At 37.6% G+C, this 72,089-nt stretch overlaps 1 protein-coding gene across 1 annotated transcript; it reads left to right on the top strand.

Moving 5' to 3' along the window:
* Positions 1–26,581: 26,581 nt before the first annotated feature.
* FAM241A (family with sequence similarity 241 member A) lies at positions 26,582–71,612 on the top strand. Its single transcript, XM_011749000.2, has 2 exons — positions 26,582–26,885; positions 65,160–71,612. The coding sequence occupies exons 1-2, from the start codon at positions 26,733–26,735 to the stop codon at positions 65,403–65,405; spliced, it is 399 nt and encodes a 132-aa protein (XP_011747302.2). The 5' UTR covers positions 26,582–26,732; the 3' UTR covers positions 65,406–71,612.
* Positions 71,613–72,089: the final 477 nt, after the last annotated feature.

Below are 72,089 nucleotides of genomic sequence, written 5' to 3'. Positions count from 1 at the left end.
AAGGGAAGGGAAGGGAAGGGAAGGGAAGGGAAGGGAAGGGAAGGGAAGGGAAGGGAAGGGAAGGGAAGGGAAGGGAGGGAAGGGAAGGGAAGGGAAGGGGGAAGGGGGAAGGGGGAAGGGGGAAGGGGGAAGGGGGAAGGGGGAAAGGAAGAGGGAAGGGAAGGGAAAGGAAAGGAGAAGGAAGAGGGAGACAAAAGGAGGGGAGGGGAGGGGAAGGGAGGGGAGAGGAAAGGAGAGGGGAGGAGAGGAGAGGAGAGGAGAGAAGAGAAGAGAAGAGAAGAGAAGAGAAGAGAAGAGAAGAGAAGAGAAGAGAAGAGAAGAGAAGAGAAGAGAAGAGGACACCTGCTTTGGAGGAATTTGCAGATTACCAAGAAAGATATCACTGATCCTTTACATGAAAATGAAATGAAAATTAGTTTTTTAAAAAACCGAGTCAACAGATTATAAAAACACATAAATAAGCTCTACAAAGAATGAAAATGAAAATAAAATCATTCTCTGGAGCAGAAAATGGAGACTATTTTATAACTGTGGTATCACTATCACTAATCCAGAAAACCCACTGAAGGGACTGTGGTGACTATGAGGAGTTCGTTCCATGTTGTTTGTGTGGTGCTGACTCTTCCCATTCACTTCTGGCAGCTAACACACAACTCTGGGCTATCCCCCTTAATCCTAGCATTGGTTCAGGAAAGAGCACATGGACCAGCCCCTCCAAAGCCCTCCCTGGAGCTTTTCCTGGAAGAAACAAGAGATCAGTAGGCATTAAGATTATGTAGGCCTTGAGTTGCAGTCTGCTCAAGTGATGACTCACTCTTCCCCCACTATTTAGCAGCTGTGGGGTTTGGGAGGTGTATTAGTCTATTTTTACACTGCTGACAAAGACATACCTGAGACTTGGCAATTTACAAAAGAGACGTGTAATGGACATACAGTTCCACATGGCTGGGGAAGCCTCACAATCACAGCAGAAGGCAAGGAGGAGCAGCAGGCAAAAAAGAGAGCTTGTGTAGGGAAACTCCCATTTTTAAAACCATCAGATCTTGTGAGATTCATTCACTATCACAAGAACAGCGCAGGAAAGACCTGCCCCCACAATTCAATCACCTCACACTGGGTACGTCCTGCGACATGTGGGAATTGTCGGAGTTACAATTCAAGATGAGATTTGGGTGGGGACACAGCCAGACATATCATGAGACATTAAAAAACAATTATACTATCTCCTTCTACAGTGCAAGGCACTCCCCCTAGCTACAGTGATTGGTCCAGAAGTTAGCTAATCAAGGCAAACCACAAGCCTTTCAATCAACCCTTCAGGAGCTACATGCTCTCTTCCCCAGGAAATGACCCCCTGGCCTAGCCTGAGGATAAACGTAACACATGCAGGATGGCAAGGCCCACAGAATCCCAGAGAAAGATTGATGAGGCCACTCTTGAAGATGGTTCTACATCTTTACTTTTTAATTGTGCAAACAAATAAATCTCTTTTGTTTAGCCAGTTTAAATTCCATTTTATACTGCAACAAAAGCATTCTGTTGCGTTCAACATCTTTCTACCTTTGTTTTTTTGGTTGTTGTTAACTTTTCTGTCATTTGATAGTGCCAAAATTTTGTAAGTTTGTGCTCTTGGGCTTCAACTGTTCACGCATCTTTCTTTTTTTTTTTTTTTTTTTTTTGGCAGTGGGGGTGCAGTGATGGAGTCTTGCTCCGTCGTCCAGGCTGGAGTGCAGTGGTGCAATCTAGGCTCACTTCAACCTCCACCTCCCAGATTCAAGCAATTCTCCCACCTCAGCCTCCTGAGTAGCTGGGATTACAGGCATGCACCACCAGGCCCCACTAATTTTTGTATTTTTAGTAGAGACAGGGTTTCACTGTGTTGGCCAGGATGCTCTCAAACTCCTGACCTCAAGTGATCTACCTGCCTCAGCCTCCCAAAGTGCTGAGATTACAGGCATGCCACTTGTCTTCTGATCTTTAAAGTCATCCAGCATATCTGTGAAAGCAAGCATGGAAGGACATGAATGAGAACACGCTGCTATTGATCCACAGTCATCTGTCCTTTCTTCACCAACAATCTCTTTTCATGCAGGCCTGCTCGACCCAGTTTTGGACTGTCTAACTTTACTCCAACCTTGCCCACTAGCAGAACATTGTATCTATCAATTACCCCTGATTCCTTATGGAGAACTATGGCACCCTGGGCAAAAAACACCCTGTCTTGAAGCCCAACCCAGGCTCCTGGGACTTGTCCAGACTGAGGTCTTAGCACATACCTATTAAGAGAAAGAATCAAATAGCTGCAACATGACTTTCTACTGATTCTTCTGGCTTTTGTGACCATTCCATTTCAATTCTTTTCAAAAGTTCTATTGGCAATATCTACTTCTTAAACATTAGCGATTCCCCAGGTTTAAGTGCCACATAATAATTCCAGTTTTAATTAAATCCACAGAAATTGAGTGTTCTGTCCAAAATCAGGCTTGGAATTCAACTTTCTAAAGTCCAGGAGAGGATTCAGTTAATTTCTACATCTGGTAGAACAATCTTTAATAGCCTTAATTGGATAAACATCTTGGAAAAGTTTATATTTAATTCTGGGGGTGATGTTTTTCTTTTTCTTTTTTTTGTAAAGACAGGGTCTTGCTATGTTACTCAGACCAGTCTTGAACTCCTGAGCTCAAGCCATCCTCCCACTTCAGCCTCTCAAAGTTCTAAGCTTATAGACATGAGCCCCCACCATGCTCAGCCTGGATGTGATGTTTTTAGGCAGAATGTCAATATAGAAATACCTTCTGAATGAAGAATCCAAAAGGCTTTATTAGGTCGGGAAAGTAAAGGGACTAAGAATGTTCTCTCTTGAGAAGAAAATTCTTAGGAGAGAGCTGACAGCTGTCTCACATATGTAAGTGTCTGGACTGGATTAAAGGAAACCGGATTTAGGCCAGGTGCAGTGGCTCATGCCTGTAATCCCAGCACTTTGAGAGGCCAAGGCGGGTGGATCACCTGAGATCAGAAGTTCAAGACCAGCCTGGCCAACATGGTGAAACCCCACTACTAAAAATACAAAAATTAGGGTGTAGTGGTGGGCACCTGTAATCCTTGAGGCAGGAGAATTGCTTGAACCTGGGAGGTGGAGGTTGCAGTGAGCCAAGATTGTGCCATTGAACTCCAGTTTGGGTAACAAAGCGACACTGTCTCCAAAAAAAAAGAAAGAAAGAAAGAAACTAGATTTATTTCATGCTCCTCATGAGGAGGATTGGGAACAAGGATCGAAAGGAGCAATTAACTCAATTTGGATTAAATGTATAATAAATGAGATTTTTCTTCTTTCTTCTTCTTTTTGTTTTGTTTTGTTTTGTTTTCAGACAGATTCTCACTCTCTTGCCCAGACTGGAGTGCAGGGGCATGATCATGGTCCACAGCAGCCTCAGCCTCCTGAGCTCAAGCAGCCTTCCCAGCTCAGCTTCCTTAACAGCTGGGTACACAAGTACACATAACCATGCCCAGATTATTTATTTATTTATTTATTTATTTATTTATTTATTTTTTATTTTTTATTTTTTGTAGAGCTGGAGTCTTGCTGTGTTGCCTAGGCTGGTCTTGAACTCCTGTGCTCAAGGGATCCTCCCACCTCAGCTTCCCACTGTGCTGGGATTACAAGCAAGAGCCACTGTGCCTGGCCTTGAGATTTTTCAATAATTTGAATTGTTCCCAAAGGTAACAGATTGATTTGTGAGGTGGTGAACTCCCATCTGTAAAAAATGTTAAGCAGCATTTAGATGCCAACCTATCAGGGTTGCTAGAGATACACACTCCCAACTGGAAGTGGCTTTTAAGATCCCAGATATTTTTTAAATTCTAGAATGTGTCTCAAATGAAATGCAATTTGTAAAATCTTAACTGGCGCTTCTCAAACTTTAGTGTGCATAAAATCACCTAGAAAACTGGTTAAAACACACATTCAGGGCCCCACCCCTCAGAGATTCTGATTCATTAAGTCTGAGGTAAGCCCCAAAATTTGCTTTTCTAATAAGCTCACAAATGATGCTGATTCTGTTGGTCCAGGAACCATGCTTTGAATAGCCCTACAAATCACTAGTTTTTATTCGATATTTTTAAAAAGACTTGGCAAGCAAAAAGAAATGAAAAGTAATGTGTACTTGGTGTTCAAATAGGAAATAAAACAGTGTAATGGCGTACTTCAAAGGAAAAAAAATCTTCCGAAATATAGGCCACATCTACCAAACAGTATGCAAACATTTGGAGAGGAAATTAAATGGTACATATGGCTATGGGTGTTCATTTCTAACTAAACTAAACAGTCCATCAAAGCCTTTCTTTCAGACATTTCATTAAGTAATTCTGAGGAGATGTCATTTAAATATTTCTTGTTTGGGGGTCAGGGACCCACTTAGGTTCAGGTATCTCTTCTGCTCATCTCTAAATCCTTGTTTAGCAACTCCACCCAGACCATTAGCAAAATCCAGGGTAAGCTTGTCAGTTAGGAGTAAAGGAGAGCTGTTTGGGACAAATAGTATAATTCAGTTTGTAAATGTGTTTACCCTTGAAGTGGAGATCTGAGCAATCATCTTAAAACGATAAGCTCCCTAATGGTAAGTTCAAAGGAAATCCTTATCCATACTTCAAGGCTCATCTTAAATTGCACTCCCTCATTAAGTCTTTCCTGATTCCATCAATAGACTGTGAGCTCCAAATCCTTATCTCACTGGCAGATCTCTTAAGATATAACCAACAAATTCCGAACTATAATGTTATTTGTTGTATCAGTGTGGATTCAATCACACAGTGGGTTACATAGAAGAAGTATAATACAAAGAATTATTAAACTCTGATAAATGAATATACAGAAACAAAGACAGTAAAAGAAAACTATAAGGCACCCTAGGGCTGAAGGAGAGTAATCAAGGAAGAACAAAGTTGTAAGGGGGCCCCCCTCCCCAGACCTGGGGTACAGACCTCATTGGAGAAGGTGTAGTTCAGCCTGATAACAGAAACAGAAAAGTTCACTGGTTTGCATTAGCCAGAGCTGGTCTGGGGTCACTAGGAGAGCAGGAAGCATCCCTCCAGAGTGCAGCCAGAGCTTAGCAGATTAGAAGCCAGATGCGTAGTTATGCACAGGTGGTGGGAATCCAGGCAGCACGCAAGCCACACAGTAATGTCTCAGTGGAAAACTCCCAGTCCGTTGACAATCCACATGCAGGTTTGCACAGGGAATTGAGGCAGTCATGTGGGCAGGAAGACTCTGGGACACCAGTTTCCATGCCAAGGGGTCCATGGGAAGCTTATTGCCAGGTAGGCTGAAACTACAAGGTTACCTAGTGACTGCATATTCTAGGAATGTGACCAAAACAGAGTTCCACCAGATGTCTTCAAACCCACTCCACCAACTCGCCATGCAGTAGTCAGAAACAGCAGGGGACATCTTTCCAACAGCCTCTACTAAGAAAACTTAGCATCATGCTCACTGTAAGGAGGAGACACTCGAGATAATTCTGCCCATTATCAAAGGGCATATATTGTGGAGTGAATCTGGAGCTGAGAGGCAATAAAGTGATGGTTGACATATATGTGTTATTACAAGATTGTTGATTCTTTTAGGATTAAAGACTGGGTTTCATCTCTGTAGTCTCTGTGGTACCTAGGTCTTATTGTAACAAACTATTCCTCAGTAAATATTGAAAATTCCTGGATTTTTTTTTTCAGAAATTGACAAGCTGATCCTAAAATTTATATAGAAATGTAATGGACTCAACATAACCAAAGCGATATTTGAGAAAACAAAGTTTGAGGACTTGCATTTTCTGATGTCAAAACTTACTACAAAGCTACATTAATCAAGACAATATGGAACTGGCATGAGTATAGAAATATAGATAAGTAGAAGAGAACTGAGATCCCAGGAATAAATCCTTAAATTTATGGTGAATTGATTTTTTAACATAGGTGACAAGATAGTTCAATGGAGGAAGAATATATTTTCAACAAATGATGCCAGAACAACTGTCTACCCATATGCAAAAGAATGAATTTGAACCCCTATATCATACCATATACAAAAATTCAATCTAAATGGATCATATATCTAAATTTAAGAGTGAAAACTATGAAACTCTTAGAAGAAAAGATTGGAATAAATATTTATGACTTTGGATTAGGCAATGATTTCTTAGCTATAACATCAAAATTCAAAATATTTGTGCTTTAAAGGACATCATCAAGAATATAAAATGACAGCCCACAAATGGGAGAAAATATTTATATATCTGATTAGGGATTTATATCCAGAACTTCTGCCAATCAATAGTTTAAAAACAAAATTACCCAATGTTTAAAATAAAGGATTTGAATTTATATTCTCCAAAGAAGATACATAAGTGATCGATAAGCACATAGAAAGAGGCTCCAAACCACTAGTTATTAGGGAAATGTATGTCAAAACCTCAGTGATCTACCACTTCATACCTACTAGGATGGCTGTAATAAAATACAAAACACTAACAATTTTTGGAGGAAAATGTGGAAAAGTTGGAACCCTCATGCATTGCTGGTGGGAATGTAAAATAGTAAAGTCACTTTGCAAAACAGCCTGGTAGTTTCTCAAAATGTTGACCATAGCATTACCATATGACCCATCAACTCTACTCTTAGGCATATACACCAAGAGAATCAGAAAGCTTATGTTGACATAAAAATTTATACATGACTATTTATAGCAGTATTAGTCATAATAGTCATAAAAGTCAAAAAGTGAAAAACACTCAAAAGTCCATTAACTGATGAATGGCCAAATAAAATGTTCCGAAATATAGGCCACATTCCATTGTATGGATATACAATACTTTTTCATATGATGATTAAAATAAATTAAGTACAGATACATAGTACAACATGGATAAACCTTGAAAACATTATTCTAAGTGAAAGAAGCCACACACAAAAGGCCACATATTGTACAATTCCATCTATATCAAATGCTCAAAATAGGCAAATCCATAAAAACAGAGTAGAATAGTGGTTGCCAGAGACTGGGGAAAAGGGGGAAAATGGTGAATGACTGCCAGTGGATATGGGGTTTTGAGAGAGAAAGATAAAAATAGTCTGGAAATAGAAGTAGCCAAGCATGGGAGCTCACACCTGTAATCCCAACATTTTGGGAGGGCGAGGCAGGTGCATCACTTGAGTACAGAAGTTCGAGACCAGCCTGTGCAACATGGCAAAACCCCCATCTCTACAAAAAGTCAAACAATTAGCCGGGCATGGTGTCATGCACCTATAGTCCTAGCTACCAAAAAGGCTGAGATGGAAGGATCACTTGAGCCCAGGAGGTGGAGGCTGCAGCAAGCTATGATCACACCACTGTACTACGCCTGGGCAACAAAGTGAGACCTTGTCTCAAAAAAAAAAAAAAAAAAAAAAAGAAAGAAAAAAAAATGAGGTAATGAATGATATCTGAACAATACAGTGCATATACTAAAAACTATTGAACTGTGTCCTCTACAAGGGCGTTTTACAGTATGTACTCAGTTCTGAATTATATCTGAACTAACCTGTTAGTTAAAACATTGAGAACTAAGATTTTGATGTTTGCTTCCATTTTCTTCTTCCCTTTCCAAGTATAGAGTCACATCCAGAGAACCTGTGTAGAAAAGAACAAAACCTTCTTTTCTTGGAACAATTAGAACAAATAGAAAATTGGAATGTAATAATCATTGACGTCAAGTTTCATACATCCTTATAAAAATACCTAATTATAATTTTTGATTGTCATGAATTTTGAAAACTCATTAAAATAAGTGACACAGACGCTATGGCACTAAATAACCAATGGAATAGAAGACTTGACCAAGCCACCTCGTCTCTCCCTGGGCTTCCAAATCCTCAACTATGAAATAGGAAAGTTAGGAAAGATGACCTTCAGTATCTGTATGCTTCTGTTATTTGTTCTAGAAAATTAGCTTTAAAATCAAAATGTCAAAGACCTTGAATGTTTACAAATTAAATACATAGTAATAAGAATTATTTTCTGCCAAATACAGTTATTATTAACTGTGGGTGCAACTGTATATCATGCTTTTCTTTTTCTCTTGATAGAGTTCATGACTTCTTATCACTAGGTTAAAATATGTAATTCTGTGTGCGTAGAAAATATTATTATATTTGAATTTTTACATGTTCTTTGAAGGAATTCTTTACCCACTTAACAATTTAGGCCTTCTAATTCTATACATACTTGTACATACTTTGATTACAGAGATTTCATTTTTCTCTGCATAAAGTTAAAATACAGGCAGCTAAAAAAAGCCTGTGCTATTTCTGCCAGCCCTCTCCTGGGACTCTGCTCCCTAGTTAGGCAGTTATTTAAAATTGAGCGATTGTACTGTCTTTTTCTAATAGTTACAATTTTTAAAACTTGACTTTTCTTTAAAAAAAAAAAACAGAGAATAAAGCAACTGCATTCAACTGGTCAGTGTGCTCCCTGGAAACCCAGCAGATACTTTTCTGTCTATATTTGGATTTAAGTATATATTTAGACTCTTTATCCCAGAGAGCTCAGTGATTTGCACTCTGAAAGCATGTGCTCTTCTGTTAGTCATTTTAAGAAACTTTTTTTCTTGCCTTCCCACTTCAAAAAAAAAAAAAAAAAAAAAAGGATGAAGGGCGAAGACAAAAAAGAAAAGGAAAGAAAGGAGAAATAATTTGATTAAAGCAGGAAGAGAGAATAACAAGGAAGAAAAAATTATGTCAAATCAAACTCCTCAGGTCTGTTCCATCCATTCATCTGCTTGCTACAAGAGGAGATCCTGTTGTTCACGGCCTGTTCACGAAAGCCCACCCTGCTTCTCCTCTGTGTACCCACAGTATGTTACTTAATGCTTATTTTTATTCTCCTGCGCATTATAGTAGTTACTTAAATGTCTGTCTCCCTGACTAGAACTGGATTTCCTCGAGTACTGAGTCAGATTGCCACTGAGTCACATTGAATACAAATCTAGTCGTTTCTCAACTTAAAACTCTTGAGAGTCACCTAAAATGGGGAGAGATGTATATTCCTTGAACAGTCCCTTGTACAATGATTTCATAAAGTGGAATCTCAATACAATTTGTTGAATTAAATTTGCGTGTGAGATCATTCAGCATAAACCATATGAAATGTTCATTTCCTCAGGTCAAAAACTGGCAAGAATTCTATTACTCTGGCGTAAAGGAATTTCAGACACCCACTGTTTGGTGTTGCCTTCCTCCTTCCTTGTAAACGAGCTCTCCTATCACGCACTTCATATTCAAGGGATTTTGTCAATATTTCATATGGCTCATTTTAATAATTTTCACTGAAGAGTTTTAAATTTATAGAGGTATATTAATTGTAAAAGGACTATTTGAAATTAATTTCTTTCTGTCTCTTACAGATTTGATAATAAGGATCACAACAGGGGCCAGGAATTTCTTTATGGAACATAAACGGAGCAATGGTTTTTAGTCTTTTAGGGTGAATCCGACAGAAAACATGGACACACCTCCCAGAAAAATGCTCACACGTACACTCTGACCATTTTGCATATAATTCCAGCAGACTAGTAGATCCTTCCACCTCCTCCAAACAATTAATAACTCCTCTTCTAGAACACTATATTCAGAAGATGAAAGAAGTGTTGAGCAATGGTTCAGTAATTCCAGCTGAACCTCAGTTTTACAACGAGAAAAAAAGTAGTCTGTTTTGGGATTGACCCAGTCCACAATTTACCAGATGGTTGCCACTCTTTGCCTATATAAACACAGTCAAACAGGAAGTGCACATAATATATTATCCAAATTGAGACACTATTGAGGGTGAAAGAGGCACTGACAATTACAGCAAGACAACAAAACTATGATCTATATAACTATGATCTATATATATATCTTTAAATATTTGGAGAGTTTATTTTTTAAATGTGTCAGATCCCTGTTGTCTAGATGACTCCCATTTTTCTGCCTTCCATAAGGAGCTAATACCCATTAGTATAATTAGCCCATAAAAAGCAATGATCAAATTCATGGATTTTTCTTCCTTTTATACTTCAACTTGGAGTAAGTCAGTTATACTCTACAGGGCTCAGCCTCTGCACCAATAAATGCACAGGTGGAATAGATGTGTTCTTAAGGTTTTTTTCAAGCTCCACCATCCTATAAATTCAATTTGAAAACGGATTTTTTTTAATCAGAAATGCTGCTAAGTAAAAAGGTTTCTAGGCCCCCTACTTAGAAAAAAAGACCTTCAAAATCAAAGTATTTTTGTAAAAAGCATATAAGCTTAATTGATTAAAAATCGTGATAGTTTATAATCAAGCTTATAATCTACAATATAGTCTGTAACTTTGAAGTGTAAATGTAACTATGTTAAGCACATCATGCATTTTTTTCATGTAATTACCACAATAAGGTAGATACCTTACTCTCATTCTACAGACAAGAAAAACAGAACTTAAAAACTTGACTGAGGTTACACTGCTGATAAATGACAAAATCAAAGTTAAAACCCTGTCTGACTGCAGAGCTTGGACACTTCACTGCTGAACTTAAAGTTCATGAATTTACCAAGTACCATCCCTGCTTTAAACTTAGCTATCAGTCTACTATAGCCCTGACATATCCAAAAATGCCATATTTCCTAGACATCATAAAAGGTATCTGTTATACGATCACTTAATTGCCTATCACAATAAGTGATAATGGTTACACTCTGGGTTTAAATAGAGCAGAAAAATGTATTTAATATTTATTAGTACATATTAAAAATACCAAGTCTGCTGAGACCAATTATCTAAGGAAGTTCATAATGAACCACCCTCAAATATGAAACAGCTCTAACTGTGAGGGCTATGACTCCATCTGAAATAAATTTTTAAATGACAACCCCAAAACTATACTTTGCATTTTTACATGTGATACTTAAAAACCAGCTGCTATCAAGAATTTTTAACCTTAAAATATGATTTTTAAGTATGTATATATAAAACATGTATATGTAAAATTGTCAATTGCTTTTAGCATTGAGAAGAGACACTAGCACAACATATGGCTACCACTACTGATACTTTAAAAGACACTACCTTATGTTATAAAATACTACCTTGGAGACAGTCATAGACCTTTATGGATATTCAAACCTAACTAATGATAGGTTTAAATGACTTAACCTTGAAATCTAATAATTTAAGTTAGCATGCAAGATTACAATGCAGATTTTCCTTGAGATATATGGAAAAGTTAAGCAAAAGTTGGTAAAGGATATTTCATTAAATAACCAAAGTGAACCACTTCACCAACTTAATAAATACTGAAGACTGTGCCATTCTATATGCTCAGGAGGACGCAGTGACAGGTTAACAAACAATCTTAGGGTTTCTACCTGAAATTGCCCTTCTATCCTTACATTAATCAGCTAATTTGCTGGGACAAGGCAGAATGAAGATGTGCCTTCAGAATATAAATCTTTGAAGACCATAAAGATGTTCCATTAACTAATTTTGACATTTTCTCAACTCCAAAACATATTCTTTGTGTAAATGCTATATCATATCAGTTAGATTTTAAGCACCTGTGAACAACGAGAATCTAAACAAATATGTTTTGTTAGTTAGCAAAAATAAAAGCAAAAATAATAACAATGGAAGATGAAAATGTTAAAGTAGTCAATATTTTTGGTGATCTGAAAACTATAAACTTTAAGAAATTTTCTAGAAAATAACGTGTTTTGTGTCTTTCATCTAGAATGTAACTTCACATCACATAAATCATAATACTAATGAAAATTATAACAAATTCATTTTCCTCCCCCACAATGAAAGTAGTATAAAATTTCATTGAGAGATCATTGGATTTATATCAAATTGCATAATCAAAATTAAAAACAATAAACACTTGTACAAAATGTATCCCATGGAAAACCAAAACTGGAGATAAATTGTCTTGTAAAATGCATTAAAATACAGGTCCAAAACCACAGGCAATCTTTAACACAAGCCTGAAATCCTATTGAATCAAAGGCAAAACTTGAAGGTCATTTTAGCACCACCATTCAAAAACTTAAACCAGCTGGGTACAGGAAAAACAGGGAGGTTTCTTCAAAACCACCTACACAGTGGCTGTTTTCCTGCTCCCAGGTCTGTCAGTGGAGACCAGCTTCCTGCTCAAGCACAAGGAGCACACAGTGCATATGGAAAACTGTGGAGTCAGCCAAATTCCCACCCACACTACCTCCTATCCTCAGCCGAGCCCTAACAAGCCACAGAAACTGATCAACTCAATGTGATGGAAAGAAGAAACCCAGGACTCACTTCTTTTGTAAATGGAAATCTTTAGGTACATTGCAGAGACTCAAATAACCCACAGAGGGGTTGAATGAAGTATCATGAGTTTTAGAAAGCAAAGACTGAAAAGGTACATTTCATTACAAAAAGAGACTTGAGGAATAAAGGAATAGAGATTTCTTAACTATAAATGGAGAAAGGAGCAAAAGATATTGAAAAATGGTCACACTAAGGAAGCTAATATAAGAAATAAAATCCATTTCAGAGGAGCTAGGAAAGGAAGAAAAATAAATAATTGAGTGATATAAAAAATAAAATATTGGCTCTCCAAAACCATTAGTAAATGAATTACTATAGAGTGCAGAGTTTTCTGGAGAGCTGGGAGTTTATCCTTTAACTCATATTTAAAACACATTTAAAACAAATTTAACCAAATTTAATCTAATGCAGATCTTTCTAAAATCAATTACATATCATTGCTTTGACTTCTTAAATGTGATTTTTTTTTTTTAAACAGAGTCTCTTTCTGTTACCCAGACTGGAGTGCAGTGGCACAATCTCAGCTCATTGCAGCCTCCACCTCCCAGGTTCAAGAAATTCTCCTGCCTCAGCTTCCCAAGTAGCTGGGATTACAGGCGTGCACCACCATGCCCAGCTAATTTTTGTATTTTTAGTAGAGACAGGATTTCACCATGTTGGCCAGGCTTGTCTTGAACTCCTGACCTCAGGTGATCCACCCACCTTGGCCTCCCAATGTGCTGGGATTACAGGCATGAGCCACTGTGCCCAGCCAAATGTGATTATTCTTAAAGGTTCATGAAAGGAAGCACTGTCCAATGATTTACAGACTCTGGCCTGAGCACAGGTGCTTGGCTGACCCTTAAGAATCACCTGGGAAACTTCATAAAAATACAAAGAAAAGATTCTGACTTACTACAACAGGAATGAAGCCCAGAAATCTGTGCTTTTTAAAACCTTCCCAGGTAATTTGATTCATGGCTAGTTTCAGGAACGGGGAGTATAAGGGGAAGAACACTTGTCTGACTATTAGTATTCAGGCAGTGTTACTTTGATAGCTGTGCATGCATTCAACACACATTTATTGAGAATCTAATATATCCTAATATTGAGTACTGTCTTAGCTCATTCAGGCTGCTATAACAGAATACCATAGAATAGGTGGCTTATAGATAACAGGCACTTATTTCTCACAGTTCTGGAGGCTGGGAAGTCTAAGATCAAGGGACCGGCACATTCAGTGTCTGGTTGGACCTGCTTTTTGGTTCATAGACAGCCTTCTTCTCATTGTGCCCTCATGGGGTGGAAGGGGCAAAGGAGTTCTCTGGTGTTTCTTTTATAAGGGCACAGATACCACTTATGAGGATTCTGCACCCATGAACTAATCACCTCCCAAAGTCCCCACCTCCAAATACCATCACACAAGGGATTAGGTGTCAGCATTTGAATTTGGGGAGTACACAAACATTCAGTCTATAGCAAGCATCTAAGATAGGCTTTGGCATACAAAGATGAATAAAATATGGTCTGCCAAAGAGTCTACATTCAAAGAATGGAGTCAAATACATTAAAGTACAATGAACTAAAAATATAATAGGATGTAATGAAAATCTATCCTGGAGAGTGAAAGAGCTCCTAACTTAGCCTCGGTTTCCTGGAGGAGATATCTGAGATGAGTCCCAAAGTTTGAGATATTAGTCAAGTGAATTTGAAGAGATAATGAGGAGGAAGAAGGGGCAATGTTCTGAGTCCCCCTAAATTATACAAATAACATCAGTAGTTGATGGTAGAAAGTGGGAAATGGATGGGTAAGAGTTTGAAGTTTAGTTTGCAGGCAGTGGAGAGCTATTGTGGTATAAAGTCAATGAGTGTTTCCATCAGATTTACATTTCAGTCAGATGACTTTGGCCAGATAAGTGGAATATAGATTTAAGAAGATAAGAAATGGAAATAGAAAAAAGACAGAAATGGAAGAAGAAGAATGAGTTAGGAACCTATGGAACAATGGCAGGCAAGAGGTAATGAAGTTCTGATAAAAAGCAGTGAAAATTGAGATGGAAAGGGGAAGATAAATTCGAGAAAAATGGAGGCGAAAAGACAAAGTGATTGATTCGAAGAGGAAAGGAGGTGGAAGGGGTAGAAAAGGTGAGGGAGAGAGAAATTAAAGGAGTCAAGGATGACACCCTCAGACCATGTTAGGCAAGTCATTTACTCTTTCTAAGTGTCAATAAAATGTGTACCCTAGATGACCTCTAAAATAACTTTAATTCTAAAAGTCTATGATCATTATTATATTGATTATTATATTATTCATTGATGTCCTCAAAACATTTTAGAGCTTGCCTTTACACTAAGGGGCTCTTCGATATTTGAAGTTCAGGTATCTGCTTTCTCAAGTAATTATGTTCTCTCTTGATGTGATGTGTAAATGGAACTTGTCAGCAGTAACAGTAGCTGCTGACAGCATACCTGCCTATAGCAGTGTCCTCTTCTAAATGTGCTATTTCTGTATACTGTAGGTATGGAAGGAAGTTAGAGAACTGAGTAATCTCCCTCTCTTCTGAGCAATATGCACCTTCATTTGTAACTCCCTCTGAGACTTCCTTTATTCTGCATTGTTTTACTCTTAGTTGTGTACATGCTTTGTATGTCCTATTAGGGCTTAAGCCCCTGAGGACAAGAAGGGTTTCTTAATATTCTCTGTGCTGCTTCATATAAATCATCCCCTACAGTGCCTTGCATACAGAACTTAAACAATGCATAGGTGTCTCTTTTGCACCAAGATTGTTAGAATTGTTAATAGATTATGAATAAACTGACTGGGTGAGGACCCAAGAAGCAGTTTTTTTGGGGTTTTTTTTTTTTTCTGAGTAGATGAACTACAATGCTCAAGGCAATTCAAAAGTCATTCAGAAAGCCTTTGCTTAGTTTCTTGTTCTTAACTGTGTTCTACATAGATAAAGTTGTTAAGAGACAGAGATATGGAACAGCAAAATATTATTAAAGGAGGAGAAACTTAAGATGACTCAAGTACAATTTGAGAAAAAGGCAACTATCATGGAAAGTAAGTATAAGCAGTAATCTACTTTTTAATTAAATGAATTTTGATAAATCTATGTAAGAGTCAAATGTGTACATTGTCAGAGAGCTAAAAACTATAACATCCTTTAGGTAATCTTATACAGGTACTTGGAAAATATATGTCTAGCAGTTTGTATCAACCCTTTAAGTTTATTATCTTGCCTGACAAACTACACAGATAAGAAAGTTAAAGCTAAACAGTGTGTTGCTGATTCCAAAATTGTGCCATTAGAGACATCCCTAAGGATATGACCTTTGCTCAACTGTCATTAAGATTATGAGGCCTATACCTCTTACATATATTTCAACCGAATTATTTTTATAGCATTTTTAAAATATCTATAAAATTTATGACAAAATTTGGTTGGGTGCAGTGGTTCATGCCTGTAATCCCAGCGTTTTAGGAGGCTGAGGTGGGTAGATTGCTTGGGCTCAGGAGTTTGAGACCAGCCTGGCAATATGGAGAAGCCCCATCTCTACAAAAAAATACAAAAAATTAGGCAGGCGTGGTAGTGCGCGTCTGTCGTCCCAGCTTCTCTGGAGGCTGTGGCAGGAGGATGGCTTGAGCCTTGGAGGCAGAGGTCGCAGTAAGCTGAGATCGTGCCACTGCACTCCACCCTGGGTAACAGAGCCAAATCCTGTCCCCACTCCCCCAAAAAAAATCTTATGACAAAATTTAATTAAATAGTTACACTGTCACTATTCAGAAAAAGAAGGCAACAAGGTCAAAACTGAGCAATTAACCAACTTCCTGTAATGGTGAATATTTATTGGAGAATAAAATATTAATAGAGATAATAAAATATAATGGAGAATAATTATTCTCCAGCTCCTGAACACCATAGTACACATTTTATTTGGGAGTGTCAATGATGTGGAAAGGTCCAAGTTTGACAAAATTTCAGAAATTAAGAATTAAGGACTGCCTATAAATATTTAAGAAGACAAGAAATCACTCAATTTGGATTCTGTTTTTCAGTTTCTAATGGGCTGCAGAAGCAGGTGGGAGCTGATTACTATTCACAGATGGCCTAAAGTTTATGTCTCCAGTGTCCTCACGTTTCCCCATTCCCTACCTAAGTTGTGTCCTTCATGAGGTCTGAAAAACGGCTGAGAAATCACAGGCTAATCTCATATTGCTCTTTCTCTATATTGATCAAAGTTTGGCAAACATCTTTTTGCACTTAGTTTACTTAAGACAATATTAGACTTCTCCCAAGATATTTTCAATTAGAAATTAAGCAGAGCAGGAGGCTTCAAAATAAACATAGAAATGGGATGAGTTTTACAGAGTAAGGACTTTCGATCTGAACCTAATTAGAATTTAGTTATAGCTGAATCAGCTCTCACACTGATTATGTTCCAACTACATACTGGGCACTTTGTAAAACACAGGGATAGTAGTAGATCTCCCATGCAGAAACCTGTAGTTTAATTGGAGAGAGGAGCACATAAACAAAGGAGCTGCTATGATGTGGTAAATGCTAAGACAGATATATGCACGTATTATTGAAACTTTCCTTCTTTGCCTTTTACACCTAGACCAGAATTGGCAAATGCATATGTCTTAGTCCATTTGTGCTGCTATAACAAAATATCTGAGACTGGGTAATTCATAAATAATAGAAATTTGTATCTCACAGTTCTTGAAGTGAGAAAGTCTGCTATTGTTTGGATTTTTGTCCCCTCTGAATCTCATGTTGAAATGTAATCCCTGATGTTGGAGATGGGGCCTGGGGGAGGTGATTGGGTCATAGGGGTGGATTCCTCATGAATGGCTTAGCACCATCGCCTTGGTGATGGGTGAGTTCTCACTCCATTCACATGAGATCTGGTTGTTTAACAGAGTCTGGGACCTCCCCCTTTTCTCTTTTGCCTCTGCTCTATGTGATGTGCCTGCTCCCCCTTTGCCTTCCACCATGACTGTAAGCTTCCTGAGGCCCCCACCCAGAGCAAATGCCAGTGCCATGCTTCCTGTACAGTCCACAGAACCAATTAAACCTCTTTCTTTAGAAATTACCTGGCCTCGGGTATGTCTTTATAGAAGTGCAAAAATGGACCAACAAAAATCCAAGATCAAGGAATTGGCAGGTTCGTTGTCTTGTGAGGATGCAGTCTCTGCTTCCAAGGTAGCACCTTGAACACTATGTTCTCATTTGGCAGAAGGAGGAAGGGCAAAGGGGGATGAACACTATGTCCTCACATGGCGGAAGAGCAGAAGAGAAGAAATCCACTCCCTCAAGCCCTTTTATAAGAGCCTAATCTCATCCACGAGAGCTTTGCCTTCATGACTTTATTACTTCCTAGAGGCCCTACCTCTTAACACTATCACATTGGCGAAAAGTTTCATGAATTTTAGAGGATACATTCAGACCACAGCAATATGACACCGTGCCATCACTCGTATCTCCTATTCCACAGCAGTCATTCTTTCCCAATAAATTTTCACAAGCTTTCTTGTGAAAATACAGTGTGCCACGCAGTTACTACCAGTAACTGGAACATGAGATGAAACCCATCTGCCTCTCCGTATCTAGGATTACATCTGCTAGTACCGTATTGGCAGATACTATTTGGGGTCTGATTTCTTGCCCAGCTGGAGATACGTACAGAATTCTTTAATTTCTGTTTCAGCTTTTTTCAGTCCCTTTTAAGTCAACCACTGAGTTATTTACTATGTGAGGAAACCCAAGATCCAAGCTCATTTGCAGAGCATAGATAACAGATTTCCCATATGCAATGAAAAAGCTAAGCATACCTCATGCTATCAGCTCCATTCACATAATATTAATGCTAACCAATATATTTTTAGTATAAACTTAGATACCAATAATACCCGTTATTTTGCAAATAAAAAACCTGAGGATTAGAAAGAGCCAGGATTGGAATCTAGGGGCAAAGTCAGGTCTCAAGTCTTAGAATTGTTAACTGCTACACTGTTGCACCTTCATTTCTCCAGATCCTTCTAAATGTTCCCAGAGAAAAGTAGCATTCCTTCCAGAATTTCTTGATTCTCTTCATATATACCATTTTTACAAACTCATTGAAGGCCAGGTCTGGTGATTCACGCCTAAAATCTCAGCAGTTTGGGAGGCTGAGGCAGGCAGATAACTTGAGCTCAGGAGTTGGAGACCAGCCTGGACAACATGGTGAGACTCCATCTCCACTGAAAGCACAAAAAATTAGCTGGGCATGGTGGCACCTGCCTGTAGTCCCAAGTACTCGAGAAACTGAGGCATGAGAATTGCTTCAGCCTGGGAGGCAGAGGTGGCAGTGAGCTGAGATTGCACTGCTGCATTCCAGCCTGAGTGACAGAGACCCCATTTCAATTTAAAAACAACTCAATAGGCTTAGCCAGGAAAACACATACAGGAAAGCAAATGTAGAAAAATATTAACAACTGGACATTCCAGGTGAACACTCTGTGAATGTTCACTGTACTATTGCAACCTTTCTGAAGGTGTGAATTTTTTGAGAATAAAAATGTGGCGGCAAAAATGTAATAGACCTAATTTTCACTGAGTAAAGAGGGTTTTTCTCATTGCGGAGTGTTAAAATAATAGATACCTTGGAATTATAATAGGACAACTTATATGTGCATCAAAACATGTTAAAAATCTTTGGGGAGCTGTTGGCAAAAATAACCTTAGATAATTTCATTATGATGATTAAGACACAGCATAAGAAAAATTCCTTCTATCCTTTCGCTTTTGAGAATTAGTATCTCCAATCAGAACAACTTGACTAATTGGAATAAATGAAAAGAACAGCAGCCAAGGCACTCAGGTTGGATCTAGGAGAAAAGTCATATAGAAATCATAGAATTTTTTTTTTTTTTTTTTTTTTTTTTTGAGACAGAGTCTTGCTCTGTCACCCAGACAGGAGTACAGTGGCGCGATCTCCGCTCACTGCAAAGCTCTGCCTCCCGGGTTCACGCCATTCTCCTGCCTTAGCCCCCACCCCGAGTAGCTGGGACTACAGGCGGCCGCCACCACGCCCGGTTAATTTTTCTGTGTTTTCAGTAGAGACAGGGTTTCACTGTGTTAGCCAGGATGGTCTGGATCACCTGATCTCTTGATCTGCCCGCCTCGGCCTCCCAAAGTGCTGGGATTACAGGCATGAGCCACGGCACCCGGCCGAAATCATCGAATTTTAAAGGAGAGAGAGATTTTTCAAATTGTCTGGTTCAGCCTGTTCATTTTACTCACTATGAAATTCAATAGCAGAGATTTTAAATAAACTGCACAAATTTCTGCAGCCTGAGAGTGGCAGAACTAGTCATTTCTCCTGTATCCCAGTTTAGAGCTTATATCATTCTGATTCCTTTAGTAAGTGATGAAGAGCTAACTCAACACTGCTTATGAAAAAAAAAACTGGGGACAACATTATGGTGATAGATTTATGGGCTAACATAACTGAAAAAAGCATACAGGTGTAGCTCTAATATTTGGAGTAGCTAGCTAAAAATATTCATCTCTCAATCACATATTCTGCTGGGTTGACTTCATTCTTATGCCCTATATGGTGGTCCTCCTGCAGTTCCAAGCTCATACCACCACAGGCCAATCCTGTAGACAATACTTTTCTTATAATACAAACAAAAGTCCCCAAATTGAGTCTTATTGGTCCTGATTGGCCTGACTTGTGCCTATTCTTGAACCAATCATAGTGGCCATGGGAGGTGGGGAGAGTAAAATGCATTTAATTCACTTAGTAAAAGCCATATTCTCCATTCCAATCACAGCTGGGAGTGGGAGAGAGATTGGTCAATAAGAAAAGCTGGGGTATTGTTAACAAAGAAGTAGGTACACCTTACTGCTCATCTGTCAGTAACAAATGTGCTTTGCCTAAAAGAAAAAAGTAGGTACAGATAACAATACCAAACCCCAACACTTATCCATAAATAACAGTAAAAAGAATAAAGTATAAGAGAAGACAAAATCACTTTTAAAAAATGTTTGAGGCCAGGTGCGGTGGCTTACACCTGTAATCCCAGCACTTTGGAAGGCTGAGGTGGATCACGAGGTCAGGAGTTCCAGACCAGCCTGGCCAACACAGTGAAACCCCCGTCTTGACTAAAATTACAAAAATTAGTTCGGCATGGTGGTGGGCAACTGTAGTCCCAGCTACTCAGGAGGCTGAGGCAGGAGAATCGCTTAAACTCAGGAGGCGGAGGTTGCAGTGAGCGGAGATCATGCCACTGCACTCCAGCCTGGGCAACAGAACTAGACTCCGTCTCAAAACAAACAAACAAACAAACAAACAAACAACAAAAAAAAAAATTGAAAGGACTGTCACCAAAAAAAAAAAAAAAAGAGAGATTAATTTATTCTTTTGTACTTCAGAAATGAATTAGGACCAAGAGGCAGAGGACATAAGGATACAGATTCAATTCAGTAGATGCAATAAACTTTCTAACAATTAGTATTAGTTATTTGGTAATTGAATGGGCAGTATCATGAAGTAATGAGTTTCCCATAGTTGAAGGCCTTCAAGCAGAAGAAGGGTGACCATCTACCAGAAATGTTATAGAAGGGATCTCTACATTGGGTGATAGCTTGCTCTAAACTGCCTCTTAGATTCCTTCCAACTCTAAGATTCTAAATTATTGAGAACAGCATGAATAAAAGATCCAAACCCATTCAAGAACTAAATAATTCAACAAAAGGTAATAGAACTTTCAGCTATGAAGTTGAATCAACCAGACTTTGGGTGCCAGCAATCCCATTTTACAAGAAAAACAGATACAGATCTTTTTAAATGATTTATTTTTAAATTACAACATTAAAATTAATTTTACAAGGAAACACATCCCCCAGAGTCACATTGTCCAAAAAGCCATTTTAAAATTTTCTCTTCCAAATTTGATCTTTTTGTTCACATAATTTCACCTCTGTGAGACTTATTTCCTAAGCTGAGAAGCTAAGTCCTGAATTACTCTTTGTACTTGCCTAGCTCCTGGGGTACAGGATAACTGAGTGGCTCTGTTCCTATCAATCTGCACTTTTTCACTTAGCATTACATTTAAATGTTTATCACATTGATACAAAATTTTTACCATTTTAAGGCTTTACATATTTATGTTGGTATACCACAGTTTACTTAGGCATTTTCTTACAGGAAGACATTTAGGCTACTTTCAGCTTTTCACACTAATTATGCCTTGAACATCTTTATGCAAACAACCCTTTTCCCTTTTTGTTTTTTAATTTTCATTTTTATTTGAAATAATAATTGTATACATTTACAAGGTTCAATGTGATGTTTCTATATATATATACATTGTGGAAAGATTATATCTAGATAATTAAGTTACCCATCAGCTCACATATCATCTTTTTTTTTTTTTTTTTTTGTAGTAAGAACATTCAAAGTCTACCCTTTTAGCAGTTTTGAAATATGCATTATTATTAACGATGGTCACTATGCTATGCAATAGATCTCAAAAAGTTACTCTTCCTATATAACTGAAACTTTGTACCCTTGGGACAACATCTCTTTGTCCCCCACCCCACCCCTTTTTTAATCCTTTCCTAGTACTGGAGTTAGTAGGCCAAAGGGTACAGATATCTCTGTGGTTCTGAGTATGTACTGCCAAAAGAATGCTATCAGTTTTCAGAGCTACTAGCAATGCCTGAGTTTAACCATCTCTCTAAAATATTGTTCACATCAGGTTTTATTCAACATTTTAAAAATTACTAACAGATATTAAATAGTGCTCAATAATTGTCTATATTTCCACTTCTCTAGCAATTTTAAATAGCCTTCTCAATACTTTATTTTTTTTTTTTTAATAAAACAACTGTTAATCTACCCTCCTACTGTAAGGAGAGAACTCAGCAGTACATTTGAATGCAGCAAAATCACACTGGAGAACGTTAATAGAGCAGAGAGAATAAAAATTAATTCCAACCCAGGCGTAGTGGCTCACACCTGTAATCCCAGCACTTTGGGAGACTGAGGTGGGCAAATCACGTGAGGTCAGGAGTTTGAGAACAGCCTGGCCAGCATGGTGAAACACCGTCTCTACTAAAAATACAAAAATTAGCCAGTGTGATGGTACATGCCTGTAATCCCAGCTACTTGGGAGGCTGAGGCAGGAGAATCAGTTGAACCCAAGAGGTGGAGTTTGCAGTGATCTGAGATTACACTACTGCACTCCAGCCTGGGTTACAGAGCAAGACTCTAAACGTCTCAAAAAATAAAACAAAAATTAATTCCAACAGAAAGAGCACATTTTTCCTTCTCCCCATCAGAATGGACTGTCTGGGAAGGAAAGAGAGCATTAATAGAGCATTGTTTTAGCTAATAGAGCTTCCTTAAACTGAAAGAACACTAAAGGAAGTGAGGGTTCTCCAAGTTTCCTTTCCTCTAAATTTACATAAATTGTGCAAGAACCATACAGTTTCCTGGAATTTTGGTTCATATTCCAAACATCTCAAAAATAATTCCCTGTGCCATGCTAAATAGAAAGGAAGCAGATGAAAATCATAGGAGAAAAATTAAAGCATATAAGGAAGCTTAGAATAACATTATAGTGTGTCAAAAATCAAACCAACAAATGAAGTTTTGGGTAGTTTCCACAAATAACTGCATTTGTTTTTCTAAGATTATATTAGCAATTGAGTCCAGAACTCTCTGATTTGCTCGTTTCTCCCTCTGGAAAGATGTACAAATGAAATAAGAAGAACATTAAAAATAATAAAGGCATGAAAGTGAAGAATTAAAAGTCCTTGTTCCCATAGCAACTGCACAAACCACATTTGCACTAGACAGGCCATTCCTTAGACATGCATCTGTTTCTTGCCACTTATTAATTTCTGGGAAAGCACAAAACACACTAATAAAATCACAACTCCATATGATTTGACTTTGGGAGGCCAAGGTGAGTGGATCACCTGTGCGCAGGAGTTCGAGACCAGCCTGGCCAACATGACAAAAATCCCATCTCTACAAAGATAGAAAAATTAGCCTGGCATGGTGGCACATACCTGTAGTCCCAGCTACTTAGAGAGCTGAGGCAGGGCACGAGGATCACCTGAGCCTGGGAGGCGGAGGTTGCAGTAAGCTGTGATCACGCTACTGTACTCCAGCCTGGGCGGAAGAGTGAGACTCTGTCAAAAAACAAACAAACAAACAAACAAACAAACAAAAAAACTACGTATGATTTGAGAGCAACATGTTATAGTTGCCTAGGTAATAACAATCTTATATTTCCCTTGGGAAACTGGTAGTGCTAGCTTTATGTGTGTATTTTTCACATCATGCAGCAGAGTGAAAATAGCTCTTGTCTCCCATAAGATTAGGATGTAATCTGGATAATGTCTTTTGTGTAAAACGCTAGATTTATTTAAAGAGGTGGTTCTCCAGATCTCCAGGAAAAACCAGACTCTATGAACAAAAGAGTAACAGTTTAAAGAAGAACTCACTCACTAAACTAAAGGTAAATGATATTAGAAAAAAAAAAAAAAAAAAAAGGTTCAGTGCTAGGTTGAGATCTAAGGATTCTGGCTACTCTTTGGTGAAAGTTCTTGACTTCTGCCAAGAAAATAACACAAGAATTGGATTAAAATGAAGCTTCACAAGAATAGGGACCTAGACTTGGGCCTAAGGCCTAGTAGCGTTCAATAAGAGAATAGGGACTTAGAGTGGACCCAAGGCCTATTAGCGTTGAATAAATACCTGCTAAAAAACTGAATGAATACACTTCTCAAAGAATCAAGAAGTCGGAATCTACAAAAGACCAGACAGTATACTCTAAAGGACTTTTTAAGACTTGTCCCCTAAGCTGAACAAAGCTAACTTCTGTATTGTACCTGCCCAGCTATATAAATATTCTGTGCCTTCTGAATCTTTTTATATATACAGAATTTCTGCTCACTTTAGCCTGATTGAAGAGTGCATAGTTGTTTGACTTATCAAGTTACCAATCAAATGCCAAGAGAGAGAACTTCAAAATGTGCCTTAGTTCATGGGGTTGGCAATAAAGAGCTGATGTTCTCTGGTTTGCTGTATATAATTCTAAAGTTTTATCCAAAAAAGTTGATTTTTATTTTTTTATTTTTTGTTTTTTAAGACAGTCTCGCTCTGTCGCCAGGCTGGAGTGTAGTGGCGTGATCTCGGTTCACTCAACCTCTGCCTCCCGGGTTCAAGTGATTCTCCTGCCTCAGCCTCCTGAGTAACTGGGGCTACAGGCGTGTGCCACAACACCAAGCTAATTTTTGTATTTGTAGTAGAGATGGGGTTTCACTATGTTGGCCAGGATGGTCTCCATCTCTTGACCTTGTGATCCGCCTGCCTTGGCCTCCCAAAGTGCTGGGATTACAGGTGTGAGCCACTGCGCCCAGCCAAAAAAAAAGTTGGTTTTTATAAGAAACACTACTAATAGCCAAACCAAAATTCCAAGAATGAAAATGTTGTCTTTAGGGGAAAAATGATGAGGTCATCAGAGAGGCTACTGGGTTCCCATGGTGACATTTGTTTCTGATTATACATATATAATATTAAATACTCTCTTCTGGGGTTTTAAAGACTTTTAAGAAAGGGAATGAGCCAGATTCATTTTCTTTCTAATTTTTGATATCCAATAGCGTATTTTCTGGCCCCTAGAGACTGTTTGTGGAAGAGACAATTAGAGAGGGCGTGTGTGAGAAACTATGTGTGAGAGATGGTGTGTGCGAGAGGTTGTATATATATGAGACAAACTATATGTATGTGAAATCATGTGTGTATGAGAGAGATTGTGGGTATGAAAGATTGTGGGTTTGTGAGAAAGACTCTGAGAGTCTCCTGACTACAAAAAACAGGAAACAGGTCTTAAAAATAAGCCTATGGGATTCTGCCTATTTTAATTCCTTTTCTGGGCCTGAAAGCATTTTAATAGAAGGTCCCAAATAACTCTTACTCTTCTTCATGTGTACACATGTTTACTTTCCATATTTACTTTTCTGATATTTTACCTACACAATAACCCATCGCTTTCTCAATGTACAGATAAGGCATACACAGAAAAAAGTATATTTTATTTAAACACCCCTCCATTTTCCTTGAACAAAATGGATGGGGTAGTACAAAAAAGAATTACAAATTGGATATATTCCCCTTACCACCCACTGAGAAAGATGTATTCTTACCCAGTTATAGAAAGATACACCATTGGATACACCATCAAACGACCCAAGGCTCCAATAAACTACACACACTAGGAAGCACTCAACAGAAAGGGACAAATACACAGACCTTCAGTGAGACACTAGGAAAGGAGGCTAAAGGAACAAGAGGGACAGTGAAATGTGTGTTCCTTGAAAAGGATGGGCAGCTACTCAGGCAAGAACAGGGGGACCCTGCTGGAGAGTGTAACTGGGTGTATGTGTGTTTCTCTCTCACATGCAAACCCACACACACTCATCTCTTACACAAATGCACTCTTAAATATATCTACTGGCTCTCTCACACTAGTTTCTCTTTCACACTTGATCTCTCTGGGTTCTGTTGTTCCCTCATACAGTCTCTCTCTCACACAGTCTCTTGCATACACATACACTCTCTCTCTCTTTCTTTCTCTCTCTCTTTCTCTCTCTCTTTGAGACAGGGTCTGGCTCTGTCACCCAGGCTGGAGTGCAGTGGTGTGATCTCTGCTCACTGCAGCCTCGACTTCCCAGGCTGAAGAAATCCTCCCACCTCAGCCTCCTGAGTAGCTGGAATCAAAATGCCACCACCACGCCTGGCTAATTGTATTTTTAGTAGAGACGGGGTTGCCCAGGCTGGTCTCCAACTCCTGGGCTCAACCAATCCTCCCGCCTCGGCCTCCCAAAGTGCATACAATCTCTTATATGCAGTTTCTTTTCTATAGAATCTCTCTTACACACACAAATGACGCTCAACGTCTGTCTCACACTCTCTAATGGTTTCTTACACACGCACAATGTCCCTCATACATACACACAGCCTCTCTCATCGTGTACAATCTCCCTCATGCAGTCTATGTCCATAGTTTTTCACACAACCCCCTTCTTCTCTCAGTCTGTCGGCCTCTCAATCTCTCACACACATCCCCTACAACACACCCCGTTGGCCCCGCCCCCTGTCTTGGCCCCTCCCCTGTATGGCTCCGCCCCGACAGCCGGGGGTTGGGCGAGCCAGTGACAGGAGGGGCCGGGCTGGTACTTCAGGCGCCCAGGCCGGCGGGGCGCGCTCCGGAGGCTCCTGTCAGCTGTGGGTACGGCAGATCCCAGGGCAGCCCTCGGGCGGCGGCGCTCCCTAGTGCGTCGCGGCGTGGTCCTCCGGCGGCTGTCCCGGGCGGCAGGAGTTGGTGGCGGGATGTGCTCAGCCAGGGAGCTGCTGCGGGGCGGCGACGGCGGGGAGCTCGACGAGGACGGGGACGCGCTGGCGGAGCAGGCGGCGGCAGGGACCGAGCGGGATCCCGATGCGAGCTCGCGGCGGCGCGGACAGCGGCCAAAAGAGAACGAGCAGGTGAGCGCGGGGAGGGGCGGCGGCGGAGCGTCAGGGTCTGGGGCCGCGAGCCCCGCCCAGCGGTGGAGGGAAGGGACCCCGCCTGTGGGCCGCGCCGCAGCTCTGCCCCGCGTGGGGCACTGGCTCCGCGGCTCTCTGGGAAGCCGCCGCCGGGAGCGGTTAGACGGCGCTCCCGGGAGGAACCGCGGGGTCACGCGAGTGCGGACGCCAGCGCCAGCCGCGGGGTCGCGTGTCTGACGGGGTCAGCGTGGCCAGTCCCCTGGCGTCCGGCAGAGGATTCTCAGGCCGGCGCCCAGGGCTCGGAGGAAATGCCCTCCATAGTGGTGATTTATTTAAAAGCCTCACTTGTAAACACTTCTTTTTCAACTTCGAGTCCGTGCCTTGCGCCGGGACTCCCCTCCCGCCCTCCATCTTGCGTTTCCGAGCCCACACCTAGCGTGTCTGGAAGGTGTGGGTGGATTCCGTCCAAGGGCAGCGCTGAAAGCATGAGTAGGAGCGGGTGTTACAATGGATGTCTTGATAGGGACTCTCCCAGAGCGAGTTCTTCACATAAACACAGATGAGATCAAAGCTTCAGTTAAGAAGTGGAGAGGCAAGAATATTGCTTTCGGTTAGCATTATACTAAAGAGAAAGAAGTATAAGAGGCCAGCCATAATAAGGGAAGAGAGAAGTTGGGTTATTTTTTAAACTCGCTGAGTTTGATCTCATTTAAATAAAGTGTGATAATGGGCATTATAACATCAGATATCTTAAAGATTAGGCAAAAGGTTTAATTTTAAAATTGAATTGTATGTTGGATGAATTTTCTACAGCAAATACAGTATTTAGACTTTCCAAATACCTGAGGTAAGCCAATCTTTAGAATCACGTTAAGGCGCAGGAATTCAAATGATTATTGGCCTTTATTACAGCCTGTACTGTTAGAACAATTAATACCTGTCTCTCCTCATCTTTCTTCATCTATCCTTTCTGTCACATTTCACAAATTCCAGTATCATCACTAAATGCGTTAATAGATGTATACCTTATATTGTTTCAATAGGTTACTTAGGAAACAGAGTAACACTGTGCAGCACACAAAATATGCCTTAGCGTTAGGTTTGTTCACCACGTGGAGTGTAATTTTTCATCTGTGACAATATAAGAGAAAATGACTCAAGCAAATAATTTGGTAGCTAGTTCTTCTGATTGCCTTCCTAGTGGTTTTTCCCGTTAACTGTACTCAGTTGCTCAAGGGCTTGGTTTCCTCTAGCTTAAATTGCTCAACTGGAAAAGTGAAGAAGACAGCACAAGAATTCCTTTGGGGGTGGGGAGGGGGTGCATTTGAGCAGGGGTTTCCAAAGTAAATTTTCAAATGGTTGTAAGGGAGCATATAAAATACTTCATTTAAGCTTCTGTGCACTTCATTAGTATGATTATGTAGACATCACTAATAGCTGTGGTCTTTCCAAAATTGCTTATGTTACAAAGTAAAAGGATAAAACAAAAAATGAAATGTATATCTTAGAAAACAGATATCACTTTGCATACCTGCTCCTTCATTGAATGTCATGAAAGTTCATTTTTCATTTTCCTGTACTCTTTTGAAGTGTTATTTTTATCATTCTCTTTTTGCCTCAAGATTTATTAATGTATTCGAAGCCCCCATACACAATAATTAAAAATCACTTCTGAGATAGGCATTACCTACTACATTAGCAGCAAAGAAGAATTTGTCAAGAAGCCAAAAATAAGCAAAAACTTGGTGCAACCCAACCCATTGGTGTAAAAAGCAAACTTTTCTGATAAATCGTTTCTTGGTAATATTATCATAAAGCCTTGCTGTTTTTTTTCAAGTCCTGTAAATGTAAAACTGTTATGCGTTACATGTGTAAAGATATTTGAGGGAGAAATGTAATTAACAACAATGGAACATGTCCCAAGGACTCGTTTTATTTAGCTTTTATTTAAGGAGATGATTTTTGTTTGTCTTCTTGGTGGTTTTAAGGATACAAGGACGCCAGATTACAAATGGAATATTTTTGAAAGATTGGTTTCTAAGTTAATGATTTAGAACTTAAGGTGAACTTTTCCATGAAAACAATGATATAAACAGAAACAGAACCAAAACTAATTAGCTAGAAATGAGACAGAGGCCATCTTCCTGCCGTCTTTTCTGCTTGGCACGCTCACTTGGTGTTCCAGAGTCATGGATAGCCTCATGGATATTGAGAGGAAATTAGAGGCAGGAGCTAGCAGAGGCGCTCCTTCTAACCCGGAAAAGAGCTATGGTTGTATGCTCTTGAACTCGGTAACTCCAGAGGCACCTGACTTGTGCTCCTCTAACTCTTTCAATGATTTTGTCAACACCTACTTTTCTGTACTAAGTTCCTTTCTATTTCTATTCCCCTCACAGAGTTTGCCCTTTCCTGATAATTTGATGGAGGTTTCTTTCTTGGGCTATTTCTCAAGCTAAAGCCTCCTCCACATACATCCCTTCCTTCACTGATTTTTCTTTCCACTTCTATCTGAAAGGTTCATTCCTTTTCCTCAACCTGGAAGGCTGTTTGATCAGCTTCTTATTATAATACCAGAACAAAATGTATCTTTATTTTGTTATTTATTTCATATAATACTGAAATGCTAGTATTAACATAGGTGTTTTATTACTAGTTAAGATATTGTCTGCATCATTTTTTACAATTTGTCCTTAGATGCTACTCCATTTGAGCAAAAAAAGAAGGTTCCCCTCTGTCCTTCTGGCCTGAGTCTTTCCAGGTAGGGTGACTGACAAAGGAGGCCTGGTTAAAATCAAGTCACTTAAGAAAGAAGGCATTGGGAGAATGAATCAAGTCCCGTAGATGAAGAAACTGTGCCAGGTTTGAAGTAGGATCAGGTGTCTAAAGAGAGAGAAGCAAGGGAAAGAAGGAATTTCAAGGAATGACCAAAGAACTGAAGAGACAGGACATAGCTATTCCATATATATGTTGGTAATAGTGTGCATGAGAGATGATCCAAGTATGTTCATGAGGGTGAATGCCAGGTGGCTTTACCTAAGAATTTCTGTGCCTCGATGCATAGCTGGAAGGCTAAACATTTCCAGTCCATTATTATATAATCTTAAATGTCAATAGCATCTGATTAGATGTGGCACAATGTACACTTACAATCTGAAATAACCTAACATGACCCTCTTACCTAGAGAATAGGGAAGTCCCATTATCCTTAGATTGACTTTAGAATTATTAACTCAAGCTTTAACATCTTTATGATGATAAAAGTAATGTGTGCTTTGGAAAATTAGAACTATAAAAAGATCTAAAGAAGAAAAAAGCCTTTGAAATCCCACTCTGAATAATATTTTGATATCAAATATGAAACATTTGGTATTACTACAGTATATTCATTTGTCTATGTGTATATGCATATATACACACTTTTTTTTTTTTTTTTTGAGATAGGGTTTTGCTATGTTGCTCAGGCTAATCTCAAACTACTGGCCTCGAGCAATCCTCCCATCTCAGCCTCCCAAAGTACTGGGATTACAGGTCTGAGCCTCTGTGTCCAGCCACACACGTATTTTTAACATGTTTTAATATAAATAGAATTTTGTGTCTTCTTTTACAAAAGGTTCTGTCATTTTCCCATGTTATGGAAATTCTATGTGAAAACTCTCTTTAGGACTGCCAAATAATTCGTTCCCCTAACACCGCACATTGAAGTTGCTTCAAGCTTTCTTTTATAAATCATGCTGTATAATCTTTTATAATATTAAGCATTATATTAAAATCTATATTAAGTTTTTTATTTTTGTTGGTATTATGAAAAGGATTTTTTCCATATCATATTTTATTTCTGGTGTCTAGCTATTGGCTTTTATGTATTTCATTTTTAACTGGCCACCTTTCTAAATTTTTATACTGGTACTAATAAATACTAGTATCTCTTAGCCTTGATCTTCTAGGTATATAATTATCCATTTTATAGATAAGAATGATTTTGCTTCCTTTCAAATGATAATGTCTCATTTCTATTTCTTGCCTTTTGCAATGCCTAGAACTTTCAGAACAATGCTGGCTCATAGATAAATTTAAGTAAATAAATGAAGGAACTTCTGTAACAGCATTTGCCAAAGTGTGTTCCATGAGATGAGCTGTAAAAAAGAAACAAAATGGGGGGTCAGTGAGGGGGCCCATGCCTTTTTATCTATCAGTAGAAATATGATTAACAGTACAGATTCTAGATCAGGGATACCTGGGTTTGCCTTTTATTGACTGTAACTTTAGGCAAGTAACCTCTCTGGGCTTCAGTTTCTGCATCTGTATAATGGGAATAATTGTATCAACTTCGTAGGATTATTGGAAGTTTTATATGAGTTAATAATATGTGAGATGTACTTAGAGCAGTTTCTGGCATATAGCTAGCATGTGAGTGTTAGCTGTTAGACCTAATTTTGAACCAAAGTCCTAACTGAAACAAAATCTGAGAAAGGCAATTTTAAGTTTTCCAGCCTTTGCAATTAGAAAAACACCTTAGGAGAAAAGCAGAATAGAACAGTGTTAATATAGTTTGGATGTTTGTGGCCTCCAAATCTCATACTAAAGTGTGATCTACAGTGTTAGAAGTGGGTCTCGTGGAAGGTGTTTTGATCATGGGGGTAGATCCCTCATAAATGGTTTAGTGCTATCCCTTTGATGATAGGTAAATTGTCACCCACTTAGTTCACACGAGATCTGGTTGTTTAAAAGAATCTGGGATCTCTTACTCTCTCTCCCTCTCTCTCTCCCTCCCTCCCTCTCTCCCTCCTTCTTGCCATGTGACACTGCCTACTCTCCCTTCACCTTCCACCATGCTTGTAAGCTTCCTAAGGCCCTTACCAGAAGCAGATGCCAGCACTATGTTTCTTGTACAGCCTGCAGAACCATGAGCCAAATAAACCTCTCTTCTTTATAAATTATCCAGTGCTGTATTATCTGTGTCTGATTTTTTTATAGCAATGGAAACTGACACAAGTATTCCTCAACTTTAATGTGCATAGGAATCATCTCTTATTAAATGCAGATTTTGATTCAGCTGGTTTGGAGTGAGATCTGAGATTTTGCATCTCTACAAGCTCCTAAGTGATACTGATGCTGTGCCCATGGACCACATTTTGGCAAGGGAATGGAGAATAAGCAAGTCAATATACTGTGTTTACCACACTTGCCCTTCAACATAGTATCAGTAATACATACATATGAAGTTGTTTAACTATTTTCTTAGAAGTGTATATTTAAACTCTTGGTAAAATATGAGAAGCCAATAGTTGTTCCCTAGGCCACATTATTTGCTGTAGGTCCTACAGCTAACTCATGCTAGAGCAGACTAGAACCCAGGTTTCTGAACACCAAAGCTAGTGTTTTTTGTTTCATAAATACAAAAAGCACATTACATGATGGAAGAACAGTCTGACAAATTTTCTGCCCTTCTTTAGATTGTGTAGTTCAAAACTAAATGTTAGTTTATACTCACTTCCTTTCACATATTTTAAAAGCAGTTTGCAAGCAATATTGTAACAAGTGCTATGAGCTTAGATGAATTCTGCCCTAACTTAATCTCATCTTGTTCCTAAGGACATCCAGTCACTAGAGTAACTCAGGGAATAATTTTGCATTTGATAGGCATCTTTTGTTCATTTTTTTAAATCATCCCGACTGGAACTTCTAAATCAGTGGTTCTCAACTGGGGGCGTTTTGTCCACAGGGGGCCTTTGACAATGTCTGGACATTTTTTTATTGTTGAGACTAAGGGGGTGGTACTGACATCTAATATGAAAAGGCCAGGAACGCTGCTAAACATCCTATAATGCTATAGTCCCCTACAGCGAAGTATTGTCAGGCACAAAATTTCAATAGTGCCAAAGTTGAGAAACAATACTCAAAATATGTAAGGGTTACAGTCCTTTGAGTTGTCAAAAGTAATTACTCTGATAATAGATATTCCAATAGATAGTTTAAAATTGTTTATTTGCTTGAAACCTGTATTTTAAACAGACTTCTAAATGATCCCTTTTCTCTCTGTCTCTTCTAGCAACTCCTCAAATGCAACTTGCTGTATTTTGCTTTCTCGCACTTTCCTTTTCTGCCTTTCTTTCCTACCAACCACCTACTTTCTGTCCCTGTTGAGTCTCATTCTCCCATGTGTTTTATCCTTCTCCACCCATCTCGACCACTTTCTCTTCTTCTGCATACATCTTCCCCTACCTCTTCCACGTCTTTACAGAAGCTGAGCATTATGAAACAACGAAAAGGGGTTTGAAGTATGACAGATCTAATTTTGAATCCTGGTTTTACTACTTTATTAGCCCCCGTGATCCTGATTACTTAATCCCTCAGAGATTCAGTTTCCTCATTGGTAATGGGTATAATGCTACCCACCTCTTAAAGTTTTTATGAAGATTCAGTCTCATTTTGTATGTAAAATGCCTTAACACATGGGAGGTAGGCCCTCAATAAATATTTGCTCCTTATTTTTCCCTCACCTTTTCTATTTTTCATCTTTTTCTCTGATTTTCCTCCTCTTATTTCCCTCAACTAACACATCATAGAACTGTGTTTTTAGTACATGTAATTCTCAAATTTATAGAATATTTATTGAACAAAGTGTTAAGATTGTCTTTTCTAAACATTAAATACATTGTTTCACAATCTCTAAAGAAAAAATTAAACCTGTCAACCTAAATTATGTTGTTTTTTTATGTAGATCTCTAGTTGGTTTTTTTTCCCCTTGTTGCTCACTAATCCTTGAAAGGAAAAATACCCACCTTCTCTGTACAAACTATTCTCAGTTTCCTATTCAAAAGAAGTGATAAGGCAAGATTAAAGGGAAAAACTGAAAGTACCATGACATCAGTCTTGCTGTAACCAAAATATGTAGAAATTCTGTGTCTCCATTCATGTGTTCTTTAAGACTTAGCAAAACTATCCTCATTTTCTGTCTTTTCTGGAGTCATAATCTTATCTTGCAGTAACAGCCACCTATCTCCAAAAACCTTGTTTCTACTAGTTAGTTATGTTTTATTGCATTGTGTTTGTGTGTTTAAGAGAATTAATAAGATACTTGAAGTGTAGCTTCTTTTGAGCAGATCAGCTGAGTTTCTAACTAACCTGATGCAGAAGATATATGTAGAAATATGTAGAAATTCTGTGTCTCCATTCATGTGTTCTTTAAGACTTAGCAAAACTATCCTCATTTTCTGTCTTTTCTGGAGTCATAATCTTATCTTGCAGTAACAGCCACCTATCTCCAAAAACCTTGTTTCTACTAGTTAGTTATGTTTTATTGCATTGTGTTTGTGTGTTTAAGAGAATTAATAAGATACTTGAAGTGTAGCTTCTTTTGAGCAGATCAGCTGAGTTTCTAACTAACCTGATGCAGAAGATATATGTAGAAATATGTAGAAATTCTGTGTCTCCATTCATGTGTTCTTTAAGACTTAGCAAAACTATCCTCATTTTCTGTCTTTTCTGGAGTCATAATCTTATCTTGCAGTAACAGCCACCTATCTCCAAAAACCTTGTTTCTACTAGTTAGTTATGTTTTATTGCATTGTGTTTGTGTGTTTAAGAGAATTAATAAGATACTTGAAGTGTAGCTTCTTTTGAGCAGATCAGCTGAGTTTCTAACTAACCTGATGCAGAAGATACTTTGTATCTTCTGATCTTTTTCTCCATACCCAGTGTTCCCCCCTCCCCACAACCATTTAACTTCATTGGCAGCTGAGTCTAATCTTGGCATAGGAAAAGGAAGTGATTGGCTTTATTTCTTGCTATTTTCTTGTGGCAACAACTGCAGCTTATCAGGGTTCTAATCAAAAGGAAAGCATGGTACAAATGTTTTTAACTTTATGGAAAATAAAGGATAAAATTATTATTAATACTTAATATCTAAACATAATGTTAAGAAAGTTAAATTCCCATTGTGGTTTTTACTATATTTATTTTCATGTAACTTTTTAAATATCTGTGTTTGAGAATTTCTTTTATTTCCTCTTCCAATTAATCCAAAATAATTTAATTTTTGTTTTGATTAAACAAAAATTTAATCCTCGATTAAAGTTTTACTTAAATGTCTGCAGATGGTCTACAGAGGTAGGGAATTTAAGTTTGATGTTGCGTGACTGCAAATTCCATCAGTCTGACTGAATTGAGGATTTCTTATTCCATGAGTTTTAGAGGTAATAGCAACAGAAGTGAAATTTTCACTGCCAGAAATTGAGAATTGAGAAGGAAAGTCATTTTTCAGGAGAGATACTTGATTTTGACTACTTTTTTTCCCTAAGTTTGATACTTTATTTTTTAAAATTTATTTCTGTTTATTTTTGAGACAGAGTTTTCCTCTGTTGCCCAAGCAGGAGTGCAATGGTAGGATCTCAGCTCACTGCAACCTCCATTTCCCAGGTTCAAGCAATTGTTTTGCCTCAGCCTACCAAGTTCCTGGGACTACAGGTGCGTACCACCATGCCTGACTTTTTGTATTTTTAGTAGAGATGGAGTTTTGCCATGTTGCCCAGGCTGGTTATGAACTTCTGGCCTCAAGCAATCTGCCTGCCTCGGCCTTTCACAGGGCTGGGATTACAGGCATGAGCCACCATGCCCACCCTGGCTACTTTTAATGAATAAGTTCACCCATCTTGTAGTAGCATCTAGCATATTGTCCTGCATGTACAAGGTACTAAGTAATGTCACCAGAGATTTCATATTTTTTTATTTAAAAAAGGAGGTTTTTGAAAAAGTATAAAATGTAGAAATTTCTTAACCTGCAGTTTGAAATCAAAAAGAGGCTTGGACAGGGCACAGTGGCTCATGCCTGTAATCCCAGCACTTTGGGAGGCTGAGGCGGGCGGGTCACCTGAGGCCAGGAGTTCGAGACCAGCCTGGCCAACATGGCGAAACCCCACCTCTACAGAAAAATACAAAAATTAGCCGGGTGTGGTGGTGAACATCTGTAATCCCAGCTACTCAGGAGGCTGAGGTAGAAGAATCGCTTGAACCCAGGAGGCAGAGGTTGCAGTGAGCTGAGATCATGCCACTGTACTCCAGCCTGGGCGACAGAGCAAAACTCTGCGCCCACTGCCCCACCCCCAGACCCCCTCCCCAAAAAAAGAGGCTTCAGTTAGGCATATTCTTGAATTCGTGGCCCACTATTATATATCATTAGTTTATGAAAAGCCCTTCTCTTATTTAATTATTTTTCCATTGTATAACCATTTCTTTCACTACAATAGGCAGTTGTTCCAATACGTCTGTTAGATATTACAGAAATTGAGTGTATCTTTTTGACTACCTGGTGGTTTCATTTGTGTATTTGCAATTATGACTTATAATTTTAAAAATATTGAATCCCGGTAGTTAAAATGAAAAATGAATGCAAATTTTGATATTTTTCAGTTTATAATCATTTCAAAGACTAAGTTCTAGTTGATAGTCTCATTGGTTTTTATCCATCCCCTCAAAAAAATCTTTTTTCTTTTATTGGTTCTATGTAGTTTAGTGGGAGGTAAGTATAAAACAATGCTATAATTTTTCATTTACTGATAAATGACAAACAAGTTATAATGATAAAGAAGTTATAAATTATATAATATAATGCTGTTATTAGATGAAGCCTTATATAGGTAGTAAATTTTTACATTTAATTATATCTTTTTTAATGTTTTGTAGAAAATGAAAACTGCAACTTCTTATAGAGTCCGATAAATAGGAAAATATGTCCAGCCTCACTAGAAAGAAAAGAATTGCAAATTAAAACAATTAGGAATGATTTTTCACCTATCAAATTGTCAAAGATTAAAAAGATGAAAGGTGTGGGTATAGAGATATAGTGTATAAAATACTATATGGCTATATGAGATATAGTGTATAAAATACACGAAAAATTAGAGGTATAAGTTAGTTCAGTATTTCTAGAAGGAAATATGATATCAAACCTTATGAACAGATACTATTATTGCCCCTACTTTAACATGTACAAATTGCAGAGCAAGGAGGTTAAGTAACAGTGAAAGTATAGCAGCTAGTAAGTTGCAGAGTTGAGATTCAAACCCATGCTTAAAAGCCCTAAACTACCAAGCTAGTGTTTGGCCATGAAATCAATTTAGTGGATTTTAAACAGGATAGGATAATATGGAAATTATTAGAATGCATCACACATGGTATGAGTGTCACTTTGTAGAACTTAATATGTACTAGTTCAGGTTATATTTGTTATTGTGGATGACAGTCACGATCACTGCAGTAGCACAGACAGATCAATTCTATCTCAGGTGATGTACCTGGAACTCTTCCCCCAGATCTTCCCTTGGCAGAGCTTCATATCCCAGCATATCTGTTACTTCCTCCGAAAGTTCAGCTCTGACTACTTTGTGGAAAGAACCTCCCACCCCATAATCCTCTCTTCCACTAGCCTGTTTTCTTTTCCTCATAGCTCTTCTTGCTAGTTGAAATTATCTTCCTTGTTAGTTAATATGTTTATTCTCTGCCACTCTTCACTGACCTCTCCACAGGCACACTCTAAAATGTAGAGTGTGTGCCCAATCCCCATGAGGACAGAGATTACATTATATGGCAAATGTTTCAGAAAATTATTTGGGCATCTCTGAGCTACTAGAGATGAATCTGTCAAAACTTCTATTGAAAAACATACTTGCTAGTAAAAACTCAATTGATGTTTTTGCTGAAGAAGTGTGACTTCCCAGGTGAAATTACCATGACTGAAATTAGTTTTCAAGAGGGAGAAACTTGGACTTTGTGTATAACAGGAACATGTCCTTTTATCAGAATTAACAGAAGAGGAATTGTGATGTTGGTTGTGCATTGAGCTTAAAAGATTTCTGTGAAACATTTGTAAAATTGTAGGCAAGGATGTAGTCCTTGAAATGCTGTATTTAAAAATATCACAATATAAAGAAGGTAAAAGGCTAACACATATAGAAACTGGGCTTATTAACTTGTATTGCTCTAAATTTTGAGTTCTGTTTTTTGTTTTTTTGAAAATAGGATAGTAAGAAACCCAGATAGTCAATGAAGCCCAGAGCTAGTAGAAAGATAGTGAATAAAATTCTTATCAGCCATTTCAATTGTGACAATTGAAATTGAAATTATAATTTTCAAAAAGGTAAAAAGTATGGCTCTCATTAAACATAAAAGGAACACGTGGTAAATATTTTATGTAACTCATGATTTAGAGGGAACCCAGTAAATGTTACAACCTTTTCAAAGAAGAAATCAAAGAACTAAAAACATTTATGGAGAAGATACGTTGAAATGGATTTCAAAACTGGCTTTTTCCACAGGCAGAGAGAGGGAAGTCAATTGAACCTTAACTGGAACAGAATTTATTCCTATAGATAAGAATATTTTTGCATTGCTCTCAATTATCTGTAATTTATAGACTTTAAAATAACTCAAAGACCTTGAAGACTAACAATGTTCTAAACAATGCCATAGAGACACCCAATAATTTTTTTTGCTTATTCTAAATAGATAAATAGAGAAAGAAAATTTAGTAATAGACAAAGATAATTTCTAAAATTTGCTACACACAGTAGATTAAGTTTTGGATAGCAGGGCTATGTATGTCTCTTTAGAGTGTCATGTGATGTTAGAAAATATTAATTATATTCCAGTCTTCTTTTCTAGTACTGTTGAATGCATACATTCAGTGTACATGTGAAAGTGCATAATTTACATGAAAAAAAGTAAAAATTGATTTCTTTTTGACATTCTTCTGTTGAGTTATTATACAACTAAAACTAACCTGAATCTGAGATCACTCCCAAAAACCGCAAACATTTACAAAAAAAATTTGGTGAGAACAAGATTGCTGCTCAAAGGATTCCATATCTATGTCTAGATTTTATTTAGCACAGAAATCCCAATTGCTTGTTCATGTCATCCTAGCATATTTTCTCCGTGTGTTGAGTGGTCACTTGTTCAGAGACAACTTTGTCTACTCAAGAGTTTCACAGCAATGTAGAGGCACATTTCATTTAAGCTTTTAAATTTAAAGAAGGGCAGGAACAAAATGATTTTTTTCCATAAGGAATTAACCAATTAGCATGACTATCTTTGGCATCAATAAAAATATCCAATGTAAAACCCTTGAGAAAAATTACATAAAAAAATAGATACCAAACTTTGTCATTTATTATTTATTTTATTAATTATAATTTATTATTATGGTTTATTTAACAGTAATATACTGAAAAAGGTATAATGATTCTGCCATTTCTGGATGATAATATTTTCTTCTTGGAGTTTAAATGATTCGCTATTTGGAAATCAAAGTCTTTGGGCACTCTATATTTGGCTATGATTTTCAACCTCAAGTTGCTCTAACAATCTTGCTATATACTGAAGATACTTTCTCCTTTTACATAATATTGAACATAAATTGTTTTAATAACTGATTGTAATAATTGTATTATATAAATGTTTCTGTATTTATTATTATTTATTTTTCTGGCTAGCAGGTACTTTCTTGATAGCTTTTAACCCATTCATTTCAAAAATTTAATGAGCTCCTACTGTTTTTCCAGGCACTGATCTAAGTCAAGATATAAGGAAACAAATAAAAACAGGCCACATTTCATTTCTAATTAATCTTGTGTTGTAGTAGGGAAAGAGAGACAATGCATAAATGAACAAGTATATCAGCCAACAAGTAAATCATTGGGTTATATGCACTATGAAAAAAAAGCAGGAAGGTAGACAGGGAGTGTGGATATGAACTAGGATTGCTATTTTTATTGTTATTCTTATTTTTTCATTGCTATTGATATATAATATTTGAACATATTTATGGGGTACATGTGATATTTTGAAGCATGCATTGTGTAATGATTAAATCAGTGTATTTAGGATATCCATCATCTCAAACATTTATTATTTCTTTGTGTTGGGAACATTCAAATATTCTCTTCTAGCGTTTTTTTTTTTTTTTTTTTTTTTTTTTTTTGAGACGGAGTCTCGCTTTGTCGCCCAGGCTGGAGTGCAGTGGCGGGATCTCAGCTCACTGCAAGCTCCGCCCCCCGGGTTCCCGCCATTCTCCTGCCTCAGCCTCCCGAGTAGCTGGGACTACAGGCGCCGCCACCTCGCCCGGCTAGTTTTTTTTGTATTTTTTAGTAGAGACGGGGTTTCACCGTGTTAGCCAGGATGGTCTCGATCTCCTGACCTCGTGATCCGCCCGTCTCTTCTAGCTTTTTTGAACTATACAATATATCGCTGTTAACTGCAGTCACCTAACTGTGCTATTGAACACTAGATTTTTTCTTACTGTATGATTGTGCTTTATCACCCCCTTTCCCCCCATACATACATACTTCCCAGCTCTGTTAACTGTCATTCTACTCTGTCTCCAAAAAAATCAACCTTTTTAACTCCCACATATGAGTGAGAATATGTAATATTTGTCCTTCTGTGCCTGGCTTATTTCACTTTTAAATAAAGTGGTCATGGAAGAGCTCACTGAGGTAATAGTTGAGCAAAGACCCAAAGGAAGTGAGAATTATCTACTTGACTGTGCCCCTCTGTTTGCTTTGACTCTTTAGTAGGGTAGAGCAATTTAAGTCCCAGTCTTAGTAATTATGATAACATACCTGTCTTCAATCTAGATTCTCAATTCTTTCTCACAATCCCCACTTCCAGTTCTCTATATTTTGTTGCTATTTTATTTGCTCCTACTGTAAGCAAATGCAAATTCTTTGTGGAAAGATAGAAGGAAAAAGTAAACTAACTATGGACTTATTTCAGTTAGCAAATTTCCTCTTTTAAAAGGTGCATTTATTATACCAAAGCCAGACAAAGACACATCAAAGAAAGAAAACTGCAGACCAATATCTCTGATGACTATTGATGTACAAATTCTCAAGAAAATATTAGCAAACCAAACAATATACTAAAAACGTTATTCATCATGACCAAGTGCGATTTATCCCAGGGATGCAAGGATAGTTCAACATGATGATCAATGTGATGTATCAACAGAATGAAGGATAAAAACCATATGATCATTTCAATTGATGCTGAAAAAGCATTTGATAAAATTCAACATCCTTCATGATTTAAAAAAAAACACTAAAAAACTGGATATAGAAAGAAAATACCTCAATATAATAAAAGCCACATACGACAGACCCACAGCTAGCATCATACTGAATGGAAAAAAACTGAAAGCCCTTCCTCTAAGATGTAGAACATGAAAGGGGGATGTCCACTGGTCACCAGTGTTATTCAACTTAGTAATGGAAGTCCTAGCTAGAGCAGTCAAACAAGAGAAAGATACAAAGGGCATCCAGATTGGAAAGGAAGAATTCAAATTATACTTGTTTGTATATGATATGATGTTATATTTGGAAAAACCTAAGGACTCCATCAAAAAACTATTAGAACTGATAAATTCAATAAAGTTGCATAATACAAAACCAACACACAAGAATCAGTAGCATTTCTGGCTGGGCACAATGGCTCATGCCTGTAATCCCAGCACTTTGGGAGGCCGAGGTGGGCAGATCACTTGAGGTCAGGAGTTTAAGACCAGTCTGGTCAACATGGTGAAACCCCATCTCTACTAAAAAATATAAAAATTAGCTGGGCATGGTGATGCATGCCTGTAACCCCAGCTACTCGGAGGCCGAGACAAGAGAATCACTTGAACCCAGGAGGCAGAGGTTGCAGTGAGCCAAGATCACGCCGCTGTACTCCAGCCTGGGCAACAGAGCAAACCTCCATCTCAAAAAAAAAAAAAAAAATCGGTAACATATCTCTATACCAACAGTGAACAGTCTGAAAAAGAAAATTTTTAAAACTTATCCCATTTACAATAGCTACAAATAAAATTAAATACCTAAGAATACATTAACACATTTAACCAAATAAGTAAAAGATGTCTACAATGGAAAATGTATAACACTGACGAACGAAATTGAAGAGGACACCAAAAAATGGAAAGATATTGCATGTTCATGGATTGCAAGAATCAATATTGTTGAAATGTCCATACTACCCAAAGCAATCTACAGATTCAATGCAGTCTCTATCAAAATACCAATGACATTCATCACAGAAATAGAAAAAACAATCCCAAAATTTATTTAGAATCACAGAAGATCCAGAATAGCCAAAGCTATCCTGAGCAAAAAGAACAAAACTGGAGGAAACACATTGCCTGACTTCATATTATACTACGGAGCTTTAGTAACCAAAACAATGTGGTACTGGCATAGAAACAGACACATAAATCAGTGGAACAGAATAAAGAGCCCAGAAACAAATCCACACACCCACAGTAAACACATTTTCAACAAGGGTGCCAAGAATATACACTAGGGAAAAGACAGTATTTTCAATAAATGATGCTGTAGGAAAACTGGATATCCATATGCAGAAGAATGAAACTACATCCCTATCGCTTGCCATATACAAAAATCAAATCAAAATGAATTAATACTTAAACACCTCAGACTATGAAACTACTACAAGAAAACATTGGGGAAAAGCTCCAGGACATTGGTTTGGACAAAAAATTCTTGAGTAATACCACAAGTACAGGCAACTAAAGCAAAAATGTACAAATGGGATCACATCAAGTTAAAAAGCTTCTGCGAAGAAATAAAGATGTTCTTTGAAACCAATGGGAACAAAGACACAACATACCAGAATCTCTGGGACACATTTAAAGCAGTGTGTAGAGGGAAATTTATAGCACTAAATGCCCACAAGAGAAAGCTAAATGCCCACAAGGAAAGTTCTAAAATTGGCACCCTAACATCAATTAAAAGAACTAGAGAAGCAAGAGCAAACACAATCAAAAGCTAGCAGAAGGCAAGAAATAACTAAGATCAGAGTAGAACTGAAGGAGATAGACACACAAAAAACCCTTCAAAAAATCAATGAATCCAGGAGCTGGTTTTTTGAAAAGATCAACAAAATTGATAGACCGCTAGCAAGACTAATAAAGAAGAAAAGAGAAGAATCAAGTAGATGCAGTAAAAAATGATACAGGGGATATCACCACCGACCCTACAGAAATACAGACTACCATTAGAGAATACTATAAACACCTCTATGCAAGTAAACTAGAAAATCTAGAAGAAACAGATAAATTTCTGGACACATACACTCTCCCAAGACTAAACCAGGAAGAAGTTGAATCCCTGAATAGACCAATAACAGGCTCTGAAATTGAGGCAATAATTAATAGCCTACCAACCAACCAAAGTCCAGGACCAGACGGATTCACAGCTAAATTCTATGAGAGGTACAAAGAGGGGCTGGTACCATTCTTTCTGAAACTATTCCAGTCAATAGAAAAAGAGGGAATCCTCCCTAACTCATTTTATGAGGCAAGCATCATCCTGTTACCAAAGCCTGGCAGAAATACAACAAAAAGAGAATTTTAGACCTATATCCCCAATGAACATCGATTCAAAAATCCTCAATAAAATACTGGCAAATCGAATCCAGTGGCACATCAAAAAGCTTATCCAGCACGATCAAGTTGGCTTCATCCCTGGGATGCAAGGCTGGTTCAACATATGCAAATCAATAAGCATAATCCATCATATAAACAGAACCAAAGACAAAAACCACATGATTATCTCAATAGATGCAGAAAAGGCCTTCGACAAAATTCAACACCTTCATGCTAAAAACTCTCTAATAAACTAGGTATTGATGGGAAGTATCTCAAAATAATAAGAGCTATTTATGACAAACCCACAGCCAATATCATACTGAATGGGCAAAAACCAGAAGCATTCCCTTTGAAAACTGGTACAAGACAGGGGTGCCCTCTCTCACCACTGCTATTCAGCAAAGTGTTGGAAGGGCAATCAGGCAAGAGAAAGAAATAAATTAGGAAAAGAGGAAGTCAAATTGCCCTTGTTTGCAGATGACGTGATTATATATTTAGAAAACCCCATTGTCTCAGCCCAAAATCTCCTTAAGCTGATAAGCAACTTCAGCAAAGTCTCAGGATACAAAACCAATGTGCAAAAATCACAAGCATTCCTATACACCAATAACAGACAAACAGCCAAATCATGAGTGAACTCCCATTCACAATTGCTTCAAAGAGAATTAAATACCTAGGAATCCAACTTACAAGTGATGTGAAGGACCTCTTCAAGGAGAACTACAAACCACTGCTCAAGGAAATAAAAGAGGACACAAACAAATGAGAACATTCCATGGTCATGGATAGGAAGAATCAATATCATGAAAATGGCCATAATGCCCAAGGTAACTTATAGATTAAGTGACATCCCTATCAAGCTACCAATGCCTTTCTTCACAGAATTGGAAAAAACTATTTTAAAGTTCATATGAAACCAAAAAAGAGGCCCGCATTGCCAAGACAATCCTAAGCCAAAAGAACAAAGCTGGAGGCATCATGCTACCTGACTTCAAACTATACTACAAGGCTACAGTAACCAAAACAGCATGGTACTGGTACAAAAACAGAGATGACCAATGGAACAGAACAGAGCCCTCAGAAATAATACCACACCTCTACAACCATCTGATTTTTGACAAACCTGACACAAACAAGCAATAGGGAAAGGATTCTCTATTTAATAAATGGTGCTGGGAAAACTGGCTAGCCATATGTAGAAAGCTTTTGAAACTGGATCCCTTCCTTACACGTTATACAAAAATTAATTCAAGATGGATTAAAGACTTAAATGTTAGACCTAAAACCATAAAAACCCTAGAAGAAGACTTAGGTAATACCATTCAGGACATAAGCATGGGCAAGGACTTCATGACTAAAACACCAAAAGCAATGGCAACAAAAGCCAAAATTGACAAATGGGATCTAATTAAACTAAAGGGCTGCTGCACAGCAAAAGAAACTACCATCAGAGTGAACAGGCAACCTACAGAATGGGAGAAAAATTTTACAATCTACCCATCTGACAAAGGGCTAATATCCAGAATCTACAAAGAACTTAAACAAATTTACAAGAAAAAATCAACCCCATCAAAAAGTGGGCAAAGGATATGAACAGACACTTCTCAAAAGAAGACATTTGTGCAGCCAACAGACACAGGAAAAAATGCTCATCATCACTGGCCATCAGAGAAATGCAAATCAAAACCACAATGAGATACCATCTCACATCAGTTAGAATGGCAATCATTAGAAAGTCAGGAAACAACTGGTGCTGAAGAGGATGTGGAGAAATAGGAACACTTTTACACTGTTGGGACTGTAAGCTAGTTCAACCATTGTGGAAGACAGTGTGGTGATTCCTCAAGGATCTAGAACTAGAAATACCATTTGACCCAGTGATCCCATTACTGGGTATATACCCAAAGGATTATAAATCATGCTGCCATAATGACACATGCACACATATGTTTATTGCAGCACTATTCACAATAGCAAAGACTTGGAACCAACCCAAATGTTCATCAATGATAGACTGGATAAAAAAAAATGTGACACATATACACCATGGAATACTATGCAGTCATAAAAAAGGGTGAGTTCATCATCTTTGTAGGGACATGGATGAAGCTGGAAACCATCATTCTGAGCAAACTGTTGCAAGGACAGAAAACTAAATACCTCATATTCTCACTCATAGGTGGGAATTGAACAATGAGAGCACTTGGACACAGGGTTGGCAACATCACACACTGGGGCCTGTTGTGAGGTGGGGGGAGGGGGAAGGGATAGCATTCGGGGATATACCTAGTGTAAATGACTAGTTAATGGGTGCAGCACACCAACATGGCACATGTATACATATGTAGCCTGCACGTTGCGCACATGTATCCTAGAACTTAAAATATAATTTAAAAAAAAAAGGATGAGTTCATGTCCTTTGTAAGGATATGGATGAAGCTGGAAACCATCATTCTGAGCAAACTGTCACAAGGACAGAAAACCAAACACCGCATGTTCTCACTCATAGGTGGGAATTGAACAATGAGAACACTTAGACATAGGGTGGGGAACATCACACACCGGGACCTATTGTGGGATGGGGGGAGGGAGGAGGGATAGTATTAGGAGATATACCTAATGTAAATGACAAGTTAATGGGTGCAGCACACCAACATGGCACATGTATAGATACGTAACAAACCTGCACGTTGTGCACATGTACCCTAGAACTTAAAGTATAATGATAAAAATTAAAATAAACTGAAAAAAAAAAAGCTTCTGCACAGCTAAAGAAACAGTCAACCAAGTGAAGATACAACCCACAGAATGGGAGAAAATATTTGTAAACTACCTATCTGACAAGGGATTAATAACCAGAATATATAAGGAACTCAAATGATTCTATAGGAAAAAAGTCTAATAATTCAATTTTAACGTGGGCAAAAGATTTAAATAGACATTCCTCAAAAAAAGACATACAGGCCAGGTGCCATGGTTCATGCCTGTAATCCCAACACGTTGGGAGGCCAAGGCAGGCCAATCACTTGAACTCAGGAGTTTGAGACCAGCCTGGGCAATATGGTGAAACCCCATCTCTACAAAAAATACAAGAAAACTAGCCAGGCATGGGCTCAGCTATTTGGGAGGCTGAGGTGGGAGAATCACCTGAGCCTAGGAGTTCCTTCAAGTCTTCAGTAAGCTATGATCACACCACCACACTCCAGCCTGGATGACAGAATGAGACCCTGTCTCAAAAGCAAAAACAAAAATAAGACATACAAATGGCAAACAGGCATATGAAAAGATGCTCAACATCACTGAGCATCAGAGAAATGCAAATCAAAACTACAGTGATATATCATCTCACACCAGTTGAAATGTTTTTTATCCAAAAGACAGGCAATTAAAAAACTAGTGAGGATGTGGAGAAAAGGGAAGCCTCATACACTGTTGGTGGGAATGTACTTTAGTATGACCACTATGGAGAACAGTTTGGAGATTCCTCAAAAAACTAAAAAATCGAGCTTCCATACAGTCTATCAATCCCACTGCTGGGTATATCCCCAAAAGAAAGGAAATTAGTATCTCAAAGAGATATCTGCACTCTCATATTTGTTATAGCAGTGTTCACAATAGCTAAGATTTGGAAGCAACCTAATTGTCCATTAACAGATGAATGGATAAAGAAAATGTGGTACTTATACCCAAGGGAGTACTAGTCAGCCATTAAAAAGAGTGAGGTCGTCTTTTGCAACAACATGGATGGAACTGGAGGTCATTATGTTAAGTGAAATAAGCCAGGCACAGGAAGACAAACGTCGCATATTCTCACTTATTTGTGGGATCTAAAAATCAAAATAATTGAACTCATGAAGGTAGAGAGTAGAAGGATGGCTACCAGAAGCTGGGAAGGGTAGTGGGGCGTGAGGGGGAAGTGAGGATGGTTAATGGTTACAAAAAGAATGGAATGAATGAATGAGACCTAGTATTTGATGGTACAACAGAGTGATTGTTGTCAAAATAATTGTACATTTTAAAATAACTAAAAGAGTGTAATTGGATTGTTTGTAACACAAAATTAAATGCTTGAGGGGATGGATACCCCATTTTCCATGATGTGCTAATTTCACATTGTATACCTATATCAAAATATCTTGTGTGCCCCACGAATATATACACCTACTATGTGCTCAGAAATTTTTTTTTTTTTTTTTTTTTTTGGAGACAGAGTGTTGCTCTGTCGCCCAGGCTGGAGTGCAGAGGTGCGATCTCGGCTCACTGCAAGCTCCGCCTCCCGAGTTCACGCCATTCTTCTGCCTCAGCCTCTCTCAAGTAGCTGGGACTACAGCCCTGCCACCACGCCTGGCTAATTTTTTTTTTCTTTTTTTTTTTAATTAGAGACAGGGTTTCACTGTGTTAGCCAGGATGGTCTTGATCTCCTGACCTTGTGATCTGCCCGCCTCAGCCTCCCAAAGTCCTGGGAAATTTTTTAAAAATGTTTTTTAAAAGTACATTTCTTAATGAAGATTGTATACTCACACCTTACAATGAATTTGTTTATTCTGCTTTCCTTTTAATACCTGGTTCAACTCCTTTACAATAAGAGATTTAGAAATTTGATTATTTGATGTGAAGGGGTGAGGTTGAGATGGAGAATGTAAGTTATTTACGGCAAAGCATGTTTTCTGAAAAAGAAATTTTCCAATAAACTGTACTACAGTTTATTGGAATGAACTCAGAATTTGTTGTCAGACTACTGCCTTCAAATCCTGGCTGGCTGATTTGGGGGAAGTCCTCTGGAGTCAGTTAGACCTCTAGACTCTAATAGCACCCACCTGACTGTGATTTTGTGTGGAGCTAATGCTTGGAATATATGTGTTTAATAGTTCATTGAACAAATGGCTATAAGCAAAGGAAGATGGAAAAAGATCAAAATTAGAAGGATTTTTTTCTGAAGATATTAAAAATACTAATAATTTTCTCTTGGCCAAGGTATGATTTAAAAATTGGGTCTTCAGCATATAAACTATATACGTATTAATAAAAATCATTAGAGAAGATGAACTCTCCATCAGAAGAGAACATAGAGTAAAAAGATAAGATGCCCTCTAGATAAGCCCCTGAGGAGTTCTAACTATAAACTCAGAAGGGAATGGGCCAACGGAAGTAGACCAAAGAGAAAAAGGGAGATGAAGACACCTAGAATGACTAGTAGGCTTCTGGCTTGCACTGCAGGTTGTACCATTTATTGAGGCGGAGGATACTGGAGGAAGACCAATTTTAGAGCAGATGATTATGAATTTGGTACTGGGCATGTTGAATTTGAGGTTCCTATAAGACATTCATATAGAAATGTTGAATATGTAGTTGAGCATTCTAGTCTAGAAATCTGAAGAGTTGCCTGAGCTGAGAAGTGATGTTCTGAAAGATAAGAAGAAAACTGTGAATCTTTATGAAAATATGGGTCATTTTAATTAGGAAGGGATAGTGCAGCAGTGTTTTATATGGTAATTTGGGTACATATCTTTATATACTAAGTAGCTTAATAGCAGGGAATATGGGTTATTATTTTGTATACCCTACAGCACTTAACCTTACTCTTGGTAAGCATTCAATAATTATTTGTTGAATTGAACTAAATTGACTAAAGAGTTTATTTTGCAAGCTAGCCTATTCTGTGAATCAAGGATTGTGATTTAGCTGAGTTGAAGCTTAGTAATCAAAGATTCTCAAGGAGGACATGACAGACATCAAGAACCAGTGTGTGGCTTCCTGAAAGTAAGCAGCAATCAGTCTGGCAAATCAGTCAGGTCTGTTCAGGCTTGCCACAAGTAGGGCACAGCACATCTTGCATAAAATGCAGGTGCAAAACTTGCTGAGAGGAGAGGATCATAACTTTGGTATGTAAGCACAAACTGTATTACAGTAAGCATAAAACTTCTAATAATTTTCACTATATCACCATTCACCTAAAATTAAAACAACTAATATACTTCGTTATGAAATAAGGTGACTTTATGTAGATATACTGTTTTTCAAAGAGTTTTTTCACAAGAAATGTCATAGATTCACACACATTTCTTTATCTACAAGACTAGATTCCTACAGACTCTTTAGTCCTATAAATAATGAAAAGCAATTAAACTTTTTTCCCTACTTAGTTCAAATGATTGATAGCTTAATAGATACTTCATTTAATAAGAATTGTCCAGCAGTGGTTATTTCAGAACTGCAAAGAAAAAAATCAGCCAAGTCAATGGGTTTGACAAAAAGTGGAATGTATAAAACAAGCTGTTATTGTACAGGAAACAATAAACTCCCAAACAATTAATATATATGAATGGCATTTTCATAGCTTTTTGAAAAATTGTCAGATTTGTAAGTACTGTTAACTTTGCTATGAGACAAAATTCCATCATAGATCTTACTAAGAAATTATTGATAAATTAATTTTAAAAGAAACTTAGTTCTAACAAGGATGGTTCCTATATTTGAATTTATTTTTTTAATTTGAGACAGTGTTTGGCTCCTGTTGCCCAGGCTGGAGTGCAATGGCGCAATCTCAGCTCATTGCAACTTCCACCTCCCAGATTCAAGTGATTCTTCCACCTCAGCCTTCCAAGTAGCTGGGATTACAGGCGTGCGCCCCCACACCTGGCTTAATTTTGTATTTTTAGTAGAGACGAGTTTCAGCATATTGGTCAGTCTGGTCTTGAACTCCTGACCTCAAGTAATCCGCCTGCCTCGGCCTCCCAGAGTGCTGGGATTACAGGCGTGAGCCCTGGCACCCAGCCTTTGATACTTCTATTAGTCATGCCTACATGTTCAACTCTTTAAATATAATATGGAAAAGATACAACAGCATAAGCAAAATAGTCTTCAATCTTCCATATAGCTTTACCTTGGACTAGGTACAAACTTAAAACTCCTATCCTAAAATTTAATTTAAAAGAAGTATTTACAAAAATCATAAATGTTAGCCGGGCGTGGTGGCTCACGCCTGTAATCCCAGCACTTTGGGAGGCCGAGGCGGGCGGATCACAAGGTCAGGAGATCGAGACCACAGTGAAACCCCGTCTCTACTAAAAATACAAAAAAAAATTAGCCGGGCGCGGTGGCGGGCGCCTGTAGTCCCAGCTACTCGGGAGGCTGAGCCAGGAGAATGGGGTGAACCCGGGAGGCGGAGCTTGCAGTGAGCCGAGATTGCGCCACTGCACTCCAGCCTGGGTGACAGAGCAAGACTCCGTCTCAAAAAAAAAAAAACAAAAAATCATAAATGTTGATAATTCTTTCAACAGATGCTGGCCAAACTACTAGAAGAGCGGCATCAGTGATACATTCAATGTTTTTAAGAATTAGTCCTCATCTAGTTAGTGCCTCAGATTCTTTCTGGTGCCTCTGATTTTGAATATTATTGCTTTTCTTCATTTTGTCCTAAAAGGAAGTGACTCATCAAACACACAAACTAATCCAGTTCCAATCAGGATCTATATTTTGCTTAAGGAATGAAAAGGTATATGTTACAGTGTAAAATCTATTTTTGTACTTAGATGCATGAATAAGAGGAGTTGGGATTATGAGTAAATGCTAATCTTAAAAAGAAATGGCAACACCTCTAAGAAAGAGACAACAAAAGAGTGAGAAAGATCCAAAACAACCTTCAGGAATTGGATGGACAATTATCAAGAGGTGACTGAAAGGATTTGGGAGTATGGAAGGAGTACCAGGAACATTGAGACAACATAATTTTATAGTGAAGCATCTCAACACAATTTTTACCAATAACACTTAGCAGCCTAAAAGAAACAGGGAAATTGGAGACTGTAGGAAGTCAGAGCATGGGGAGAAAACATAGCTATGAATTCATAGTTGAAATGGTAGACACTATGTATTCTCAACTGCAAGGAGAAAATAGAAGCCAAAAGGACTAAATATATAACTAATCCAGAGGCTTTTAAAATTCTGCTTCTTTCTTGGTATGTATTGTCATGTATTTGTTTATCTTCTTTTCCTGTATGATACTGTGTCTTACTTGTGTTTCACAAATGTGAGACTCCTGACCTTTTATAAGAAGGTAACAAGGCATTTTTCAAAAAGCCTTTCTTTGGAGAGGTTGAGTGGGATGGTGGAGTGGATTAAGTGGAACAAAATTCCAGTTGTTTGTTGGGAAAATATTTTTTAGTCTAAAATCCCTCTGAGACTCACTCCAAACTAATTTCTTTCTGTCATTCTTCTTCCTTCTTTCGGTCTCTCTATAACTAAATTTAGTTTAAAATTATGTTTTCTAGAAAGGCCGCCTTTCCATGATCATTGGAGCACATTCTGCTCATGTTAGAAGTTCATCGTTCTTAGTCATTAAGCACATACAGTAGTCCCCCCTTATCTGCAGGGGATACATTCGAAGACCCCCAGTGGATGCTGAAATTGATAATAGTACTGAACCCTATATATACTGTTTTTCCTATGTGTACATAGCTATGATTACATTTCATTTATAAGTAAAGACACAGTAAGAGATTAACAATAAGAATAAATTAGAACAATTATAATAATACACTGTAATAAAAGTTGTATGAATGTGGTCTTTCTCTCAAAATAATCTTATTGTGTCATACTCACCCTTCTTGTGATCTGTCAATCTAATAATTGAGGTGACTACTAAGCGACTAATGGGTGGATTGTGTCAATAGCATGGATACGCTGGACAAAAGCTTGAGTCATGTCCCAAGCAGGATAGAGCAAGATGGTGTGAGATTTCATCGCTATACTCAAAATGGCCCACAATTTAAAACTTACAAATTATTTATTTCTGAAATTTTCCATTTAATATTTTCAGACCACAGCTGACTATAGCTAACTGAAACTGGGAAAAGAGAAACTGGGTAAGGGGGACAACTATAGTATTAAGGCAAGAAAATTTCAGGGGAAAGCAAGCAGTTATTTTTTGGCCAAATATGATACATTTTCTCTCTCAACTGGATACAGTTAGAAATAGGAAAAAAAAAAAAAAAGCCCACCTTTGAAGTGCTCACTGTGCTTAGTCTTTGTGCCAACTTCTGTAGTTTTTCTTTTCTTCTGGGGGTAGGAATGGGATTAAAGGTTAGAGATTGGTTTTGTTTTTTATTTTTAAGAAAAGATGAAATTTTTAAAATCCTGGTCAAATAGTAAGTATGACAATTGAGACCAGGTGCTATACTATAGTGAGCCAGATGTGTGTATAAAACAAGAAGCTGTTATTGTACAGGAAAAAAATGCAAAAACCACAAAACCATTTTAAAATTATTATTTTTACTTTCTTTTTGTGCCGATAGCACCCCCACAAACATGGTAAACATTCCTAAAACCCACTGGACTTTCTGTATGAAGTGTGGCAAGCACCAACCCCACAAAATGACACAGTACAAGAAGGGTGATGATTCTCTGTATGCCCAGGGAAAGCGGTGTTATGATAGGAAACAGAGTGGCTATGGGGAGCAAGCTAAGCCAATTTTCCAGAAAAATAAAAACTACAAAGAAGATTGTGCTAAGGCTTGAGTGTGATGAGCCAACTGCAGATCTAAGATAATGCTGGCTATTAAAAGATGCAAGCATTTTGAACTGGGAGGAGATAAGGAGAGAAAGGCCCAAGTGATTCAGTTCTAAGTATCATCGTTTGTTTTGTTATGAAGATTGTAAAATCTTGAGTTTATGGCTGGGCGCGATGGGTCACGCCTGTGATCCCAGCACTTTGGGAGGCCGAGGCAGGTGAATCACGAGGTCAGAAGATCTAGACCATCCTGGCTAACACAGTGACACCCCTTCTCTACTAAAAATATAAAAAATTAGCTGGGCATGGTGGCGGGCACCTGTAGTCCCAGCTACTCAGGAGGCTGAGGCAGGAGAATGGCATGAACCCTGGAGGTGGAGGTTGCAGTGAGCCGAGATCGTGCCACTGCACTCCAGCCTGGGTGACAGAGCAGGACTCCATCTCAAAAAAAAAAAGGATTATTTTTGCTGAATATAAGTGAATCAAGACAAGTATAACTGAACTGCTTTTAAAAACTGATACATTGAAACAATTAGAATGTGAATCATCACAAGGCTGATTTTATATTTATAACGAAGCATATAGTGTAGGCTTTAGAACATAGGCTTTAGAGCCAGATTGCCTGAATGTGTCTAGATTCCACCAATTACTAATAGATCTTGACTAAATTATGTAATCTTTCTTCCTCAATTTCCTTTATGTTTTGAAGATCATAGTACTGAAAACATTGCCCAGCACATACTATTCAATTAATGTTCATTTTTTAAATTAATAAATGTGTCATGAAATAAGTTAAAAATTTCATTTAAGCATTGTTGTTTTCAAGGCTTACATATTTCAGAGCATATCTACATAGGGACAGCCTTTGAGATAAAGAGGAATAAAAAGCAAGAAATGAGTCTTTGCAGGTGACTAAATTCTGAAGTGAAGATGTTTTGTAAACCACAGAATCAGTTCGTGGTATAGGACAGCTATAACCAGCTATCCTTTTACATAATAATACTAAAGAGGTTAAACACACCATATCATTTTTTACAGCACCATTTACATACTTGAAAGCAGTGCATTAGTGGGGTTTTTGCCAATTCTTTTGATTTAGTTTTTGACCAAATTGACCTTTCTTGAACTAAATGCCAAGCATTTTGCAGCTCTTAAATGGTGATCACATTTTGCCTTAAAATATATGTATTTGTTTATAAATGTTAACCTCCACACTAGATTATTAGCTTTCTCAAAGTTAAGGATGTAGTCTTATTTAATGCTTTATAGGTACCAGAAAAAATGTTTGTTGAATTGGTTCTAGAGAGTAAAGAGTTTTTAAAGCAAAATAATCATAAATGTTATGCTGAATATAAATGACAGCATAGTTTTATTTGTTCATTTGTACATTAATATGTTTATATTTGCTGTTTTTTTTTTTCTTTCTGGGCTGCCAGATATTTTGTTTGTTTTGAGGCAAGGTCTGGCTTTGTCACCCAGGCTAGAGTGCAGTGGTGCACTGCAGCCTCGGCCTCCTGGGCTCAAGCTATTTTCCTACCTCAGCCTCCTGAGCAGCTGGGACTACAGGCGCCCACCACCATACCCCACTAATTTCTGTATTTTTTTGTACAGTTAGGGTCTCACTGTGTTGCCCAGGCTGGTCTTGAACTCCTGAACTCAAATGATCTGCCCACCTCAGCCTCCCAAAGTTCTGAGATTATAGGTGTGAGCCACTATGCCCTGCCCTGCCAGAGATTTAATGTGGGCCATAGAAGAGGAGACCATTTTAATGTTCGCAGAGCATTCTTGATTTACTTTTTATAGTTCTACATTTTTAAAGAACTTCTCCAGAGAGTTATATATAATGATAGAAAGTATTTTAATTGTGCTAAAAGTTTTTCTAAAAAATAGGTTTGAGAGTGACATTTAATGTATTGAAAGCAACTAAGGAAAAAACAGGACTATTCTGAGATTTGGGTTTCTGGTTAACTTTCTTTAGGCTTAATGAAAAAATGAGTTAATTACCAGCTAAAGTACTTGGCAGACTACTGCATAATGATGGAAAATTGCCTACTTGATGATATTTGTGAAAATATAGTGAAGAAGGAGAAAAAGGGAGCCATTTTTTACTTCATTTAATCTTCAAGTGTACATTTAAAGCCTTTTTTTAATGTTAGTAAGAACTGCCTGATTAAATGGATCCTCATAAGTCAAACTTTTATACTGAGAATTTGATCACAGGACATGTGAAGAATAATAAACACTCTTGAAGGTGCTTACGGTCCCAGTACTCATTCCAGAGAACTAGCTACCTCATATAGCATCCTCTGATTCAGCCTCACAGAAGTTGTCCCACAGTTCACCATCAAAAGTAATGTCCAGAAATAACCAAGGTAGGGCTTCCAGAACAATGAGGTAAGGAATGCAAAGCAGCAATTTAACTGTTGAAAATTATTAAGCAAAACAAAATAAAGCAATCTTTTAAAGTCTCTAAGAACCATCCTCGAGGTATTCAGCAAATAGAGAATTATTCATTCAAGAAAATATACTAAATCTCAGACTACAGTTTCGCCCTGGAGGAGTAGGCCTCTGGTGTTTCTCAGCTCTCTGCCCCTCCTCCTCCTAGCTCTGTGTTGTGGAATCTCAATTCCAGGTAGGCATAGCTGAGAGGACCAAGTCTGTGTTCCCCCAACCAGTCTCTAAGTGAGGCACAGCAAGTCGAGAACACAGAGGCCCAGCCTTCCCCTCCCTGCACTCATTGTAGGGCAGAGGTTCCCTCCCAGGAGAGGTAACCCAGGAAAACCAGGGGCTGCTCCCCAACCTCAAGTGTGTAATTTTACAGCAGGGTGTCACCCCAGGGAAAACTAGTGCAATGGTGCAGGAGCCCTGCCCAGGAGGAAAGGCAGATCTTATGAGTGAAGAGCTCCATAGATTTCCCTGAGAGGACTTTGTTTAATTGGGAAAGGGAATGGAGAACTTCATGACTAAATTTGTTGTTGAAAGCAATACAGAGCTTGGTGAAGAGCAATTAAAAGGAGGCTGATAGCGCCATAATATATCAAAACATATTACTAGTGGCACCATCAAAACAACACAGCAGCCAGAAGTTTTAAAGAGAGAACCAGGGAAAGAGCCAAGAATAGCCTTCCTGGGATCAAAGTCAACTGTGAGAATTGAGAAAGCAGGGCTCATGTGCTAGGCTACACCCACTCAGGAGCAATTATAGTAGGATATGGGGTAGACTTGAAAGCATTCTCCGTGCTGTACATAGACCCATCAACACAGGACAATAGCCTCAATGGCACAAGGGGCTTAAATTCAACATCTGACCAAACACCAATTGAACAATAAACTATTCTGACCCCTTACTCCTTGGAAGCCAGGCTTTAAAATGACATCACAGTCATCCCTGGCAGTCTGAAAAACTGTGTATATGCCCAAGGCATTTCTCTGTCAGTTGCCAGAGTGGGAATCTCCAAGCTACTAGTCCCTGGCTGAATGTGTAAAGTGTTTACCACAATATCTAGCATATGGGTAAATTCTGATTAGTGGTAGCTATTATTATTATCATCATCTATAGTCAGAACTCTTGGTTTCAAGTGACAAAAATCCAACTCGTACTAGATTTTGGAAAATAGGAATTTATTGGCTCATGTTATGAAAAAGACCAAAAGTAGATATGCTAGCTATATCCGAGTACTGAAATTGTGTCAATGAAACTGTCTCTATCCATTTCTTGGCTTTACTTTATGTTGGCTTTGTTCTTAGCAAGCTTTTTCCCCTCCTAGTAATATGGCCTACATCTCACCAGCTATCTAACTATAATTTGTTTGTTTTTTTCAAAAAAAAAACAAAAACCTGTCTCTTTTTCAATAGTTGCAGTAAAGTCTTGACTAGAGCTTTCATTGACCTGTCTTGCATTACATACTCATTCATTAAGTAAGTACATGCCCAAGAAAATGAAATGTTCAGCCAGGCGTGGTAGCTCACGCCTGTACTCCCAGCACTTTGGTAGGCTGAGGTGGGTGGATAACCTGAGGTCAGGAGTTCCGAGACCAGCCTGGCCAACATGGTGAATCCCTGTCTCTACTAAAAATACAAAAATTAGCTGGGTGTGGTGGCGGGCGCCTGTAATCCCAGCTACTCAGGAGGCTGAGGCAGGAGAATCGCTTGAACCCGGGAGGCAGAGGTTGCAGTGAGCCGAGATCACACTGTGGCATTCCAACATGGGCGACAAAGCGAGACTCTGTCTCAAAAAAAAGGAAAGAAAATGAAATGTTCTTATTGGTCAGGCTTGGAGCTGGGGAATGGAGACATCTTCAACCAACACATGGACTAAGAGCAGGTAAAGTATGGCTTCCCCAAAGTTAAATCAAGTAGAATATATGGTATATATACTAGGCAGGCAAAAACAGCAGACTTTCAGTACTGCATATGTAATGATATGCATTAACACAACAACATGTAATACTGGACACAGGAAGACAGTTGGTGAATCTTAAATTGTCAACTCACTCAGCAAAAGCCTGTTTATAGAATGTAACTTGTGCCATTTCCAAAGTGAGTAAACAGGTTCTACCAATATTAATGTGCACAGATTGTTCTGTGGGTAGGGATGTTCAATAGAAAACATCCCACTTCAATTTCTATATAATTAAATTGTCATAACACTTGAAAAAAATACAACTGAACTTAATTATCATGAGAAAGATGATCACTAAGGCATTAATTATCTCAGGCAGCATGGTACAATAGAGAATAGCAGTAAAAATCACGAGATACAAATTCTGCCAAAAATATAGTAATAATAATTACCATATATTGAGTGCTTATTCAAAAAGCTTTTATCTGTTTTCTTATCACAACAACTCTATAAAGTAGGTATTATTATACACATTCTATGGGTGAAGAAACTGAGAGTCAGTGGTTAAGTAATTTGCCCAATGTCACACAGCTGATACATGACAGAGCAGGATTTGAATCTGTCCTGTTTGCTACCAAAGCCTTGGTTTTTTGTTAATGGGCTATGGTACTTAACCTCTTCATTCCTAATTTCTAAAGTAAGAGACTGTGATTTAATTATCTTTGAAGATGCTTCTCAAAAATCCAGTGATTACTTATGGGTTTGCCTTTAATTTCTCATGATTAATTTTGGGTATCTTTTAAGAAGGATTTTGAATCAATTAGAACACCCCTCTATTTTTACGTATGTCTTTAATCATGGACAAAAAAAAGAATATCACTGTTTTGGTGAGAACACTCTTCATGTGCATGTCACAGTCAGTATTCTCTGTGAAACCACAAAGGAAACTACATTTGACAAATGTTTTTCCATTGGGACCTCACATACAAAGAATAAATTTTGGCAAAGACAAAGGTGATTAACGTTAGAACAGGAAAAAAGCTCCATCTGTATTTCTGCACTCATGTACTGGTTTAGTGAAGTCTTATGGGTTTGCTTATTGTTTGTAGGGGAGGTTTTTTGTTTGTTGTCTTACTGCAATTCTGCCAACCACGTATCTCTTCATTCTTGCCGAGTCTTTTTTTTTCACATTTGAATCTGAATTCATTACTACTTTTAAAAGCTGTGAAAATGTACTAACCTGCTGCAAATAGCTTTACATAGTTTAAATTTTTGTACAAGACGAAAATAAAAATTTGAACAACTTTTCTGCTTGAATACTTTTAGGTATTCTGTAAACTGTGAGAAAAGATGTAAAGGAAAAAAGTAATATTCATTTTGCTGTGTAAAATGTATTCATTCTGTGTAAAGTAAAAGTGTATTTATATAGCTTATTTTTTCAGAGGTGGAGTACATAAAAATTTCTCTGAAAACTAAGCAGCATTAACTAGATGCTAGTTACTAATGTAATAATAACTGGAGGGTGTACAGTGTAGGGATTAATGGTGGGTCCCCTGGAGTAAGAATATCTAGGTTCACGTCATAGATCCTTCAATTACTAAGTATAGGTCAATGTCCAGACATTTAATTCCTCTTAAACTTTACAGTTTCCTTATCTATAAATGGGGGGAAATAATAGTGCCTCCTTTACAGATTGTTGCAAAGATCAAACAAGATAATGCACATAAAACACAGTGCATGTTACATAGGAGGCACTTGGGTTAGCTTTCCTATTCTACCATTAATAACACTACCAGTACTATTACTCTGAAAATTACAAGCATCTTGACAGAGAATCAGACCCCTAAGAACTCATCTGTTCATATTAGTGTCTGCCCTTAAAACACAGTGGGTTAGGAATTATACTGAGCATGTAAGTTTTAGCTAGCAGCTCTCATTTTCTGTAATTTAGTCCAGAATTTATAAATATTTGAAAAATTTCACAACTATGCTCATGGGAGAATACAATGAATATTGATATTACATTTAAGTTTTCTTTGTTTTAAATTTTTGTGGGCTTTTTGCATAGTATGTTATTGTAGAATATTTCCATTTTTCCTTCAACGAATACTTATTATGAGACTATGATGGACCAGGCACAGTGCAATATACAAAGTACTAATGTAAAATTTGTAAGACATGTTTATTGCCCTTAATACCCTTAGCGGGTTCAAAGCTAGTGACAGAACATAGATATATAAAGAAATAATTTTATAAGAAAATACTATGCTAGGCATAATAATGGCTGTTATTAAAAAGTCAAAAAACAACAGATGCTGGCGAGGCTGTGGAGAAAAGGGAATGCTTATACATTATTGATGGGAATATGAATTAGTTCAGCCACTGTGGAAAGCAGTTTGGAGATTTTTCAAAGAACTTCAAACAGAGCTACCATTTGACCCATCTATCCTATTACTACATATATACCCAAAGAAAATAAATTGTTTTACAAAAAGACACATGCTCTCATATGTTCATCATAGTACTACTGTCAATAGCAAAGACAGAATCAACCTAGGTGCCCATCAATGGTGGATTGCATAAAGAAAATGTGATATATATATATATATATATATATATACACACACACACACACACACACACACACACACTATGTAATACTGCACAGCCTGAAGAACAAAATCATATCCTTTGCAGCAGTCAACATGGATATAGCTGGAGACCACTGTCCTAACCAAATTAATGCAGAAACAGAAAACCAAATACCACGTGTTCTCACTTATAAGTAGGAGCTAAACATTGGGTACTCATGGACATAAGGATGGCAACAGTAGACACTGGGGACTACCAGAGGGAGGAGGAAGAAAGTGGAGTGTGGGTTGAAAAACTACCTATTGGGTACTATGCTCACTACCTGAGTGATGGAATATATACCCCAAACCTCAGCATCATGCAGTATACCCTTGTAACAAACCTGCACAGGTACCCCCTGTATCTAAAATAAAAGTTGAAATGATTTTAAAAAGAGCTAAAGAAATAATTTAAAATTAAAACTTTTGAGGCCCCTAATTTTATGTCCTCTTTATACAGTATTTCTCTATGAAGAATTCTGTATTTCTCTGTTTGTTAACAACAATTAAATATAGGCAGTAAAAAATACAGGTGTTCGTTATACCAGTGTTTTCTCAAAATGTGGTGAAAAGCTAGGTTTTTGTTTTTCAATTCATTGCAGACTGATACATTTGTAAAATAAATTTTAAAAAAAGAACTTTTTCTCACTATGGTCAGAGGAAAATGTTAACTACTGAAGAATGGTCAAAGAGGTGCAGTACTGCTAGCTTTGAAGATAAAAGAAGAGGCCCAGGAGCCAAGGAATACGGGCAGCTCTAGCAACTGGAAAAGTACGGAAATAGATTCTTTTGAGCCTCTAGAAAGAAATTCAGTCCTGCAAAAATGACTTCTAATAGAACTATAAAATAATACGTTTATGTTGGTTTAAACCATTACATTTATAATTCTTATGGAAGCAATAGAAAACTAATATTAAACACAAGTTCTCTTTACTTGAGGAGTATATGTGGAGAAATAAAAGAAAATAAGAATAACTTTCCAAAGATGACCCAGAAGAGCTAGGAATAATTTTTTCAAAAGACATGCAAAAGTCATTGTTCCAGAGTGAATCACATACTTTCCAAAACTAGCTCTAGTAAAGAGAAAATTATTCTTAGAATCATCTCTGGAACTGAGTAGGTAGAATTCACTTCACCTGAAGAATGAAGGCTGGATTTAAGGTTCTAATAGGCAAGAGGAAAGAAGACTAGATGCTGAGTAATATCCACAACAGAAATACCGCTAATCCCATAAAAATATATACATGGTTTTCAGATTACTGTAGTAAATAATATTTTGGAAAATAGTGCCCATCTTTTGTTTGGCCAAAAAAAAAAAAAAAGGAGCAAAGTAGAGACTCTATCAAATACTTCTCTAATGCCTGCCAGAAAGACACATGATAAATTCTTCCTGTTTATTCGACAAATATTTATTGAGATGTTTCTATATGCTGCTATTCCCAGGACATAGCCTTTGCTACATATTCATATCAGAGGCTATCGGTGGCCAGCAAAAATAAATACTGCTCCTACTTCATGAAGCTTATAGTACAGGTAGACATTAATCAAATAATAACACACATTGGCATTGAGTTAGAATGCATTGAAAGAGTATTACCTGATGCCGTGAGACTGAGTTGAAGCTTAAGCTAAGACCAAAAGAAGAGGATGCCTTAACTAAGCAAAGGAGAGAGGAAATAATTTTTTAAGCAGAGAAAATAGTATGTGCAAATCCCTGTGGTGAGCAAGAGCTGAAAGACCTATGTGGCTGAAAACAGACAGAGGAAGGCTGATGACAGAATGAGACCAGAGACTCAGATAGAAGCCAGACTAAGCAGGGCTTCATAGATCATGTTAAAGATTTTGGCCTTGATATTAAAAGCAGGATGGAGGTGGCATGATTGAATTTGCACTTGGAAAGAACCACTCTGGCTACATTGTGGTATATAGATTATAGGGGAGCTAATGGACTTGTGCAATAGCAGTGTTAGGAAACTATTGGAATAGTCAAGAGATCTTAGTAGATTCTTAGGATTATAGCAGTAGATGGAATAGTGTATACACTTTAAAGAAATGTTTAGAAGGTAAAACAAAGAGGATATGGTGATGACCTCGATGTGGGTCATGAGGAAGAGAAAGAGGGAGGGGGTCAAGAATGCCTTAGAGTTCTGACCTTTGGATCTGGTATATGGATGGTGGTGCCATTCACTAACCTAGGGAGCATCAAGAGAGCCCTCTTCCTCACAAATCAGCCAGATGGTTTAAATTTTATTGTAAATAAGAACTTCTAAAAATAATTGAATTGGATGACCTTTTGATAGCTCATGAGACAATCCAGAAAAAGCAATATGCTGTTACTTGTGGTAGTTTTGTGACACCACATGCATTTCATTGTATCTCATAACTCAAGTCATAATATAGTCCTTTCTTAATACAATTTACCCAATTGCAATACATTTGTAATGAGTTAATTCTACTTAATTATCTCAGCTTGTCAATTTTGTAAACTTAAAAAAAAAACATAGAAACGCACCAATTGACAGAAAGAAGGGAGGGATCAAACTCATCAACTGTAACCATGCAGTTTTTTACCTCAACTTATTTCAAGTATCTCTTATTCCTACAGTGAAGTGCTGGTGCTGGCTCCTACCAGTCCTCAAAGAGCAAGTTGTTAAATGTTTAGGAACTTTGTGAATTGGCTGTTAATAGTTTGAAATTGGCCACAGTGGAAGTACTAACACTACAGAAACTGGAAATCACAACAGAATTGGCGAACACTGTAAAATAGAGCTTCCCCCAACCCCCAACAAAGCCCATTGTTAAACATTTACCAACACACCAGTCTTTGTATCCTTTAGAACTGTGTTATTTGAGAGGATAGCCTAGATACATAAAATACTGGAATGAGATTGACTATAATCTCACTGATTGAAGAATAGTGCTTATTTTCCTTCTCCATATTCTTTTTTTTTTTTTTTTTTCTTTTGCCTGCCTGGAAACTGATACCCTTTCCACATTCTTAAATGTCTTCCTTTAGGGTTGTTTGAACCCCCTATCCAATTCATTGCTGGATATATTTGATGTTTCTACAGAACTTCATTTGTGAAGATATGTTACTTTTAGGCATTAGTCTAGTGATTTTTTTAAACGTTTTTCTTCTTTGTTAGATTGCCCAGATTAAGAAGTATTTCAGTAAGGTGGCAAAGTTTTAGAAATTACTGAATCTGGTAGATAGGTATGTAGGTTTATTATACTATTTTCTCTAGTTTTGTGTGTAAAATTTTTTGTAATTAAAAAAAAGAAGAAGCAGGTGGCGACAGCCACAGCTTTCCCAGACCTGTCCTTACTGGGTCTTCAACTTCCAGTCTCAATCCCACCAGCTGTTCTCAAGATCTGAGATAATGTGAGCATTGCCGTCTCCTCACCTGGCCTGATTTACTAACTCTCTATTTTGATTTAAGTGTTGCAACACCTCCTTCTTCCCCTGAAAAACCCACAAGCATTTGTAGATTTTATTTATTTTACAAAGAATTTAAACCTTCAGACAGTACCTACCATATCCAGATTAGGGTACTTTCTTCGTACTAAAACCACAAAAATACTGAAAAAAAAAAGTCTTAAAAAGCTTCAGTAACAACAAAAAAACCCCAAAGTACAGTGAGTGCATAGATTACAAGAAATTGGGAAGAGTAAAAAAAAAAAAAAAAAAAAAAAAAAGATTTTTAAGAACTTTAGTAAAAAATGAAGAATAAAAGGGCCAGAACCAGTATCAACATGCTAAACACTGGAGAAACAGAGAGGGATGAGGGATCAGCAGAATTACATACTAAATCGAGGACTCTTCAAGTTCTACCCTAAAGAAAAGAAAGCTTTAATGTTAGGCAAGAACAAGGTTTTTTTTTTTTAAAAATGTAGTATATTGTTATAGATCATATCACAGTACAAGAAACATAAAATTGACCCAATTGTAATATATCAGTGAAGAAAAAAATAATTTAGAAATCAATTTTTTTTAAAAAGATCCACAAATTATAACTTAAGAGAAAACTATCAGTATCAAAAAAGGATCACATAAATCATTTTATGGATTAGAAAGCTGAAGTTCAGAAAAAGTGAAGTAATTTGGCTAAGGTCATGTCACTCAGCTAGTTTAAGTGTTGCAGCCTGGACGTGAACTCCCTAGATAACTCTACAACATTTTGTTTTTCTGTCTTTTTCTGATATAAGTGAAAATCCAAAAGTAATGTTTAAAATTATATAAAATAACCCGGGTGCGGTGGCTCATGACTGTAATTCCAACACTTTGGGAGGCCAAGGTCACTGCTTGCCTGGTGCTGATTTCTCTGAGTTCAGAGGAGGGAGCCTGTAGACCTGGGAACCAGGTATCTGAGGACGAAGCACCCAGTAATAGGTGCTGGCATCTCAAGAAGGCACATTGAGATTGGTTCTACAAGTATTGGAAAACCTCCAAATTGCAATCAGCTGCTACTACTAGCAGGCACTATTGCTGTCAGAGTGAAGAATTGTTGCTAGAGTGAGACTTAACAGAATTAAGAAACCCATCTGAAGGAAACAGCAAATTCCTTCTTCCTTCTCTACTTGTGAAGTATCACGCTGGTCCCTGTATTGGCAGAGCCTAACAGGGAGACACAAATGCTTGCAGAATTCCAAAGAGTCGGTTTGAAGCCAAGAGACAGTAGCTTACTGTCTTGGCCTTAATTGTAATACGACTGGAAGATAATAGAAATAATACTTTTGGTATGTATAATTGGGTGCATGTAGACATTTTCTGGGATACTACCTACTGGGTAGACATTTGGTCTTATTGTAAAAAAAAAAAAAAATTTATTAAAACTATTTGTTTCTTCTGATGAAATTAATAAGAGCCACTTAGGGTGTCTGTATAATGAACAGGAAACTATGCAAGGGCCTGCTCTGAAGTCTGCTTAGCTGAGCTTAAGACAAAGATCACAGCAGTAGTGGCTGAGGGTTGCTCTATAGTAACAGCAAACGTGCTTTGGTCAGCTGAGGCTCGGTTTCTTAAAGTCTTAGAGTCAAAGAAACCGTCTAAAAAAGAATCTTACCAGGACAGAGCAATCAGGCCTTGCCTCATAAAACAGGACAGTGGCAGAAAAGGGTGTTCTGAAATCATGGTCACTCACAAGAGAAATACAAACATGGTTCTTCACTTAAGCAGCCATTTTTGTGCAATTCCAGGATCAAAAAGAACATTCCCATTGTATTAACTTAACAGGTACTTATAGAATAATTATCACAAGTATGCCCAGCACTTTGGGAGATGAAAAACTAAGGTTCTTAAAGACCTTTACATATTTCTCATGTTATGTTCATGTTTTGTCTTTTTTTTTTTTTTTTTTTTAAGGATGTTGAAGATTCACAAAACCACACTGGTGAGCCTGTTGGAGATGACTACAAGAAAATGGGAACACTTTTTGGTGAACTGAACAAAAACCTTATCAACATGGGCTTCACAAGGATGTATTTTGGAGAACGAATTGTGGAACCAGTAATAGTCATTTTCTTTTGGGTTATGCTGTGGTTCCTTGGCCTGCAAGCCCTTGGACTAGTTTCTGTTCTTTGCCTTGTTATTATTTATGTGCAACAGTAAAACATGGCTGAATGGAATTGTTTGACATTTGGTAGCCATATATGTAATTGAAGAAGTTATATGTTTCATTTTTTGACAACCGAAAAAGTTTGCCTTGTTTCAAATTGTGTGCTGGATGTTTTGTAAGTAAATTTATACATGGATGTTACTTAAAACTAAACTCTTGATCATAACAGGGTTGAATATATATTTTGAATATACATTAGCTTATTCAAAACTCTTGTTTCACTACTATGATCTCTGTCCCCTTTATACACCTCTATCCCCATGCCAAATCTTAACTAACACCACCAGAAAGTGAACAGGGAAAATAACAGGACATGGAATTCAAATCAAGCAATCTAGTTCTTACAAAGAGTTCCAATAAAACATTTTAGAAGAAAAAGGATGAAATAAGCTACAAGTAAGTTTCACTTAGAAAACTGCTCCCCACTAACCCTCCCCACCAAATAATCCCATATTATTTGGGAAATATTTGGATTTCAGTTGTCCCTACCCAGCCTAAACTAAGGTAAATGATAATTAGCATACACTACCTTAAGATTGTGATGAGAATCAGTAAAGATAGAATGTTTTCTAAGGGTTGAAAATAGTATATTTATTATTGCTGGGGAAAGTTCCCAGGTTAAATATAACTTTTTTAAAATGTAACATTTGGACCTAGACCTACTTTAGTATATCATTTGAAGTTTCAGACAATTTTGGTGCTACTTTTTGTGAGTTTTTAAAGTCTCATAGCCTAGTTGACTTCACCCTATGCTAATGCCATATTTTCTTGTGTCTAACAAGTTGCATATTTTTTCCTAGAGAGACATTTTCAGTATATATTTTTTAGAAATTTGTAATTTTATAGTTCTTTCATAACAATTATTCTAAGTTTTAAAACAATGTATTTCCTATCTTGACATGGATTTTTTCACAAAAACAAATTATATTTTACTGTTGTTTTCAAGAAAAAATCAGATAATTTTTCTTTGATATCTATATCAGAAAGTACAATATTAACAGTATAAAACTAAATGCTTAAATTTGGAACTTAGCCAATTTTGATAATATTTTTCTAAGACTAAAGTCATGTCAGCAATTGGCTAGCCATGTTATTAAGGTGTCTTAATTCAGCATTTTTAGGTTTTATATTGAAATTCGCATTTCTTTAAATATTTGAAAATGGGGAATGGCTTTAGTGATATTTTGGATTTTGTTAGAGAACCTAAAATCTTTACACTTTCATCTCAAAGACTATAAAGGAAAGAGGTAGTTAAGATCATTTAGAATTCAAGTTAAATTTCAGAAAATTGGGGCAGTCAGGCATTTTTATCTTTGGTAGGGCAACAAGTAAAACATGTAGAGTGCTTGCTATTCCACTTTTTAAAGCTTTTACCAAATCTTATTTCTAAAACTCTGTGCATTCTCAGTGTCTTCTCATTCTGAAGCAGAAAATAAGGAAGAACATTCAACTTAGATTTCTAAAATCAGATAACCCTAAACAAAAATGTTAGTCGGGGTCACTAAAAAGTATTGTGCATTTATATAAATACAGGCCTTTTGAAATTTGACTTTTAAAAAGCAAAAGACTTTGTACGATATAATTGTGTTTTTATTGCATTTGCAATATTTTTATAGTAACCTTTATGAACTCAGTATAAGTGCAAGTTGTTTGAAAAGGTGTTTTTATTAGTGCACAGTAGAATTGTGAGGTTTTCAGTAGACGTCATGAGATTTTGTATATCTAGATAAAATATAAGTACATTTTTTTCTAATGCTACTGGAAATTTTACTTTTCCTTTGGAACACATCAACAATACTATGTACAAAATAATAGCTCTGGTTCCACCAGTACCTAATGTTGAAAACATTTTTAAAGTAATTTTTAATAGTAACTATTTAGTATACTATCAATACTATGCATCAGCACACTGGTGTTAATAGGGTATATATTAAATTATATAAAGAAATAAGATATTTTGCTGTTATTCTTTCTACATATATTATTATTGGTTGTTAGTACAGTATACCATCAAATATTTGCCTTTGATATGAGAAAAAACAAACTTTGCCTATGTAATGGAAATAAAATATTTTCTTTTATGAAATAGAATGCAGATTATACTAATATCCTGAAATAAAACTGGTAATTTATTTGGTTCATGGTATAAAGAATTAGATTGGGCCAGGCGCAGGGGCTCACACCTGTAATCCCAGCACTTTGGGAAGCCAAGGTGGGTGGATCACGAGGTCAGGAGATCAAGACCATCCTGGCTAACATGGTGAAACCCCGTCTCTACTAAAAATACAAAAACTTAGCCAGGCGTGCTGGCGGGCGCCTGTAGTCCCAGCTACTCAGGAGGCTGAGGCAGGAGAATGGTGTGAACCCGGGAGGCGGAGCTTGCAGTGAGCCGAGATCGAGCCGCTGCACTCCAGCCTGGGCAACAGAGTAAGAGTCCGTCTCAAAAAAAGAAAAAGGAATTAGATTGAAAATTATTCTCATCACAAATACAAGCCAGTTTTAGAAACTGTTATTGCTTATGAATAAAGAAATAGAAGTTACAATGCTAAGGTTATTATATAATGCATACTCATATGGCCAGCCTGTAATTAAAAAAAAAAGATCAAAGTCTACAGATGAACAGACTGTAGATGAGTAAATCCATTTTTCTTAAAGTAAAGACTGTATTTTGTAGAATTCTGTTCTCTTATACCTTAAGTTGTCATGGGCAAGGTATTTTCCCATTCCTGGCTACAGGCAGATCATTCTTAGTCCAGTAGTGTGCTGGAGCGAGCTTGCACCGGCTTACAAGAGCCAACTGTGAACATTTTTTCCAGTGCTGTCTAGTTGGTAGTTTGAAATTGGGCATGGTGGGAGTATTTACACCAAAAAAATTAGTAAACACTACAAATCAGATCTTTTATTTTCCCTTCAAAGCCAGCTGTTAAACATACATGAGCACACCCTAGAGGCCACATTCACATGTCTGTTCCTACAGATATGAAAGTAAGGAACAGAACACATTTTGTGAAATAAAGCATATGAGGTAAATCCCCCACCCAAAACTGCATCTGGATCTTTCCCTTGTGGGTATTATGGTCCATGGTTGTCTTCTGACCAACAAATCTCTGTTTAATCATGTTTTGACCACAGAAAATCTCTCTAGGCTGTTACCAAGCTGCAGATCCACTAAAGACTCTCCAGGCAATCAGGAAAGGTGAAAGTTGCAGATTGATAGAGGAAAAATTACAGTGTAAGTAAAGATCTGTTGTAATATAGAAAGCTCAAAATAGTCAAAGCCAGGTAAGGAGCAATCAAAGGCTATTTGTGTGGTTCATAGATGATGTTTTAATAGTTACTTCACAAATGTTTATTAGTTTCAGGCTTTTTCAATGCTCTCATTGCCAATTTATGACTTTACAATTAAAGGGAGAAGAAGCAAAAAATCAAGACGACCGGGGTGGTGGCTCACACCTGTAATTCCAGCACTTTGGGAGGCCGAAGTGGGCAGATCACCTGAGGTCGGGAGTTTGAAACCAGCCTGACCTATATGGAGAAACCCCGTCTCTGCTAAAAAAAAAAAATACAAAATTTGCTGGGCATGGTGGCACTTGCCTGTAATCCCACCTACTCAGGAGGCTGAGGCAGGAGAATCACTTGAACCCGGCAGCCAGAGTTTGTGATGAGCCGAGATTGTGCCATTGCACTCCAACCTGGGCAACAAGAGCGAAACTCCATCTCAAAAAAAACAAGAAAAAATTAAATAAGATTTTCATGCCTGGTAATAGAGTTGACCAAAAAGAATATAAACTTATTTACAAACTATGGCTTCAGGAGTATTGGTGGATTTGAGGTCATTTGCAACTCCTGTTTCTCTACCCAACATTTAATTTTTGGTATGCGTTGGGAGTTCAGTCCAACAGCCTGCTCTCACATCACTCCACACAGCAACTTGGCAATGTCACCACTCCCATGGCTGCAGAGTTACCATTTGCACCCTAACAGCTCCCCAATTTGCATCTCTAGATCAGAGCACTGTACAGAATGTAAGACTCATATGTTCAATTGCTTGCCCAATATTTATTTGCACTTGGTTATCCCATAGTACCCGAGATGCAGCATGTCCAAACAAGAGCTCAGATCCTTCTCCCAAATCTTTAATTCCTGTTTCTCATTTCAGCAAATGACACAATCCTTTCCCTAACAGATCAAGCAGGAGTTGTAGGTGACATCCTTGACTCTGTATTTCCTACACTACCTACATGTAACCAATTACCAAGTCTATTTTACTTCTAAAAATTTAATCTTTCTACTTCTCTCCATTCCTAGCATCACTAACTTAGTCCATTCTACCATCATCTCACCTGGCATGCTGAGAATCCTGATTAGCCTCCCTACCTTCATTTTCCACTTTTTAGTTACAGATCTTTCTAAAGCATTATTCTAATATGATTCTGATATCCTTGACCTAAATCTTCAGTGGCTGTTTTCATTATGATAAAGTCCTTATGCCTTAATATGTTTTACAAGGCTCTTCACGTACTGGTTATTGCATACCTCATCTGTCTGTACTGCCACTCTCCATTTCCAAGACTCAACTATACTGAACTTTTCCCCAGTTTCTTTAATGAGACATGCTTTCTTACTTCTAGAACTTTGTACATGCTTTACCTTCTTTAACTGCTCCCCACCAGATTGGCCAACATCTACATAGCCTTAAGACCTCAAGTGAGACATCATGTCCTCCAGGGAAACTTCTCTGACTCCTTTAAATCCAGTTTTGGTTCTTCATTATAGCTTGGTTTCTCATTATGTGCAACCCTGTACTTCCCAGGTCAGCACTTCTCATGCTATATTGCAATAGCTTATTTATCAGCTTCTTCCATTAATCAATAGGCTTCACAAGGAAAGAGAACATGTCTGTCATTGCATTGCTAGTGCCTAACACAATGCCTGGGACATAATAGGCCTTCAAAATATTTATAAAATAAGTAAACCCACTCCATCTACTCATGGTCTCCATATAGACCACTAACAAAAAAGATCTAGAGTTGTTGTACTTTGAAGTTCTTTTACTCCAAAAATATACTTACTGTGCACAAAGAGCATGGATTGATGTATACATAATAATTTGTAAAGTTATTCACTTTTGGTAAAAGAATATTGCTGTTATTTGGAAATATATATATAGTATTTCCACTATACACTCATGTATTTTAGGAGAAAATGTATTTTCAGTGTTGTGTTTTGTTGATTCACTATTTTTCCAAAAAGGATATTTTGCAATACGTATGGTCACTGATACTACCAAAACTTCACATGTGTTCAGTATTTTTTAAAAGAACTTTATTTACTACATTTTAATTTTTTGTTTTGTTTTTTGAGGTGAAGTCTCGCTCTGTTGCCAGGCTGGAGGACTGTGGCACGATCTTGGCTCACTGCAACCTCCGCCTCCTGGGTTCAAGCAATTCTCCTGCCTCAGCAGGAGTAGTTGGGATTACAGGCACATGCCCAGCTAATTTTTGTATTTGTAGTAGAGATGAGGTTTCACCATGTTGGCCAGGATGATCTCTTGACCTCGTGATCTGCCCGCCTCGGCCTCCCAAAGTGCTGGGATTACAGGCATGAGCCACCACGCCTGGCCTACATTTTAATTTAAAAAAAAAAAAAAAAAAACTCTTAAGCTTTTTTGTGAGCAGAAATTCTCAAGTATTTAAGCGTGGTATTTTAGGCTGCAGAAGAAATTCACTATTACATTGTCCTAGTAGCCCAGACATATGTGTTAAATGACATGTCTATACTTTGTTATTCTTTCTAATAAATAATACTCTTTTACAACTCTACCTTCTGAGTGTCTCTTCCCACTCCCTATCACATGTTCTACTTATCAGTTAATGGCCGCCACATCCAGTTTGGAATGACCAAAGCAACAACACACCTGAGGGTGAACAGAGGTTATGTTTTTTCCTCATCCCTATTGCCGGAACAGAATGCCAAGACGTGATGTGTATGGCTTCCCGGGAAAGGAAAAGTGGGAAAACCAAGATCAAGACCAATCTCTGCCTCCAAGCTATATTTTTCTTCTTTCTGTTGCCTTGACTATTGTGTAAGTTAGAATTATCTAATAAACTCTGCAGAAGCCTGCTAGGGATCCAAAACACATTTATGTTTATTAAATTTGAGTTTTCTTTTCAGCAATTAAAGTTTATCATTTAATCTTTCATCGACTCAGTTGGAAATTTCCTTGCCAGTTTTCCAAAACACCACCGAAAACAGTAACTTCTATCATAAAACCATGGACCTTTTTTGCTATTGGTTTCCCCCAGTATGATAAGAGGCTAGTTTATAGTATATTTTTAATGTGAGGTTGTTTAAGAAAATTTTATATACAATGTACTTACTAATACCACAGTTAAGACAAAAACTTTAAGAGATTTTTCTGGGAGTAGCAGGATATGTAATGACATTATCCATATTTGAAAATATATACCATCTACTGAATGCCCTTCCCTGGTCTGTCATGATTGTTTTTGTTAATGTTTTCTTCATTGTTTAGGTATAAAATTCTAAAAATAGTCATGATTAGTTTTTCCATGAGACCACAGCACCAGGTAGCCACAGCAGGCTACCTCTGAAGGACCTTATGTCATAACTTTTTAATATATTTTCTGTCTTAAAGGGCACAAGAGTATGTATGT

The sequence above is a fragment of the Macaca nemestrina genome, chromosome 3, assembly GCF_043159975.1.
Source record: "Macaca nemestrina isolate mMacNem1 chromosome 3, mMacNem.hap1, whole genome shotgun sequence".
Classification (NCBI taxonomy): Eukaryota; Metazoa; Chordata; class Mammalia; order Primates; family Cercopithecidae; genus Macaca; species Macaca nemestrina.
This window is presented reverse-complemented; position numbering and strand designations above follow the sequence as displayed.

Excerpts from the sequence above, each read along its gene's own strand:
- FAM241A (XM_011749000.2), top strand. The coding sequence starts at position 26,733 with ATGTGCTCAGCCAGGGAGCTGCTGCGGGGCGGCGACGGCGGGGAGCTC. Across the intron at positions 26,886-65,159 it reads GGCCAAAAGAGAACGAGCAG|GATGTTGAAGATTCACAAAA; the intron begins GTGAGCGCGGGG and ends TTTTTTTTTAAG.